The 72,089-nt window shown below is 39.8% G+C and overlaps 1 protein-coding gene and 2 long non-coding RNA genes across 3 annotated transcripts; 1 reads left to right on the top strand and 2 right to left on the bottom strand.

Moving 5' to 3' along the window:
• Positions 1 to 11,873: 11,873 nt before the first annotated feature.
• On the bottom strand, positions 11,874 to 15,690 carry LOC115512761. The gene is made up of 3 exons (XR_003968479.1): positions 15,611 to 15,690; positions 12,964 to 13,063; positions 11,874 to 11,967 (listed from the first exon to the last, which is right to left on the bottom strand). It is a non-coding gene; the product is annotated as an uncharacterized LOC115512761 (long non-coding RNA).
• Positions 15,691 to 15,728: 38 nt separating this feature from the next.
• On the bottom strand, positions 15,729 to 22,710 carry LOC115512762. Its single transcript, XR_003968480.2, has 3 exons — positions 22,535 to 22,710; positions 16,926 to 17,017; positions 15,729 to 15,797 (listed from the first exon to the last, which is right to left on the bottom strand). It is a non-coding gene; the product is annotated as an uncharacterized LOC115512762 (long non-coding RNA).
• A 16,183-nt stretch (positions 22,711 to 38,893) lies between these two features.
• PI4K2B (phosphatidylinositol 4-kinase type 2 beta) lies at positions 38,894 to 71,232 on the top strand. The gene is made up of 10 exons (XM_030314102.1): positions 38,894 to 39,372; positions 48,746 to 48,882; positions 50,571 to 50,771; positions 51,354 to 51,485; positions 53,601 to 53,754; positions 54,901 to 54,959; positions 56,834 to 56,933; positions 60,279 to 60,412; positions 60,977 to 61,036; positions 68,764 to 71,232. Exons 1-10 carry the CDS (start codon positions 39,066 to 39,068, stop codon positions 68,935 to 68,937), a joined length of 1,458 nt encoding a protein of 485 aa, XP_030169962.1. The 5' UTR covers positions 38,894 to 39,065; the 3' UTR covers positions 68,938 to 71,232.
• Positions 71,233 to 72,089: the final 857 nt, after the last annotated feature.

Here is a 72,089-nt window from a genome sequence, read left to right as displayed (position 1 = left end):
TAACCAACTGAGCCACCCAGGCTCCCCTCCATCCTTTTTATTGTAAACTCTAGGATTAATGCTCAAGGATTCCATGAAAGTTCATCTGCTTCTCCTTGCCTCTCTCTTAATGAACATGCAATAACATCAACTCTACAGGGAAAAAAGCGGCTTCTACCCTATCTCTTCAAGCTCACAGCTTCAAAACGCAAGGAAAAAAACCCTAAATTTGACAAGTGTCCTTACTGGACTCAACATAACATACCCAACGTATTGGAATCGCTATTTTACGTTTTCCAACGTGCTAACAGGCCACATAATTAGGCTTATTATCTGTGCCTCCACATGTTCCTCTGCATTATTGGAGCTGAGTTCTGCCAGCTGTGAATCTTCGCAAAGAGTAGGTGGCATTCCCATTTGATGTGAATACGGAGGGCTCACTCAATTACAGCTCCTTCCAACTTGAAGAAATAAGACACCCCCTCAAGCATTTCAAAATAGTTATTTATAATTAAGGCAAAATAATCATGTTATCTAGAATTTCATCTCATTGGCTTTGATAAATGTATCAAAAATTACTCCTTACAGTCTGTAGTGGATTGAATTTTACCTCCTCAAAAAAGATATATCCATACCCTAATCTCCGGAACTTGTGACTATGACCTTACTCAGAAAAAGAGTCTTTACAAGATTGAATCCTGTTAAGTATAACAAGACAAGACCATTATGGATTAAGGACAATTGTCCTTAGAAGAGGCAGAAAAGGAGAGACACAAGGAGAAGTGGAGAAGGCTATGTGAAGGTGGAGGTTCAGCTCCAAGCGATGCAGGCACAAGTCACGGAACACCTGGACCCACCAGGGGCTGGAAGAGGCAGGGGAGGACTCTCGTCCGAGCCCTCAGGGGGAGCACAGCTTGCCAACACATTGGTTTTGGACTTCTGGCTTCCAAAACTGTGCAAGAATAAATATCTGTAGTTTCAAGCCACCAGGTTTGTAGTGATTTGTTATGGTAGCCCTAAAAAAGCAGTATACAGTCCAGATAAATAAAATGGAGTCAAAACGAATAAAATAAAATAGAGCCAAAAGGAAGGCAGATCGTTTAATACAATCATGAAGTTTCAAATTCAACCACGTAGCCAAAATGTCCAACCTACTAAACTGTGGGTCTTCTATGCACATATCACTGTGAACGTGTGTGTTCACATCATTGGTAAGACAGAATTATATTGGAGGCTTGTGTTTTGATTTCCCCAAAGACACCAAACCTGTCCCTTTTCTAAGATCTTATCACTCCCGTACATCATTCAGGAACCATGAGGCCATTCAGTTGCCCACGACAACTTTTCCAAGTACGGTGTTAGAAACAAAGCAGGGACTTCATATAGACAAACACGCATTACAGCGTCCCCGAATAAGCCACTGTTGTCTTGGTTATTATGACCTTGCCTAAGCCCTCATTCAGATACATTCAGCAAGCATTTACTGTGCACCTAGCAGGGTGCTGAGCAGTCAAAGATCAACCACATGTAGTTCTTGTGGTTTAGTCAAAAAAACCAAAGTCGACTGAGAGATGCATGTGATGAGTGGAAAGGTACAGGAGCACAAACAGGGGCACCCCTCCCCCAGCAGGCAGGAGGAGGAGGAGGAGGACATGACACCTGGGCTGAGGCTTGAAAGCTTGGTTAGCTGAACTGGGGGCCAAGACGTGTGGCGTAAGGGAGCAAGAGTAAAAGCGGAGAATTTTGGAAAACTGCCAGAGGGTCAGCACGTCTGGATAGGGGATCTCTTTTACGGAAAGACTGGCTGTGCAAACAGAGCTGCAAAAGTGAAAAGCCTTGGCGAGGGGTTCGAACTTCACCCTTTAAACAATAGAGCACCATCAAAGGGTTTTGCATTGGGTTTGCACCCTTTCTTGAGTGTTCCCCTATCAGATTGCTTTTCGGAAACGTTCATCGGCTGGTATGTGGACGCTGGGTCACATCGGGTAGCCAGGGAAACCAGGTAAAGGGGCCGTTGCTGCCACCGATCCGGGCTTCCAGAAAACCTAGCAGCAGCGGTAAAGGTGGAGAGGAGGAGAAGGTCTAAGTGAATATGTAGGAGTCAGTCTTAAGACTAGAATGTGGAGGGCGGGGGGAGGGAAGAGTAGCATTTGAGAGTCACTCTGTGGAGGTTTTGAACTCCTGAGAGATTAAGTACTGTGTTTTTATTCATCTCTGTGCCAGCCCAGCCACTGGTCCAAAATATATCTTCAATTTGTTAGTGGTTGAATCAAATTTCCTAGGTTTCTATTAGAAAGTGAGGTTCTAGGTACTTTGCACCGTACTCCTGGAATACCCTTCACTTTCAAGTATATAAAGCTGCTATGAGAAATAATTTACAGCTCTCAGAAGGGCCTCCTGTTTTTGTTCGTCTGCCCATTTAGCGGCTTCTTACTGGATTAATGGCCTGATGCATGAATCATAGTGACTGCCTGTGCAGAATTAAGTGCTAACAGGAGGTTTTGGGAGAACCAGCTCTGATGCTGCCTGGGCAAAGGTCAGACGGGGCTGAAGCCCCCAGCCCCTCCAACCAGCCTGCCCCCCCCCCCGGGGTCTCTCACAGGCGCCTGTAGCATACATATTTTACTCATTCAATACAAAGGCCCCTGTTCTTGTCTCTCTAGCTACAAATCCCTAAAGAAATTCCTACAGCACTGCCAATTGAAGCCTTTTTAAATCATTTTGTGACTGAGTGAGCAAGCAAAGCACCGTAGCCCCAAGTCTGGACACAACTGAATAGCAGACTGGCTTCCTGAAGCCAGAGTGGCTCCAATGGGCTTTGACAGACAGGCTTTTAGACCTTAGACCAAGAATAGAAAAACAAAAACACAACCAACCAACCAACCAAACAAACAAAAAGTAGGGCTAAAAGCTATGCAGAAGAGCAGAGGTAGCAACAGCGTGGAGTCATTCAAGAGGGAGAGGTGACCTGGGGCCAGATTGCCCAGAGAAAACCTTGCAGAAGTACCTGGGTGGCTCAGTCAGTTGAGAGTCCAACTTTGGCTCAGGTCACAATCTCGCGGTTTGTGGGTTGGAGCCCCACGTCGGGCTCTTGCTGACAGCTCAGAGCCTGGAGCCTGCTTCGGATTCTGTGTCTCCCTCTCTCTCTGCCCTTCCCCTGCTCACGCTCTCTCTCTCTCTCTCTCTCTCTCTCTCTCTCTCAAAAATAAATAAACATTAAAAAATGGAAAGAAAGAAAAGAAAGCCTTGCGGAGATGGCTTGGATCAGGTCTCTAAAGAAAGAATTTAACTGGGGCGCCTGGGTGGCGCAGTCGGTTGAACGTCCGACTTCAGCCAGGTCACGATCTCGCGGTCCGTGAGTTCGAGCCCCGCGTCGGGCTCTGGGCTGATGGCTCGGAGCCTGGAGCCTGTTTCCGATTCTGTGTCTCCCTCTCTCTCTGTCCCTCCCCCACTCATGCTCTGTCTGTCTCTGTCTCAGAAATAAATAAACAGGGGCGCCTGGGTGGCTCAGTCGGTTGAGCGTCCGACTTCAGCCAGGTCACGATCTCGCGGTCCGTGAGTTCGAGCCCCGCGTCGGGCTCTGGGCTGATGGCTCAGAGCCTGGAGCCTGTTTCCGATTCTGTGTCTCCCTCTCTTTCTCTGCCCCTCCCCCGTTCATACTCTGTCTCTCTCTGTCCCAAAAATAAATAAACGTTGAAAAAAAAAATTAAAAAAAAAAAAAAAGAAAGAAAGAATTTAACCAAAGTTTTGGGGAGGTGTTCTTGGCAATTTGTGCTGCATGATTCATTCATGGGCCATGCATGGCATAATGCTTAACATCCCCAACTTCTGCTCCCTAAGTACCAGTAGGTCCAAAATGCTCCCTGACATGCACAGGTTTTCAAATACCCCCTGCAGGAGTGGACTTTCCTCAGTGTGGACCGCTGATGGGTAGCAAAGGGATGTGTGAGGGTGATTGAAATGGAGGAGATTCAGATGGGGAGGAGGGGCACATGAGACTCATTCTGGGACCCTTGGTAGAGCAGAGTGTTTGTGGTAGACGATGCAGTAGGAAAACAACATTTAAAATGGGCTAAAAATGAAGTTTATCGTTAAATACTATTCACAACGTGTTCGAGCGGCCCCAAAAGATCATTTTAAACACTCGCATCAGGTCCAATTAAGAAGTCAAAGGCATGTAGTAGATGGAAGTGAATTCTAAACTGGGACCTAATTGAATCCCAGCCTCACCACTTACTAGCTATTTCCTTGGGCAAGTTACTCCTGTTAACTCGCCCTGCTTCATCATCTTCAAAATGAAGATCCTACTTTCTCAAAGAATTAATGGGATGTCTTCATGTTGGAGGAGGTCATCAAGAGGACTGACCTGGTTCACCCACGGGCACAGGTGGACACAGCCGATCTGAGGCACCTCGCTCCCTCCCCTCTATATATTCTGCCCACTGTTGCCACAGCTGGAGCCACTTGAAGGAAGCAACCTAGAGAAAGTAAGGTGTTGTTGAGCCAACCTGGACTCTACATAAGAGTAAGACCTCTAGGGGAACCTGGGTGGCTCAGTCGGTTGAGCGTCCAACTTTGGCTCAGGTCATGATCTCGCAGTTTGTGAGTTCGAGCCTTGCGTTGGGCTCTGTGCTGACAGCTCAGAGCCTGCAGCCTGTTTCAGATTCTGTGTCTCCCTCTCTCTTCCCCTTCCCCACTCATGCTCTGTCTCTCTCTCTCTCTCTCTCTCTCTAAGATAAATAAACATTAAAAAAATTTAAAAAAAAGAGTAAGGCCTCCATATAAACCCCCAAGATTCTGGCAAGCAGGTGCAGAGATCAACTCATCTTACTGCTGCCCAAGACAAGTTTTGTAGGTTTGTTTGCTTTGTTTATTAAAACTGCCAGCTATCGATCAGGAACGGCCTGCCTCTTTCTTCATTCTCCTCTCAACCTTTGCAAATGGAGGCCCGTTTTTGAATTCTACCTGGGGAACACCTGAGGCTGCAAACCAGCGACTAAGTGATCTGATACTAAATCTGTCATCAAATCTGCTTGCCTGATACCAGCGTATCAAACTTTTCTTTTGTAAGCAAGTCCTCTAAATGTTGATTGTGTGTTGTTCAAAGATAACTGGAAATGTTTTCCTCTTTTTTGTTAAGGTATTATTTACACTAATTTTAAGTGTCCGGTTTGATGAAGGTTTGTAATTTTGGACAATCATTTAACTGCCACCACAGTCGAGAAAGTAGAACAGCAGCGCCTGGGTGGCTCAGTCAGTTAAGTGTCCGACTCTTCACCTCAGCTCAGGTCTCGATCTCAGCGTGATGAGTTCAAGCCCTGCATTGGGTCCTGCGCTGAGTGTGAAGCCTACTTAAAAAAAAAGAAAAAAAAAAAGAAAAGAATATTCTCCCCCCTAAAAAATGTCTTCAGACCCTTTGTATTCACTTATCTCCCTTACCCTGGCCCCAGGCAACCATTGATCTGCTTCTTATCATTATAGTTTTACATATTATAGGATTTCATTTAAATAGATTCATACAGTTTGGAGTCTTTGTCTTTGACTTCATTTAGTTTAATATTTTTGAGATGTATCCATGTTGTTGTCTGTATTAATATTTTCTCTTTTTTTATTGCTGCATAGTTTTCCATGCTACAGATGTACCACTTTTGTTTATCCATTCATAGTTATGGACCATTGACTTGTTTCCAGTTGGGGGCTGTTATGAATAACGTTGCCACAACTGTTCATATACATGTTTTGTTTGGACATATGTTTTCATTTCTTTTGGGTAAATAGTCAGAAGTAGAATTTTTTTTAATGTTTATTTATCTTTGAGAGAGAAAGAGAGAGAGAGAGACAGAGAGGAAGCATCGGGGAGGGACAGAGAGAGAGGGAGACAGGGGGCCCAAAGCAGGCTCTGTGCTGACTGCAGAGAGCCCTATGTGGGTCTCTTACTCACAAACCATGAGATCATGACCTAAGCTGAAGTCAGAAGTTCAACCAGCTGAGCCACCCAGGCACCCCCCCAAGAATTTCTGCTTGTAAGAATGGTTGTATGGTAATGAATCTTTAACTTTATAAGGTGATGCCATACTGTTTCCCAAAGTGACTGTAGTCCCACCAGCAGTGTATGAGTTCCAAATGCATCATATCCTTAACAACACTTGGTAGCATAAGTCTTTTTTTTTAAGTCTTTTTTTATTTTATCTATCCTAATATATATAGTGGTATCTCATTGTGATCTTAATTGGCTTTTCTCTGGTGACCAAATTGTACTTCTTATCATGTGTTTATGAACATTCTTAAGCAAAGTATTTATCAAATTAAATTCTAAAATCCAGTTATTGGAAGCATCCTTTTCAAACAGGGAGACTTGAAATTTACCCTTTATTAATAAGCACAGGGGGCTCTGAATCCATTCAACAATGAGCCCTCAGCTAGTATACAATATTAACATTGAAATCCTGTCATTGCATTTTGAAATATCTCACCTTGTAAGATGAATCATTTGCTAAAGCACCTATTTTTAATTGGATAAATTTATGTTCTGAACAGGAATGAAATGAAATTCAGGAGACCTATCATTATGCAAAATCATAAATAAAGACAACTTCTTTGATGAGGTTTTTCTTATGAAATATTTGTTGAAGAAAGGTCCTCCGTGAAGGCAAAAAAAAAAAAAAAAGGCAGCATTTGTGAAACTAATTTGGGCTGAAATATTTACACATGGCAACATGCAGAAACTTAAAATCATGAGTATCCTTGTATTCATTTGCTGGGCTACCATAACAAAATAGCAGACAGGGCAGCTTAAACAACAGACACTTATTTTCTCCCAAGTTCTGGAAGCTAGAAGTCTAAGATCAAGGTGCTGATGAGTTTAGTTTCTTCTGAGACCTCTCTCCTTGGCTGCCTTCTGGCTGTGTCCTCACATGGTCTCTTCTCTGTGTGTGCACATTTCTGGGGTCTCTCAGTGAGTCTTACTTCCTCTTCTTATAAGAACACCAATCAGATTGGATTAAAGCCCACCCTAATGGCCTCACCTTCATTTAATCACCCTTTAAAGACCCTATCTCATCCAGTCACATTCTGAGGTACTATGAGTTAGGGCTCCCACGTACGAATTTTAGCGTGATATAATTCAGCCCATAACACTCTTCCTTTAGCAGACAAGTTTCTGACATCCTTTTTCCTCCCACATAACACAGGAGGAAACTTGGCCGCTAGCATCCAGAGCAGGGTATTCAGTGGACCAGAAAGTAAACGCCCTCTGCCCAGCAATCTGCAGTCACCCTTGTGTTGTGTGCTTTTCCGCGTGTCATTGTTGACCTGCCAGGCTCCAAAGTCCACGTATTCAGACCAATAATAACTAACTAACCCTTTCACATTGGCACACTTCAACAAAATAGTCTTGTTTCTTCTTTTGTAAAGTAGCGAATGCTCACTGAAAGAACAAAAAAGATCAAATATTGGTGAAGTATAAGAAAAGAAAGTATGTAATAAGAAGATAAGGATCACCTCTGAAAACCACATTAGTGACATGCTCATCGGAATATTTTGCTTAGCAAATACTTGTATGCTTTTTAATATAAAAAATAGAAATCACAACATATATACTTTTTCAGCTTTGTTTTTCCTACTTAATATATTATAGACAGTTTTCCCTTTCAGTAAATAGATGCCTTAAGACGTATTAAAATTCAGGCTGGCCAACCCAGCCTCCCTCCAGAGCCAGGCTTTCCTTAGACTCATTGCAGTGAAGTGGAAATTTCAGGGCCCAAAGGGGCAAAGCCAGTCAATATGAAGCTAAGTCTAGGCATTAGCCCATATGCGCCCAACCACCTGCCTGGAGGTGAGATGTGTAGATTGCCAAGGGTTGCTGGGCCCCGAGTCAGGGAGGCTCTCTTGTGATCTGGGAGCAGACGGCAAGCAAGCTCTGGTATCCTGCAGGCTTGTGGGGACTGCCTCTCCTAGGCGGGAGCTGCCCTCACCTCTTTTACTGACCTTCCTCCAGGCTGAATTTGTGAACCTTGTCCACTCCTGATCACAGTTCTCTTCTCATTTAGGACACGGAGGGGCATCTTTCTTCCCCCAGCGCTCAGATAGACACATAAAAAGCAACTCAGACTCACCCCAACACAGAGGAACGGTCAAAAAAGAATTTGCAAACATCACGCATTCTCCTCCTTTGCTTCAAATACACAGTCCGTCTTCTGGGAATTGGGCCCAGAGGTGCATAAGAAAGATGTTTGCCCTAGGCTGTTCATCCCCACAAGACAGGAAAAAAACTACAGGAAAAAAAAAAGCCCAGCAACACAATATCCTCTTAAAGAGGTACTAAGTGTTGCACTGACTGATAGAAATTATGCCATAACTGATTTCCTATTGCTAGATATTTTACTTTATTTCCAAATTTACTAAATGACACTTCAGGGAATCTCTTAGACACATATTTTGCACTCTTGCCTTAATATATTTCATTAGAATACATTCTTAGAAGTGAAATTTATGGGTCGAAGGATATGCACATTTAAAGTTATGACAACTATTTCTGATCTGCTCTCTACAAATGTTATAGCAGTTTATATCATTTCCGTTATTTTAGGTATATACCTTGGAATGAAATTGAGGGTGATTTGGTAAACCTATGTTTAACTTTTAGAGTACCTGTCAGATGATTTTCCAGAACAGCTTTGCCATTTTATATCCCATCAGCAGTGTAAGAAGTCTCCAATTTTTCCAGATCCTCATGAAGGCTTGTTATTATCCCATCTTTTGCTAGCTCTACGAGTAGATGTGATGTGGTATCTCATTGTAGTTTGGATTTTCATTTCCCTGATGACAAATAATGTGCTCATGTGCGTATTGGCCATTTGTATATTTTCCTTAAAAAGAAAAAATAAATTCAGACCCTGTGCCCATTTCTCAAATGGGTAATTTGTCTTTTTAATGTAGAGGAATAAGAGTTCCTTATATATTCTGAATACTAATACCTTATTAAATATATGACTTGAAAAAAATTCTTCCATTCCACGTGTTGTCTTTTCCCTTTCTTAATAGTGTCCTGTGAAGCACAAACGTTTTAAATTTTGGTGAAACTCAGTGAATCTATTTTTTCTTTGGTTGCTATGCTTCAGGCTTCACATCTAAGAAAACACTGTCCAATCCAAGGACAAGAGAGAACATTTATTCTATGAGTTATATAGTTTATACACTTACATTTAGGTCTTTGGTTCATTTTGAGTTGTTTTTTGTATATGGTAGGAGGTAGGAGACCAACTCCATCCTTTGCCTGTAGATATCTGGTTGTTTCAGCACTATTTGCTGAAAAGACTAATCTTTAACCCACTGAATTGTTCTTGGCATCCTTGTCAAAAATTAATTGACCCTAAGTTGATTTTTTCTTAATTCTCAATTCTGTTCTATTGATCTATATTCTGCTCTATGCCAGTACCACACAGTCTTATTTACAATAATTTTGTAGTAATTTTTGAAATCAGAAAGAGTAAGTCCTTCACGTTTGCTCTTTTTGGTTTTTAGGATTGTTCTGTATATACTGGAGCCCTTGCATTTCCAGATGTATTTTCTACCATTAATTTATAAAGTTCTTTCTATGTTAATAGTACCCCTTTATTAAACATATTATTTTTCTTATATATATTTTTTTCCACTCAGTAATTTTAACATTTAATTAATCTATTAATCTTTCACTCACTGTTTTGGGATTTGGCTATAGCTAACTTTTTGGTATGTCAGTCTTCTGCTCTACCTAATGTAGGCTAGTCCTTTAATCTCCCCATCCTTGATCACTGTGAAACTCAGACTCTACCTGAGTCATAATCTTGTTACCTTCTTCTTATGTAAATAGTGCAAAAGATTAAAAATGGCCAAAAACTATTTGCCACGCTTCTCATCAATAGATGAGGTGTATGTGCCCTCCTCTTCAATTTAGGTGCGCTCTGTAACTGTTTTCATCAATAAAATATGGCAAAACCTTACTCTGTGCCTGGGTTTAAGCCTTAACAGTCTAGAAGCATTCACCTCTTGGTCCTTAGAACATTCTTTCGAGCCCTAAGTTGCTATGTAAGAAGTCTGACCACCCTGAGACCACCATGCATGCTTTGTGTGGGAACCCCTGACAGCTGGGGGTCCCAGCCTTCCAGTCATCTTCCAAGAAACCAGACAAGTGAGTAAAGCCTTTCAAAGCGGTCACCCACAAGCTAAAGCCACCAGGTGACCCTAGTTGACCATCATGATGTAGAAGAATCACCCAAATAAGCTCACTTGGATTCATATAACCCACAAATTCATGAGATATAATTAAATGGTCATTGTTTTGAGTTTGGCAGTAATTTGTTACACAGCAGTTTGTTACAGATCAATAACCAGCAATGAGCCTGGGCTAACCACCACCCATGTACTGGTAAAATAGATGGAGAGAAAGAAGATGCATATAATCCTTTAAAGAAAACATTTTTCCTTCTGAAAAGAGGAGAAAGAATAATGGTTGCAAATCAAATATGGAAGCTCTGTCAAGCCCTTGTATCCCTTGCAGATTCTGGATGAGAGAGGAAGACTGGCTGGGAGGTGGACAGGCAAAAAAAGGTGAGGCTTTGAGGAAGTCTAATGGAGGTGGTGGCTTACTCCCTTACTTTTGTTAATCTCCCCTGAAAACTCCTCCCACCTATGTCATCTAGGAAGAAGATTCTTTTTAATCCCCTTATTTCGAGGATGGAAGAGATACTAGGAAGAGTAGACTGGGGCTGAGGATGGAAGAGATACTAGGAAGAGTAGACTGGGGCTAAGTTCTAAAGTGCACCTGGCTTGCCTCCAATGCAGAATCGACTTTAAAACTGCTTTGGCTATTGGTAGAAATATAAAAGTGTAGCTACTATGGAAAATAGTATGGCAGTTCCTCAAAAACTAAAGCATGGAAGTGCTCTATGATGTGGCAGTTCTACTTCTGGGGATATATACAAAGGAACCAAAAGCAGGGTCTCAGAGAGGTGCGTGTATACCCACGTTCATAGCAACATCCTTCACAACAGGCAAAAGTGGAAGCAACCCAGGTGTCCACTGATGGATGAGTGGATAAACAAAATGTGTTATAAGCACACGATGGGGCATTATTCAGCCTTAAAAAGCAAGGAAATTCTGACAAATGCTTCAACATGGATGAGTCTTAAGGCATTATGCTAAGCGAAATCAGCCAGTCACAAAAAGACAAAATACTACCTAATTCCATTTATAGGAGGTACCTGGAGTATCAAATTAATAGAAACAGAGAGTGAAATGGGAGTGGCTAGGGGCGAGGGTGAGGAGTATATCGAAAATCGCATGAAGAAGTTCTGGAGATGGGTTATGCAACAGTGGGTAATATGTTTAACACTACCGAACTGAGCACTTCAAAGTGGTTAAAATGGCTAATTTTATGTTATGTGTATTTTCCCACAATTAAAAAAAAATGAAAACTCCAGATTTTTTTCTGGGTGGAAGTTGGGGGCTCTGGATTTTGGGAAAATGGCTGCTAGGCTGTGAATGCTAAATCCTCAGCGATTCCAAAGATCAATTGTCTTCATCGTGTAAAGGACTTAAAAGGCACTTGTTATTATAGAACTTCATTTGGGAATTGTATTTTTTTTCAGCTCCCAAGATTTAAAGAACAGACACTATTAGGGAGTTTTCTTGTAATTTAAAGATGATCTGTATAGATGTTTATATTATAAAAAGGTATTCGTGTTACAGTACTAATTTGTAGTAGCTAATATTTATTGAGTGTTTACTATGTGCCAGGCCCTTGGCCAGGCTACATCAGTTAGGATGGTTAGGTTACACTGTGACTACAAACAATCCCCAAATAAGCAGAATTTTGTTTTAAATAAATTAAAGTTTATTTCTCACTCATGTGACACAGGTGGGCTGGGGGACTGTGTTCCCACGTATCATCCTCTTTATCCTAAGAGCCAGACTGATAAAGCTGACAATATCAGGAACACTGCCAGGGCCCTATCAATAGAAAAAACAGAAACGTATATTCAGAGTTAACCAAACTGAAAATTACCCAAACTGAAAAATTTGAGGACACAATCCCTAAGATTGTCTTCACTTCTGACACCAACTGCAAGTTCAGAAGTTTCCCCCAAATACTTTCAGATTCAGTAATTCACTAGAAGGACTCTAAGAACTCGCTGAAAGCTTTTGCGCTTACAGTTACACAGCTAAAGGAAGAGACACATAGGGCAGAATCTGGGAAGTTTCCAGACACAAAACTATGCAGTCCTCAGGATGCATTACTCTCCCAGCATCAATCCCTGATGCTACTCACAGAATATTGCTGACCAAGGCAGCTCACCTGAGCTTCTGCATCTAGAGTTTTTATTGAGGTTAGAGAGGCATGATTAATGGCAGGATTTAATGATTGATTGAATGATTGACTGACAACACATGACCCAAGGTCCCCACCCTAAATCACATGGTTGGTCTTCCTGGTGTGGCCAACCCCCACCCTCACCAAAGACATTCCTATCAAGTATGACGTTGAGTGCCTCGTGGAAGCTGAGGGCAAAGGCCAGTCCTTTCTTTGGGCAAGGCCAAATTCTTTTTTTTTTTTAATTTATTTTTTTAATTTACATCCAAGTTAGCTAACACACAGTGCCACAATGATTTCAGGAGAGCAAGGCCAAATTCTTCACTACACACCCTATGTCAAAACACACACTGGCCTTTAAAGCTTCAACTCAGAAGGAACACATGGCAGGCACTTCTTCTCACATTTTTTTGGCTAAGTCAAGTCGCAAGGCCAAGTTTAACTTCAAAGGGGGTGGGGAGGTACATTCTTCCCATAGATGATTAGATATAGGTGACTAGAGATCCAGTCTACCATGTAAGTGTTTTTTGTGTGTATTATTCACTTAATTCTCTCAACAATTCCTACTACTGTCTCCATTTTTCAAATAAAGAAACTGAGCCACAGGGAGTATCTATGATAACTGAGTATCTTACCTCTCTACTAAGTGTCAGGCCTCAAGTCATGCGGCCGGTGAGGCCAGGGCTAGAAATGCCTGATTTTAAGCCCAGGTACTCCAGCTCCATAGCTCATGCTCTGTAAGACAATAAGGAAAAAATTGTATTGCTTCCTCACGTTTCTTCTTCTCTGCATTCAAATATTATTTGATGAATACTCCTGCTGTGCCAGGCACTGGTCTGTGATGTGCTGGAAATACAATGGTGAATGTGACATTAGGCACTTGTCCCAATGAAGCTGAGATTTGTCTTACTTTCTTCTTGGACAAAGGATGAAATACAGGGCCTGGAATAATCAGGTCCCATTAGCCACATGCACAGTCACCATTATGACCATTGTATCACACTTATTCTCCCCAACTGGGATAGAATCTTGCCTACCCGCTTCTTGAGACTTTGGAGGGGCAAAGAAAGAGGTAAAGGAAAAATTAAAATTTGGGTGAATGGAATGAAATAAGAGTGTAAAAAGCACAATAGGATAACTCTTTGCCACTTCCCCTTACCTCAGAATAGTCAACAGGTACAGTATAGGCACTGCCCCATCTGATGGCAATTACAAACTGTATTCCCACCTGGACTGGTGCCTTCTGGCTCAGTATCAGCCCTATCCTTACCCTTCATCCTCCAGAGTGCATACCTTTTCCTGGAACTATTGAGGAAAGAATGTGTTTTCTCGTACTGAGTTTGCTGAGAAGACAAAATGTTGGCAGCTATCCTGTCACCACTGGAGATCAGCCTGTCTGAGAATGGAGCCACAACAGAGGAAAGCAGACAAGATACAAGACATGCAAACCAATCCTTTAACATTTGAGCTCCTGGATCCAGCCATGCCTGAGGTCAGTATGTCCTAGACTTTTCAGTTACGTGAACCAATCAATTCTTTTTTTATTTCGTTTTATTTTGTTTTTAATTTAAATCCAAGTTAGTTAACATACAGTGTAATAATGATTTCAGGAATAGAATTTAGTGATTCCTCACTTACATATAACACCCAGTGCTCATCCCAACAATTGCCCTTCTTAATGCCCCTTGCCCATTTAGCCCATCCCCCCACCCAACACCCCTCCAGCCACCCTCAGTTTGTCTTTTGTATTTAAGAGTCTCTTACAATCAAGTCTCTCTTTAGGGCCAAGAAGTTAAGTTGAATTTCTGACATTGAAACCAAAGAGTCTCAATACACCCATATATTTCCCCCCTTTTAAAGTTCCAGTGCCACAAAAGCCATCATACATCCTCCAGAGGAAGGGAGAAAGGTTTGTATTCAAGAAATGAAAAGAAACCTGAGGAAGGCAAATGAGGCTCACCGAGCATGATACCAGTTTCCTAGGAACCACCTGCTGAAATTGTCACTGTTTCTACCCATACAGCCTGCAATTTTTAGAAAAGTATGAAGAGCAACAGAAGGAGGAATTGACCACCAGGAGCTTGGAGGGATACCAGCATACTGAGTATCTTCTCTCTCCTAAAAAGATTTAGTACTAGAAAGCTGAAGTGAAGCCTCATATCCTTAAAATTCATTACAGCCATAAAAAGCACCACCATATTTTCATGAGCTATTAAAACAAACAGTTAAAAATAAAGCCCATTTGGTATCCAATATCCTTCACACGATCGTATTTTTTCATGTATTTGTGAAGCAACAAACGTTGGCTAACTGCAATACATCTCCTTGTAACTGATTCCAATTTCCACATTCTCTTTTGCATCCTAAAATAATAAGCTACAATTTCTCTAGCCATACAATTTATAAATTACATAGACTTCCATCACCGCATGAAATGCGTTCTCTTTGTTTCTCCTCTTCACCTTTCTCAACTGATCTTTCATTTTAACAATTCTTGATGAAATCCCCACAACATCGAGTGACGTGAGAATGAGCATCAGAACAGTATAAAGGGAGGGGAGCCTGGGTGGCTCAGTTGGTTAAACATCTGACATCGGCTCAAGTCATGATCTCGAGGTCCGTGAATTCGAGCCCCACGTCAGGCTCTGTGCTGACAGCTCAGAGCCTGGAGCCTGCTTCGGCTTCTGCCCCTCCTTCTCTCTCTCCCCCTCCCCTGCTTGCGGTCGATATCCTTTTCTCTCTCAAAAATAAATGAACATTAAAAAACAGGAAAGAAAATGCTGAATACACTTCATTTCAGACATCTTTGCTGCTAGAGCATGAGTGTATGACAAAGGGCCTGAAGGAAAATCTACTGGAAATTTGAGGGAAAGTTTTCTCTCAGATTAGAAAATAAAATTCACAAAAATAACAAATAAACAAACAAAATTCACACACACACACACACACACACACGAAGAAGGATGCTCTTTCTCCCTACTTCTTGTTTGTGGATGAGATCTTGTAATGATGTGATACCTGGAGCTGCAGCAGCCTTCTTGAGAGTGAAGGTATAACCTGAAGTTGAATACTCTAAAGTACTCTGAAGATGGTGAGAAGGAAGAGTGGTTTTTAGTGACATCTTTGAACCTCTCATTTAACTAACCCTGGGACCCCGCTACCTTAGGATTTAGCACAGTGCCTGATACATACAGAGCACTTCACAAACATCTGTTGAATGAATAAATGAATGGTTTTAACTTTTCACAATTTGTCTTCAGAGGAGATAAAGGAAATGTCTACCCAAAATAAATCTTCATCCACCCATAACTCAGCAATTCCACTCCCAGGTATATATCCAAAAGAAATGTGTTAGTTGTCTACAATAGACAGGAAAAGCATTCATAACGGCTTCAAACTGGAAACAACTCAACTGTCCATCAGCAGGAGAATGGATAAGTCAGTGTTGGAATATTCTTGCTTTGGGATACTATAAAACAATATAAAAGAATAAACTATTAATACAATAGCATGGATGAATCTCACAGACATAATATTGAGCAAAAGACACTGTACACACAAGAATACTTACTATATGATTCCACTAAATAAAGTTCAAGGGGCGCCTGGGTGGCTCAGTCACTGAAGCATCCGAGTCTTGATTTCAGCTCAGGTCTTAATCTCACGGTTTGTGAGATCAAACCCTGAATCAGGCTCTGCAATGACAGCGCAGAGTCTGCTTGGGATTCTCTCTCCCTCTCTTTCTTTGCTCCCCCTCTGCTTGCACACGTTTTCTCTCCCTCCCTCTCTCAATTAAATAAATAAATTTTTAAAAATGTGCTTAAAAAATAAAAATAAAGTTCAAGAATAGGAAAATTAATCCAAGGTGATAGAAGTCAGTGGTTACCTCTGGGAAGTGGGGATGGTTATTGAGGGGTACAGGGTATAAGAGAATCACCCGTGGTGACAGAAATGTTCTTCTATATCTTGATCTGAATTGTGATTACATGGGTTTATGCACATGTAAAAAAATCATCAAACTATACATTTAACAGCTGTGTAACTTCCTGTATATGTTATACCTCAATTTTTCTTTAAACAAATTTTTATAACGTTTATTTTTGAGAGAGAGAGAGACAGAACGTGAGAGGGGGAGGGCAGAGAGAGACAGGGAGACACAGAATCAGAAGGAGGCTTCAGGTTCTGAGCTGTCAGCACAGAGCCCGACGTGGGACTTTAGTTCGTGAGCGGTGAGATCATGGCCTGAGCTGAAGTCGGACGCTTAACCGACTGAGCCACCCAGGCACCCCTACCTCAATTTTTCTTAAAGCAAAAAAAGTTTTGTTTTTCTTTTACAGGAGGTAGAGGAAACAATTTTTACTCAGTATTTATTTGGGGAAGGTATTACTTTAAGTGCCTTACAAAATAAGCTTCATAATAACTATCACATAGGCATTGCTATCTATATAGTACAGATGCAGATATGAGAGTCAGAGAGATTAAGTTACTTTCCAAGGTCACACAGCTAATCAGTGGCAAAGCTGGTATTTGAATACAAATGTATCTGATCCTAAGACCCATGATGCTTTCTCTGTATTACTATAAAATGTACAGGTACCTGCATGGCCAAACTTTCCAAGGTCATGGAAGAAAACATCACTGTGACCCAGGAATACTCTTCCTGAAGGTGGATTTTTCTATAGAAGTTGCCTAGATGGGAACAGAAAAGGTTTTATGTACAAAGATAATCATTGCAGAATTTATCATAGTGAAAAACCGAAAACAAGGCAATTATTCAACAGCATATAATTAAGCAAATGATAATACATATACTCAATAGAATATTATACAGCCATTAGAAATTATGTTCAAGAAAGCTTCTGATGTAATGTTCAATGGGGTAAAACAGAATAGAAATTGAATTTACTTTAAGAATACGACCATGAAAAGCAAAAACTTTTTAACGTAGAAGGAAAAGCCTGAAAGTGTTTGCACGTAAAGAACATTAACAATGTCTGCCTCTGAAGAATGTGATTTGGCAAAGTGGTTGTAGGGGTTGGGGTGGGTGGGGGGTTAGGGAGAGGACAGGGACATTTTTTGCTTTATAATCTCTGTATTTGATTTTTCACAATGAATATGCATGATTTTATGATAACATTGTAACTCATTAAAACAACTGGAAGGAAATTTGTAAAATATTAACAATAGTTGTCTTTGGATAACAGGATTTGAGAGATTTTTTTAATTCCTCCTTTCACTTTTCTAGACTTGGTAAAATTCCTATGATGAGCATATGTTTCCTTGTATCTGCAAAAAAGAAATAAATTTATTTCAATGAGATGATGCATCTGAAAGCACGCTGTAATCTGTGAAGCAATTCAATTACAGGTGACTTTATAACTACCGTAAAACATGTGAAATGCTGTCAATGCCATTTGTAAGAGCTGAGGGCAGGCCCTCTATCCTGCGGCCTGAACACGCAGTTTCTCCACAGCTGCCACCTTCAGAAGGTGGAAGCAGGCTGGGCAAACCACGATCTGTCCACTCAGGACAATTGTAATGCTCAGTAGTTTTTCTGGCAAAACCACGGGCATTAGTTTAGAACCTTTCTTGAGGCTGTGCTTCTCTGCCCAGGCTGCACATTAGAATCATTCAGAGGTGATTTTTAATTTTTTTTAAAACATCCTACCCCCAGGGATTGCAATTCAATTGCTTGGGGTGCAACCCAAATATGGATTTTTTTTTTTTTTTTGAGAGAGAGGGTAAGCAGGGAAGAGGCAGAGCGAGAGAGAGAGAAAATCCCAAGCAGGCTCTGTGCCATCTGCACAGAGCCTGATGCAGGGCTCAAACCCATGAACTGTGAGATCATGCATTACCTGAACTGAAACCAAGAGTCAGGCGCTTAACCAACTGAGCCACCCAGGTGCCCCTCAAGTACAGATATTTTTAAGATGTTTCCCAGTTAATCCTGATAAGCAGACTGGAGAGTGATGCCTTCTGGAAATACCGTGGATAAATTATCTCCCTGTAATGCAGGGAAGTGTTCTAAAACTCCTCTGGGAATGCCTCACTGTCCAACCAAAAAAACTGGAAAAACATTTGCTTTCTTCAAACCAACCTGAGCTTTATTTTTTAAAAAGTAAGAATTTTAATCACCACTACTACATTTACAGTTTATAAGGGGCACTCAAGGAGTTAATATCATTTGATGATCTCATTAAATTATGATAACTTGTGTAAAGTAAATGCCTGGACAATTCTGGGAGGTAAAAGAGGCAGAAACTATTATTTACATGTTGCCCAGGAGGGAATTGAGAGGGAAGAGTACAGAAGTTTCCCAAGATCTAATAACAGATTTGAACCCAAGTATTCCTTCCTCCAACTACAACATTTGACTTATGTCTTTGAACTGCCAGGGATATTACAATGGAAAAAGAGAGTGGAAAAAGGCTTGCCTGCCTCCTTTTTCTCTGCATCACCAGAACACAGAAAGCAAAGTGAATGTATTGCGTAACGATATTGTGCATGGAATTGTGCTACCCAATAGCACTGCCAAGGACAAGGTCTGGACACATGACTGAGTGCATATTGAATGAAAGACTGAATGACTTTATCATCCAAGATAATACTACCCCCATTTGTCTTAGTCCATTCAGAATGCTATTGCAAAATACCATAGACTGAGTGGCTTATAAACAGCAAGGATTTATTTCTCACAGTTCTGGAGGCTTGGAAGTCCAAGATCAAGGCTCTGGCAGATTCAGTGTCTGATGAAATCCCACTTCCTGATTCATAGGTGGCAGTCTTCTCCATGCAACTTTACATGGCAGAAGGGGTGAGGGAGCTCTCTGGGGTCTCCTTTATGAGAGCACTAATCCCATTTATGAGGACTTTACCCCATTACCTAATCATCTCCCAGAGACCCCATCTCTTAATACCTTCACATTCGTGGTTAGGATTTAACGTACACGTTTTGGAGGCACACAAACATTCAGTCTACAGCACCATTTTTCATGGGAGGTAACAAGACTCCAAGAGGGAAAGTAACATATTGAGGTAGAAGGACTTGTAACAGAGAGACCTGGAAGAAAAGACAAGTAGGGACAGCCAACCTTGTACTCTTATCCACTATACTAAATTACCAACTGATTATAGTTTTTAAACACCAAGCCCTAAAGACCACAGCCTTAGCGATAATTTATACAGCAACTCTACTCTAGATATTATACACAGATATTACAATAGGAGGAATATTAAATAGGAGTTGGCAGCAGTGATGTGCTATTACAGTGTTTTATTGAAAACAATTCATTTTACTTAAGATTTACTTCCAGAATCCTTAGTCTGACTAATGACAACCTTCTGAAATGATTAAAAAAAAAAAGATTCTGCTTCCTGAAAAATTCACATAATATAGTATGTGACAGATCTCCATAGTCATATATTTATATCCACAATTACTAGATACAAATAAAAGAGAGCTAGAGAAAAGCTATCATATATGCTTTTAATCAGGAAAGAAAGACCTCTCTAATCAATGTCTTGCAAAACCATTAACCAAAATCCTAAACTGAAGCTCAAATAATTGGAAAATGAAATGATCCACCTACTCATGACAAGGAGATTGAAGTCTTACAAAAAAAAAGTTGATGTACATATAGATGAAAAGGACTGATGCTGCCATTTGGTAATTGGCTAAATAACAGTCATAAATAAATGGAAGAAATAACTAAGTTGGGAGCAGAAGTCAGAATTTTCCCCATCATTGTCAAGAGGCCACAACACATTTATCCAGAACATCGATGCTTAGATCATCAGTTATGTGGAACAGAACAGACAATGGTAAAGGGCATTATAATTCATCCATCCGTTGTCTGTCTGTTCGACCATCCAGGCATCCATCCAATAGATTTAACCACATCAAATTGCCATTATTTGATTTTTTTTACTTACAAGACAGACAACTTAATGTGGTTCAATACAAAATATTCAATTAATACTTGTTGAATATACTACTATGTTCAAAGTACTGTGCAAGGTTTGGGAAGTCACAATTGAGTAAGAAATACACTTCATCTCTGCAAACCCCCAGTGGGAGAAATACACACCAACTACTATATATAAGAGAGTCATGAATATACAAAGTACCATGAGATTATATTAATACATATGCATAGGAAGAACATATAGCAAATTGTCAGCAGGGACGTGGTTGGTGGAAGTTTATAAAATTATTTTTCCTTTTCCTTATTTCTATTTTAAAACTCTTTATTTGTGAACATGCATTATTTTGTAATTAAAAGTTTTTTGAAAATGTACCATGAAGGTTGCAGAATTGATGTCTGTTAATAGATATGTATAAAATAAAGGATTTAAAAGTTAAAATACATGAAGCAATCTAAGTAAAACAAATGAATGAGAGACTGAATATACAAACAATGGCCAGACTATATGTAAAAACAGAGCTCTGACCTACAACCTGCAGCAACCAGCCTGGGAAACCAACCTATCATCTATAGTAACCAGCCCAGGAAACCAATCTTCTGTCTACAAGTCAAACCACTATCTATCAGCCAGCTAGGAAGCTAAACAACGATCTCTGTAGCAACTGACCACAAACAGCTGGGATTTAATTAGTAAGTTAACATGCCTAATTTTTGAACTTTGGACCAACCAGAGACAGCCCAATATGTGCCCCTAACCAATCATATAGAATGCCCCCTTCTAATTAGGCCCCTTCTAATTAGCCTTCTAATTAGCTTCCCCATGCCAACAGCCTCCGATCAGGACATACCTAAAGCCTTCCCTTTGTTTCACTACAAATTTTTCCTTCCCCTCTGCCTGCCTTTCAATCTCTGCCAAAACACAAGTGATGGTGGCTGACTCCTTTGCTATAGCAAGCTCTAAATAAAGACACCTTGCCTATTCTCGTTTGGTTTGTCTTCATTCATTTCTGCAGAAAAGAGAAAGAGAAATAAATTCAGGAATGAGCTTAGCACACAGAATGCAAATAACAAAGGCATATACATTTATGAGAAATGAGCGTTATAGTAACTCTCCATACTCCACTAACCACGGGGACTAGCTGGGTTCTCATTAAGCCCCAAGAAGATAGAGTTATTTTACTTCTTTGTACTTCCTTCTTTACACCCTCTTTGTGAGCATGGTTTATACCCCTATCCCCTTAACCTGGAGAGCAAAATCCAAAGCCATGAAATACCTCTCCTTTTATTTGATATTTGAAGGCTGAATCAGAATCAGAAAGACCTAGGTATCAAATTTAATCGCTAAAATATCAACTCCATGAGGGAAGGGGACATGTCTGTTCAGCTCAGTTGAATGATTGAAATAAACACATGAATGCATCTGGGGCATAAGCACCACACGGAACCTGCAAGAAGACGACCCAAATGACTAAATCATCTCAAAACCCTATCTTGCTTCTCCGAATGTCCCGAACCAAAGCATAGTCAGAGAAAATAGATGATCCAGCACACCAAGTATGGCCCAAACAGACTAGCCACACAGGGGCCAAAGATTGGGGTCATCACTGCCTAGTAATTTGTCCCATGATGCTCAGTGCTTAGTTGGATACAGCTGCATTTCTAAACTCCATCTTTCTCTCATGCTCACTGGATAGTAAACATGAATCGCTATTAATAATAATTTTCCACTGCACGTCCAGAACAATCCATCCAGAGAAAATTGGAACTTCTTCTTTGCTGAGGTCCAGTCCCATCAATTTGATGCTCATTTTCTAGAAAGGCCATTGAGCAAAATTAATGTACCCAAACAAATAGAGTTTGTCCTTGTAACTGATTCAGAGTATGACAGGAAACAAAAGGGCTGCCTTAATGGCCTCCTCTGGGAAATTTATTTTCAGAACATTGAGTTATTTTCTTCTACTCTACCAGATTAGATTAAAGTCTTTATAAAAAAAAAAAGAAGAAGAAGAAGAAGAAAGGAAGAAAAATAAAACTTCGTTGTCTCTTTTCATAGAAATCACTTTGAGATCTAGCTTCATTTAAATTCACTTGTTATTGTCCAAGTCAAATAATGTTATAATCTCAGGGTTATAACATTCTTTCCATTTTCCATTTTTTCCCATTTTCTTCACACTGCCCCCCGGCATGTTTTACTCCCAGCCTCTTAACCTGAAAAGGAAAATCTAAAGGCACCATATGCCAGAAATGAGGTCACCTGAGCCTCTTTAAAATACTGTCATACCTTGCCATGAGGTAACACCTCAGACTATTATCCAAAAACTCTGGTCATCTTTTCTTCTGCTGTATTGGACAGGTCAATGAAGGTACCCACCTCACTCTCAGCCACTGGAAAAGAAAAAAAAAATGCCCTCTCACAGTCTCTAGAATGTTCTATGCCACATGATCTGCCTGCCTCCAGACCACTTCCATCACAGCCAATTGGATCTAAAAGCAGCCCATTCATGGGCTAACCTTTGAGGTGATGAGGCATGAAAAATTCTATCCAAATAGGAAAGATAGTAACAAAATAAGCCTACCAGAGTGCCCGGTTGGAAACTACATTTAGAAAATACAAAGAGCAAGGCATTTGGGTGGCAGGAAGAGACTGAACAATTGCAGAGAGAAGGCATGAGTGAGCCCACAGTACTCATAAGCAGCAGCCACAGCGTCAGGAAAGCATGATCAGACAAGGAGTGAGTGGGCAACAGGAAAAGGATAAGATCTGGCAGGGCTGAAGCAGCAGGATGGCAGGGAACTGGTGACCCCTTGGTGCTAAGGAGCAGAGAGAGAAGCTAGTTCCTGGCCAGGTTTCCCTCAAAGTCGGCTGGATGGCCATTCCTGTCACAAGAGCTTCCTACCATCATATGTACACCCCAAAGCAAAACAAAACAAACAAACAAAAACCCACGAACCCCTATTACAGGAACCCAAGTGTGCATCTCTTTTTTAAATACAAAACAACTGGACACAGATGCCTCTAAAAACTAAACCTTGACACAACTGGTGGATCTTCACCTTCCTGCACAAAGAGGAGGTGCAAAGTGCAGAGGAGGCTGAAGTCGTAGGCAAGAGCCCTGAGGTCTGATCAAGCTCTGCTACTAATTTGCAAGGTAATCGTAAGTAAGGTTGTTTTCATTTCGAAGCCTATTATTTTAACCATAACATGGAGTTGGATGGGATGCATCCCCTTGGTAACCATTTATCGAGTGCCTCTGCTATGTGGCAAGTTCTGTGCTGGCTGATGGGGCGTAACAGTGATCTGAGCATAGTTTTTGCTCTTCGGGCTTGTGTGCCAGTTAGCAAACAGGTAAACAGATTATTACAAAGTTGCATGATGGTAGTGCTAGTTAGAGAGTTCATTTGGAGCCAGTGAGGAGGGGCATCTAATCTGGTTGGGGAAGGAGGCCTGCATACAAGTCTTACTGAGGAAGTTGAGACCTGGAAGAAGAGTGGGCATGTTCTGGCTAGACGGGAAGAAAAGAACGGTCCGTGTGATGGTTAGTTTTATGTGTCAACTTGGTTAGACCGTAGTGCCCAGTTATTTAATCAAACGCTAACCTAGGTGTTGCTGTGAAGGTGTTTTGGGGAGGTGGTTCGCATCTATAATCAGTGAATTTTAAGTGAAAGAGATTACTGTCCATCATGTGGTGGGTCTCACCCAATCAGGTGCAAGGCCTGAAAGCAAAAACTGAAGTTTCCCAGAGAGTAAATTCAAGACGAGAACATCAACCCGTGGGTTGCCAGCCTGCCACCTGCCCTGCAAATTTTGAACTTGCCACCCCCCACAGTCACAGGAGCCAATTCCTCTAAATAAATCTTTTATATCCTATTGGTTCAGTTTCTTGGGAGAACCCTGACTAATACAGTCCACAGACAGGGATAGGCACAAGCCCCTTGGCGGCAAAGCCAGAAGGATGGTTTACAGAAAGTGAGGAGGGCAGTGTGTAGAGCTTGCGAAAACTTGTAAACCCAAATAACGCTTTTAGATTACCTTCTAAGTATCAGGTGAAACCACCAAAACGTTAAGCAGAGGAGAAACATAATTAGAAATGTGAGTTGAGAAGATCACACTGGCAGTTCCACAGAAAAGAGATTTGGGGTGGAAGGCCTGGCTGACACCTTTGGTGTCCTGTCCAGTATCTTTTCCTCGCCTACCTCCTGCCAGTGGAATTATAATTTGGTCTGGTGTCCATTTCTTCAAGGTGACTCAAGAAAGTGGGGTTGTATTCCCAACTCCAAGGAGAAATTCTGATTGTCCCAAGTCAGTACAATGGTCCCATTCTCCTTGTCAGTCATTGGTTCCACAGTGGCATGTGAACTAGTTCTGGGCAGTGAGCTTTGATGGGAGGTCTATCATGGAAGACTTCTGGGAAAGGCATCCTCATTTGTAGAAATGCACCAGGGGGCAGTCCCTTCCTGCTTCTGGATGTGGCCATGTCTGGGTATGAAGCTGCTTACAACGGCTGCCACCATTGTTCACCCATAAGGGTAGCATCGTGAGGGTAAAGCCAACAAACTAAGCATGGATGAACTAAAATGGAAAAGAACCTGGGTCTCTGGTGACAGTAATGAGTCCCTGAGTCAACCAGCTCCCAATTTTGCCCACTTGCCGGCCTTCTCCTTTGGAAGAGAATGAATTTCTTTTAAACCGATTTGTGTTGGGATTTCTGTTTTTGCTTCCCATAATATCCTAACTAGTTTGGGGACTAGAGTAGAAATAAGAGTCTAGTTAAGAGACTGTTGGAATGGTCAAGACAGAGATGATGAAGGTTTGGACCATGGTGGTAGTGATGAAGAGAAAGAGAAGTTGACGATTCAGGAGATATTTCAGAAGTAGAATCAATAGGGTGAAGGGTGGATGGATGGAAGGATGGATAGATTAAATCATTAGGAAAATTCTTTCCATGTTGACAATGACTGTCTTAGTCCATGTGGGCTGCTGTAATAGAAATATCATATGCGGGTGGCTTATAAACACTATAAATTTGTTTCTACACTTCAGGAGCCTGGGAAGTCCAATTAGTGGCACCAGAAAGTTTGGTGTGTGGTGAAAGCCCACTTCCTGATTCACAGGCAGACATCTTTTTGCTGTGTCCCCATATGGTGGAAAGAGGCACGGGAGCTCTCCAGGCATCTTTTCTGTAAGGATACTAAATCCCTTAGTGAGGGTTCCACCCTCATGACCTAATTACCTCTCAAAGGCCACACCTCCAAATACCATCACATTAGGGATTAGATACCAACATAATGAATTTTGGCCAAGCACATTTAGTCTCTACTAATTTCTTTTTTTTTTTTTAATGTTTATTTATTTTTCAGAGACAGAGCGTGAGCGGGAGAGGGGCAGACAGAGAGAGGGAGACACAGAATCAAAAGCAGGCTCCAGGCTCTGAGCTGTCAGCACAGAGCCTGACGTGGGGCTCGAACTCACAAGCTGTGAGATCATGACATGAGTGGAAGCCAGACGCTTAACCGACTGAGCCACCCAGGCGTCCCTCTGCTAATTTCTTAACCGCTTAATATGTCATTTGAAAATTTCTTGCAGACCAGGAATGATTGCAGTTGTACTTCTGAGGTTCTTTTGTGTCTAATTCATTGGCCAACAATACTAACTCTGAGACACAAGTTAAAAATGGTATCAGCAGGTGCCTGGGTGGCTCAGCTGTTAAGCATCTGACTTTGGCTCAGGTCATAATCTCATGGTTGGTGAGTTTGAGTCCCATATCGGGTGAGCTCAAGCCCCACTCTGGGTGAGCCCCACTTCTCTCTCTCTCTCTCTCTCTTTCTCACCCTCTCTCTTTCTTACTCTCTCTCTCTCTCTCTGCCCCTCTTGGGGTTTTCTCTCTTTCTCTCTCTCTCTCTCTGCCCCTGACTCACTTGTATGCTCTCTCTCTCTCTCAAAACACAAAAAAAAATAGTATCAGCATGTTAAGTGTGTTTGTTAATCTATATCAGCATCCAAAAGTCTAACTGGGAGCAGAAATTAATGCACAGCCACTCTCAAGGGTTTCCTCAAAGCCAAGAATGACCATTTCCAACTGCCAGAACTTTCTTTTTTTTTTTTTTTTTCACTTAATTTGGGCCTTTATAAAATCAACCACACTTTTATTGACTTCAAAATAAAAGTACAGACCCCCTTATTACATATTTTGCCATAAGTACTATTCTGTTCAGAGTTCTGTACTTTATGGGATGAGGATCTTTCTTTGGAATAGTAACCTAAAAAGGAAATTTTGGTGGGTTTTCTCTTCCTTTCTTTTTTTTTTTTTTTTTTAATTTTTTATATATATGAAATTTATTGACAAATTGGTTTCCATACAACACCCAGTGCTCATCCCAAAAGGTGCCCTCCTCAATACCCATCACCCACCCTCCCCTCCCTCCCACCCCCCATCAACCCTCAGTTTGTTCTCAGTTTTTAAGAGTCTCTTATGCTTTGGCTCTCTCCCACTCTAACCTCTTTTTTTTTTTTTTTTTTTCCTTCCCCTCCCCCATGGGTTCCTGTTTAGTTTCTCAGGATCCACATAAGAGTGAAACCATGTGGTATCTGTCTTTCTCTGGAACTGGAGAGTGTAATGCTAAGTGAAATAAGCCATACAGAACTTTCTTGAACAAAGCAACTTTTCCTTTATTCTGAGACCAGCTTAATGAGAAAGGCTCTCGGAGGAGCAACCTCTAGAAGGGGGTGGCTGGAGGTCATTTAGTATAGCTGGGGCATCTTTGTGGATGGCTCGGACCAGTGTGGATATGTTTACAAGCATGTGCATCCTGTCCCCTCCTTAGCCTTTGATTGCACCTGGATCCTGGTAGGTGGGCCTGTCACACACTCAGTGTGGAGGGGACTGTGTGAGGAAGCTCAGAGCACGTTCGAGATGTCCCGAAAAATTAATGGAACCCCATTCGGCTGTGGTTGTTTCATAGGCAGATTTTCTGGCAGGTTTCCTTCAACAAAGACCTTTCATTGTGAAGTTTGCAATCATGGCCTTTTCATCCAAGGAAAAGCATAAATCTGGTCACGTACAGGATGCAGTTCTGCTTTTGCTCACTCTGTCTCTTTTGTGACTACTTGCTAGGTTTGGTCAATGGTTTCCTTTTTTGTAACCCTGTGCCAATACACATACCAAGGCTTTGACGGGGGGATCTTCCATCTGATAATAACAGGTGCAAATTACTGTGATGGGGTTTTATAGTGAGTTGAATAGCTCCCCTCGACACTCTACCCCCCAAAAAATTCATGTCCACTCAAAATCTCAGAATGTGACCTCATTTGGAAATAGAGTCTTTGCAGATATAATTACTTAAGATGAGGTCATACTTGATTAGGCTCGACCTTAAATCTAATGACCGGTGTTCTTAAAAGAAGAGGCAAAGAAACACAGAGATGCACAGAGAGAAGGCTAGGTGGCTTTGGAGCAGAGATTGGAGTAATGGGTCTACAAGGCAAGGATGCTGGGAGCTCCTGGAAGCGGGAAGAGGCAAAGAAGAGCCTTTGGAGGGAGCGTGGCCCTGCTGACACCTTGATTTCCAATCTCTGGACCCCAGAACTATTGGAGAATAAGTTTCCATTGTTTAAACCAGCCAGTTTGGGTTAATGTGTTAGGGCAGCCCCAGAAAATGAACACAGGCTTCAAAGGCTCAGCCCCAGGCTCTCTGCGGGCCGCACCAGTCCCCATTTCTTTTTCTCTGCTCAGGCCTTAAGGATTTGTCAGTTTTCCTTTTCTTTCAGCACCTGTGGTCACTCGCTCGCCTGCTCTCCACCAAGCCCAGCAGAAAGGGTACCCCGTTTCCCCAGCTTGCCATTTTCCTACGGACAAGCCCAGAGCCCTCTCCTTATTGTCTTTGTTTTGTTTTGTTTTTTATTCTTTACTGCAGACAAACAGGCAACCACACAAATAAGAATCCTGGGGAAATTACAAAGTTTATAAAACTTGTTAAACCACAGTCCTGCTCCCGAGGTTCCTGGATTTAACTAGCCTCTGCAATTAAGTTGGCACTTAGGGAATTTAGCTCTCTATCTCTTAAAATGAAAAACAAAATTTGAATTGTGTACGTCTATACAGTTCTAAAGTGTTTTACATTTTTTCCTAAAGTAAGCTGCACAAACTGGAAGTACCAATCAATGCATTTTATTTAAGTACATACATTTCTCGCCACCACCTCAGCCGTGCATCCCGTGAACCCATCCCCATCTGTATCCCAAACCAGGATTCTGGAAGAGAAAATCTGACAACTCTTTTCTTAACTCCCTTCTGAGATAGTCCCTGAGGAACTAGGCTTCTGTCCGTTTTGTTCATTCTAGAGCACGGAGCTGACCAACCTTCTCCTCCTCTTGCTGAGATGTATCCTTCCCTTCAGAAGCACCTCCTCTCGTTTGGCAGCTGTGATCATCACTGAAAAGGCCATAATGGCCCTTGCCTGACATCTGGGAACTTGGATTTGGGGAGAGTTCCCACCGTTCCTGGTAAGAGCGATTCACTGGGACTAAACTGCTTGTGCAAACAATATGGTGTATGCTGGATACCTGCCTTGCTTCTATGGGGATCTGGAACTTTGGTAGATGCAAGGCAGAGGGTGCCCACATGACTGGCCCCAATAAAAACCCTGGGCACTGAGTCTCTAATGAGTTTCCCTTGTAGACAGTCTTTCAGTGTTGTCGTGGCTTCTAGTTTGGAGGAGGTGTGAGTTTCCTATGTGATTCCACTGGGAGAGAGCTCTTGGAGGTGAGTGCCTGGTTTCCTCTGTACTTCGTCCCATGGGCCTTTTCCCTTTGCTGATTCTGCTTTGTATCCTTTCATGATAATCTGTCATAGACACGAATATGGCTATATACTGAGCCCTGTGAGTCGTCAAAATGAATCTAGCGAATCTAGTGAATCGTCGCCCTAGTGAATCTTCAAAACTAGGGACCCCCAACATAGATTGTCTTGATGATATTTGGAGAGCAAATATCAATGCTACCAAAGAGAACTTAGGGGTTGTTGGCTTCTACTACAAAATTCATTGACATAATTCTTTTAAATATAATTTTACTCATTCATTCATTGGTTCATGAACTATAAAACTTCTGTCAAGCACACACTATGTTCTAGTCACTGTTCTACCAGAAGAGGGAGAGAGAGAGAACTACAGAGAAGGGAACACAAGGGGCTCACATTTGAGGCAAGGGGCTCACATTTTCATGGCACCTTCGAATAGGGAAAAAATTAAACTTCAGTGGGAGAGGGCTTCATCAGAGGTCAGAGCAAGGATTTGTGGAAGACACAAGGCAGAGACATTATGATCTCTGCTTAGGAAACTGGGGACAGTATTCCAAAGGAATTGATATTAAACTGGTGAAGAAGAGAGTAAGGATATCCTGACAGCAAGGATAGACATGGAGACATGAAATAACTGATTCTAGAAATAGGGAGAAGTTCAGGATGGCTGTAGCTGAAATGAGGCAAAACATAAGGCTTATGTTAGAGGTTAGAACCTACTCTTCGGGAGAAATTACATGCCACAGTAAATTTTTAGGTTTGTTTTTGTTTTTGTGTTTTGGTGACCAATGGGATAACATTAGAAGTTAGTGACAGTGATCAGCATTGTGATTCTGAAAGAACTTTCCACTGGTTTCCTACGTGAGGAGAAGTTAGAATAGGAGTGGCTTAAGAAGATGAACTCAGACCACCAGTATTCAATGCTAACTCTGCCACTTTTTTCTGGGTAATCTGAGACAGATTACTTAATCTTTATACGCCTTAGTTTTTCCATGAGTAAAGGGATAATAAGAACTCCTGTCTCAATAAGTTGCTGTGGAGGTGAATATGCTAATAAACTCAAAGTGCATGCAACAGCAGTCTGGCTTTCGGTAGCCTGTAGCCTTGATTAACACTGCATTAAAGCAGCATTTTACTTGTACGTAAGTTTTTGAGAACAGATTCTGCTTAAAGCAAGATCCAGTATTAGTATAAGATAAATTTTGGGAGTGATAGGAAACTGGGAGTTATTTTTTAAAACATATCTGTATTCAAATCACAACCTATACAAGTAAATATTGAGGTGGAGTAGAATACAGATTGAAGGGGTCATCTAGAGGATCTCTGTGTTTTCTCAAGGTAATAATAGATTCCCTATGAAGCAAAAGTCCACTGGAGCTAGGGTAACAAAGCCAAAACAGATTATCAGCCTAGTGGCAGTTATCAGATTTACTCAAAGACAAGTGTCCTCTGTTTTCTGTGTTTACTGATTGCATAGCAGTTGAACCACAACCTTTAAAATCACATCTAATTAAAACTTTCACCTTAGTCAAGTAGTTCTTGGTTGTTTTTTTTTTCCCATTGCTATAAGGGCCTTATGATACACTAAATCATTTTTGATGTAATTTTTTGGTTAAAAAAAAATCAGTGTGAAAAGGTATACAGCAGTAGAAGTTCCAAAATTTCCATATAGAAAGAATTCAGTGGCAAGCATGTATTTGGAACATTCTCCAAGCTAGCCTCATAGCTATCGCTATCATCCTCAATTCCATTAAGACTCTCCTTGAGTCTTTGACTGTTGCGCTTGTTTTTTGTGGCTGTTGGCATTCCTCGACTTCCTTTGCTTGTGGCCACATCCCTCCAATCTGTGCGTCTTCACATCTGCCCCCGTGTGTCTTCTCTTCTCTCTCAAACCTCCCTCTGCCTTTCTTTTATAATACACTTGTCATAGATTTAGAGCCAACCAAGATAATCTGGGATGATCTCATCCCAACATTCTTAACTTAATCACATTTGCAAAGACCCTTTTTCCAAATAAAACAATATTCACAGGTTCTAGGAATTTGACATGGACATATCTTTTGTGTCACCATTCAACCCACTACCTAACGTAAAATAGCACCTACCCATTCACACCACCATCATTCTGTATTTCCCATCCCGCAGTGTCCTTTTTCATAGCATTTGTTATCATTTTACATGCTAAGATCCTCTTCCTTACTTATCATGTGTCTCCCCCATGAGAATGGGAGCTTCTTGAGAACAGACATGTGTTCACTCCTCTGTCTCCAGCAGGAGGATAGCACCTGTCACCAAGCTGGCTCCCCTGCCAGGATTGCTCTTTTCCCCATTCTTCTCACAAACAGCACTGGGGGTGCGAGGCCGGCTTGGCATTCTGTCTTTCCTTCTCTCTGCCCCTCCCGTGCTCTCTCTCTCTGAAAAATAAATAAACATACGTACATAAATAAATAAATAAATAAATAAATAAATAAATGTCATCCGCCCTGAGGGCTTCCTCTGTCATCTATTAGCCCAACAAAAGGCCACAGCTGGATTGCTGAAAGAAATGTCAGAAATTTCAGATGAGATTTTACTCCAGCCAAGTCTCTTCCCTACTCCTGTATTCTCTTTCTTAACCCCCTTTCCTGATCTCTGCCCCTCTTACATGCCCTCATAGCAGCCTGTTCTTTCTCCACACAGCATTTAGCATACTGTTTTTGTAAACTGCCTATTTGTCTGTAAGTTCCATCTCATCATAATCTCCACGAGGGTAAGAACCTTGAGCTCTTTGCAGAGTTCTGTGCATTGTTCTACCAAATTAGAGAACCCAAGGGAGTCATGAAACCCCCTCAAATTTGTAGACAGTCGGTCATAAATGCAGGTAGCCTGGGGACCCCCGAAATATGGCTGGCATCTGAAGTGAGGGCAGTTTTATGGAGGACTGACCCCTTAACTTGTGGAATCTGTGCTAACTCTAGATGGTTAGTGCCAGAATTGAACTGTACTATACCAGTTGGTGTAGGAATATCTGTCCTGAATCATCCAAAGGCTCCTTGCTTCCGGGTGCATAAAACTTCAGGCTCCCAACAAAGACTGGATTTCAAATACAGGTATACAAAGGCCCCATAAAATAGCAGCAGTGCATTCTCTATTTTCTTATTAAAGGAGCATTATTTTCAAAGCGATGACAACATTAGACCTGGTGCACTTAGGCCTGCGTTAGGATGTTCTAAATACATAGGTATTGTAGAATGAGATTGTGGGAGTGGTGACAAGTTTCATTTAAAGATCTTGCCTCTTCTAAACCCTGACTACTATAAAAAAAAAAAATGCACTCCTAAGGGAATAGTCCATGGGAACAACGTGAAAACTGAGATGTTGAGGGTGCTTGGCTGACTTGGTTGGTGGAGTATGCGACTCTTCACCTCGGGTTTGTGAATTCAATACCTGTAGTGGGCATGGAGTTTACTTGAAATTAAAAAAATAAAAAAATAAAAAAAAAATTTAGAGAAACTGAGATGTTGACACAGGGCATATTTTGTCATGTTTGTGTAAATGTTTAAGTCTGCTTTGACTGACTGATTTGATAACGAACACTGTCTTTACCAAGTACCTTTTAAGTTAGATGTTTTATGTACATGGAATGAGTCAAACCTATAGTTCCAAGGTTTTGATGAGATACAAGAGTTTTAGCAAATAATATCATATTGGGAAAGCTCTATAGAAATGTTAATATTTTTACTTTCTCATTTCTGAGTTAAAAATAAGGTGCTTTGAAATGAAAAGATTACACTACAATTATTAATAATTGGAAAAGTCTTTTTAAATTTTATATTATTTTGGAGAGAGTGAGAGAGAGTGCATGAGCAGGGGAGGGGGCAGAGGGAGAGAGAACCTTAAGCAGGCTCCATGCTCCCCAGGGGCTTGGGGCTTGATCCCACGACCCTAGGATTATCACCTGAGCTGAAATCAAGAGGCAGATGCTCAGCCAAATGAGCCACCCAGGCGCCCCTGGATAAGTCTTTTAAAAGCCTTTTTGATATACTTCCCAGAAACTGAGAAAATGAAAAACTCAAAGGAGGACCTGAATGAGGTAACTGATGATTGATCATAAAAATAATTTGGGGTAATGAAATAAAATACTCTGTGATGTTTAGCATATATTTTGAAAGAAGATCAAAGATTTGAGTGACATTGCTATTATAAAATGTTTCCCATGTTCATCTATTTATTTGAACAGATTTTCTCAATGTTTATGCCTATAAAAACTAAAACTACAAATAGAACTGATGCGGAACCCTGCCTTATCTAACAATAAGTAATATTCCTATGCTAACACGTAAACTACTGACAAAAATATTCATTTTTGAATACATTTTGAATACACTAAAGGATACATTTCCAAAAAAAATAGGTCAGAGGGAGTTATATCAGACTAATCCTTTATAGATAAAAATGATAAACTTTGGGGAAAATATAAAAACAATTACTGGGGCACCTAGGTGGCTCAGTAGGTTGAGTGTCCACCTTTGGCTCAGGTCATGATCTTGTGGTTCGTGAATTTGAGCCCTGCATCAGGCTCTGTGCTGACAGCTCAGAGCCTGGAGCCTGCTTCATTCAGATTCTGTGTCTCCCTCTCTCTCGGCCTCTCCCCCACTCACGCTCTGTCTGTCTGTCTCTCTCTCTCAAAAATAAATAAACGTTTAAAAAAATTTTTAATAAAAAAATTTTTTTTTGAGGATACTGGAAAGCAACCAAAAGCAGTTAGGCAGTGATTGAAGGGATGGCCACTCTTCAAAGAATTGAAATATAACAAGTGTGATTTATGCTTATACATCTTTTCATGTGAAATCACTGCTTAGTCTGTTCTGTGAAAGTACAGTACAGTACAGTGGGAACTCAATCAGAAAGCCACAGTCTTAACAGCTTAAGAATGGAGTCTGGGGCTCCCAAGATAGCTGAAAATTGAGGACAGAAATCCTGAAAAGGAAGGAATAACAGAGGGAGAAAGCTCCAAAATCTACACATATACCCCACCTGAAAAATTGGTTGATTCTTAAACTCTGAGTGCATAAGGGAGACTCCATGGAGCCCAGCAAAAAGCAGCATCAGGATTATTGAAAGAAATGATCAGAATTTTCAGGTGGAATTTGACTCTAGTTTAGTTAACTACATACCAGAACATATCAACACTCATCAGAGGAAGATAATTGAATTTCCAGTATACAATGTGATGATACAATATATCATCCACAATATACAACATCCATAAGAAGGTGACATATATGCAAGAAATGGGAAATGGGAAAGAAATGGGAAAGTTTGACTCATAGTCAAGAAAAAAAAGTAATCAATAGAAACTGACTCTAAAATAACTCAGATACAAGAATTAGCAAAGACTTAACACCTATACGTATATTCAAGGACTTCAAAATATATATGCCATAATGAATTAACAGATGAAAAATGTTAGCAGATATATAGAAACTCTTAAAAAAAAAAAAGAACCAAATGGAAATTCTAGAACTGAAAAGTACAAAATTTGAAATATGCCCACTGAGTAGGTTTAATTGCTAATTAGAATGGCTGAAGGGTTGGTGAATTTAAAAACAGGTAATGAGAAATTATACTATCTGAAAAACAGAGCTAAAAACTGTTGGGGCACCTGGGTGGCTCACTGGGTTAAGCATCCAACTCCTGATTTCAGCTCAGGTCATGATCTCACATTTCATGGCTTTGAGCCCTGCATTGGACTCCATGCTGACAGTATAGAGCCTTCTTGGGATTCTCTGTCTCTCCCTCTCTGCCCCTCCCTCACTCATGCTTTTTCTGTCTCAAAATAAAAACAAGAAAAAATTTTAAAAAAACTATTGAAAAAAATTAACAGAGCCCTAATGTTAGGACAATATCAAAGAGTCTAACATATATATATGTAATAGGTATCCCAGAATGGCATAGAAAAAAAAGCTTGAAAAAATAATGGCTGAGATTTTTCCAATTTTTCTGGAATACATAAATCTACAGGTCTGAGCAACCTAAGCAAAACTGAAGCAGGATATAGATAAAGAAATTCATATCAAGAGCATCATGATCAAGCTATTGAAAAGCAAGGATTAAGAAAAAATCTTAAAGGCAGCTACAAAAAAATGACCTAGTGCAAGCTGGCTGGGTGTGTGGAAGGACATAATTCAGATAAAATGAAGGGTAGAGGACAATGAAATTACTCTTGATTTTGGCTCAGGTCATGATCCCAGGGTTGTGGGATAGAGCCCTGCCTGGGGCTGCACACTGGGCATGGACCTGCTTGGGATTCTCTCTCTCTCTCTCTCTCTCTCTCTCTCTCTCAAATAAACCTTAAAAATGAAGGAGGAATAAAGATAACTTCAGATCAATGAAAATTTAGAATTTATCACCAATGGATTTACTTTACCAGAAGTCCTTTAAAAACTTCGTCAGAGGGAAGGTAAATTATACTCGTTGGAAACTCAGATCTTCAGGAAGGAAGGAAGAACACTGGAAATGGTAAATATGGGGGCAAATATAAAAGATAATACATTCTTTTCTTAATTTCTTTATAAGACATGTAATTGTTTAAGACAAAACTTATTCACTATATTTAAATATATGTGGGTCTAGTATATGTGACAACAATAACATAAAGGATGGGGGATAAATAGAATGACCCTTTTGCAAGGTTCTTATATTTTACATCAAGTGCTACAATATAAGCTTTATGTGCACTAAGATAATTTAAGGATGCATACAGTAAGTGCTAGGATAAACACTCAAAATTAATGTAAAGAGGTTTAGCAGAAGGTCAATAGAGGAACTAAGATGAAATATGAAGAAATATGATTAACCCAAAAGAAAGCAAGAAAGGAAGAACAGAGGAACAAAAATTATGAAAAAAATAAAATACAAATTGCAAATGACAGTAAACGAAATCCGAACACATTAACATTACATTAATGTAAGTAAACTAAAAACACCAATTGAAAGGCAGAAATTATCAGACTAAATGTAAATAATAAAACCAAGAGGGGCGCCTGGGTGGCGCAGTCGGTTAAGCGTCCGACTTCAGCCAGGTCACGATCTCGCGGTCCGTGAGTTTGAGCCCCGCGTCGGGCTCTGGGCTGATGGCTCAGAGCCTGGAGCCTGTTTCCGATTCTGTGTCTCCCTCTCTCTCTGCCCCTCCCCCGTTCATGCTCTGTCTCTCTCTGTCCCAAAAATAAATAAACGTTGAAAAAAAAATTTTTTTAAATAAAAAATAAAACCAAGAACCAACTATAAGTTATTTACAGGAGATGTATACTTATTTACAAACATGCATACGTAAAGACACAAATATATTGAAAAGAAAAGGATGGAAAAAGATTTACCAGGCAAACAGTAAGCCTAAGAAAAGTGGACTGGGGCGCCTGGGTGGCGCAGTCGGTTAAGCGTCTGACTTCAGCCAGGTCACGATCTCGCGGTCCGTGAGTTCGAATCCCGCGTCAGGCTCTGGGCTGATGGCTCAGAGCCTGGAGCCCGTTTCCGATTCTGTGTCTCCCTCTCTCTCTGCCCCTCCCCCGTTCATGCTCTGTCTCTCTCTGTCCCAAAAATAAATAAACGTTGAAAAAAAAATTTTTTTTAAAAGAAAAGTGGAGTGATTTTATTACTGTCAGACAATATAGACTTCAAGGTAGGAGTATTACAAGGGATGAGCGACAGTTTATTACAAAATAAAGAAAGGGCCAGATCATCAGGAAGAAATAAAAACCTAACTGAAGACATAAAAAACCTGTGTCTACACCTAATACCACAATTTCAAAACTATATAAGGCAGGGGCACCTGGGTGGCTCAGTCAGTTAAGCATTTGACTTTGGCTTGGGTCATGATCTCATGGTTCATGAGTTTAAGCCCCGCTTTAGGCTCTGTGCTCTCAGCACAGAGCCCACTTTGGATCTTCTATCCCTTCAGTCTCTCTTCCCCTCCCCTGTTTATGCTCTCTCTCTCTCAAAAATAAATACACATTAAATATATATATATATATGTATGTGTATATACATGTATGTACATATATATATGTATAAAGCAAAACCTCACCAAACTAAAAGAAGAAATAGACAAATCTACAATCATAGTTAGATTGTAACCCTCATCTCAGTGAGTGATAGAGTAACTATATTTAAAATCCATAAGGATATAGTTGATGCAAATAACACTATAAATACTGAATTGATATTTATAGAAACAATTGATAGTTATAGAACCACTCAACTGCAGAATACACAGTCTTTTTATTGATTGATTGATCTCTGTACTATTTTATTTTATTTTATTTATTTTATTTACATCCAAATTAGTTAGCATATAGTGCAACAATGATTTCAGGAGTAGATTCCTTAATGCCCCTCACCCATTTAGCCCATCCCCCTTCCCACAACCCCTCCAGTAACCCTCTGTTTGTTCTCCATATTTATGAGTCTCTTCTGTTTTGTCCCCCTCCCTGTTTTTATATATTTTTTTGTTTCCTGTCCCTTATGTTCATCTGTTTTGTTTCTTAAAGTCCTCATATGAGTGAAGTCATATGATTTTTGTCTTTCTCTGACTGACTAATTTCACTTAGCATAATACCCTCCAGTTCCATTCACGTAGTTGCAAATGGCAAGATTTCATTCTTTTTGATTGCCAAGTAATACTCCATTGTGTGTGTGTGTGTGTGTGTGTGTGTGTGTGTGTGTGTGTATCACATCATCTTTATCCATTCATCCATCGATGGACATTTGGGCTCTTTCCATACTCTGGCTATTGTTGATAGTGCTGCTATAAACTTGGGGGTGCATGTGTCCCTTCAAAACAGTACACCTGCATCCCATGGATAAATGCCTAATAGTACAATTGCTGGGTCGTAGGGTAGTTCTATTTTTAGTTTTTTTGAGGAACCTCCATACTGTCTTCCAGAGTGGCTGCACCAGTTTGCATTCCCAAGAACACACATTCTTTTTAAAGAGCACACAGAATGTTCATTAAGGTAGATAATATGCTGAGCTATGAAATAAGTCTCAATAAACTTCAAAAAAGGTTGAAATCTTAGTGTATCTTCTCTGACCACAGCACAATTAAATTAGAAATCAATTAATGATTTCTAGGAAAACCCCTAAATATTTGGAAATTACACACACACTTCAGAGCAGTCAAAAAGAAACCATACAGGAAATAAAATTAATTTTTAAATGAATGAAAATTAAAGCACAACATAGCAAACATTGTGGATGCAGATAAAGCAGTGCATAGAGGGAAAGGCATAGCTTTAAACACTTATATTTTAAAAAATTAGAGAGGTCCAAAATCAATAATACACTCTTCTACTCTACCCAACTTGAAAAAGAAGAGGAAATCAAATCCCAATTAAGTAGCAAGAAGGAAATAATAAGCACAAATATCAGTGAACTAGAAAACAGAAAATCAGTGGAACCAAAAGATGGCTTTTTGGAAAGATTCTTAAAAATGATAAGCTTCTAGCTAAATTAGTCATAATAAAAAGAGACAAAATACAACCAATATCCAAAATGTCTGAACAAAGAACAAGGTCCTTGCTGTCATGGGCTTGTAGTGGGAGTAACAAAAGTTAGTCACAGAAATAATGATGGTGGTAAACTCTTTGAGAAAATTCTGCGGTGGAGGAGAGGCTGATTGGGGTTCCGGGGGTGGAGGGGGGGGGGGGGCTCCTAGACGGAAGTAAATGAAAGCCAACCGCTCCAAGGCACCCACCCCACTTCACATCTTCCGGCGCTGGCAGCGGCAGGTGGCGGCCCCGCCCCGCGCCCCGCCTACCTCCGCCCCCGCCCTTCTGCGCCGGCGCAGGGTTGGCCCGAGGTGGGGCGCGGCTGGCGGCTGCGCGGGGACAACTGCCGGGCCCGCGCGGAGCGGGGCCGCGAGTTTGTGAGGTGATCTCGCCCCGACCCAGCGGCTCCGGTCCCCCGCGATGTCGAGACCAGAGCCGGGCAGCTCGCCTCTCTGAGCTGGTCCCAGCGCGGACGGCACGGAGGGAGGCCATGGCGGAGTCCTCCGAGCCCGGGCTGCGGGCGTCAGCCGGCGGCGGGAGCTTGGAGGAGGAGGACGAGGAGGAGCGGGAGCCGCTGCTGCCGCGGTTCGCCTGGGCCCAGCCGCCTAAGGGCGCCCCCGGGAGCGCCGTCAGGCTCGTGGAGGCTGCCGGCGAGGAGGGCGCGGCCTCCCCTCGCGAGGCTGGAGACGAGGAACTGCTGCTCCCGTCCCGGGACGCGCCCAGCCGCTCCTCCTGGGGCCTGGGGGTCCTCTCGGGCTCGCCCACCCACCCGAACCGGAAACCGCCCCTGGGTGCAGGTGCGACTCGGCCCCAATCTCCACCCCGCGGTCCTCCCTGCGCGCGCGTCGCCGCCCAGCCCCTCCCGGGGTCCCACCTCTGCCCCACACCAGCCCTTGCCTGGTAGGAGAGGCAGTTAGCCGGGCATCCTTCCCATGCGGAGCACAGACCCGGGGCCGGTCGAAGCTTGGACACCTTCCCTTTCTCTCTGCTCCCCAGTTTCCTTGCACCTTTTCCAGGGGCCTTAGGCCACCTCACTTAAGGCCCGAGGTTGTCGTTAAACTCTGACCCTTGAGGCCTCTCCTAAGAGTAAGCCTCAACTTTTGCAATCAGACACTGAAAGAAAAAAAAAAAAAAACAAAAAACCCAAACTTAGCATGGTAACATGACGTAAGTCGTTTCTCAAGTTTGGACTTGAGTTTTGGAATAAGCAGCCTGAACTATCAGGAAAGTTCCCGGAGTTGTGAATTTGCAAGGCAGATGGATGACGGCAGAGAGCCGGAGAGCAAGAATATCTAGTTGCCACTGCGACACGTTTCAAAACTTCTTGCAGTTAATGTTATTGTGACGTTAGCCAGAGGGGGCAGAGGCAGTTGAATTTCTCCAGCTGCTATCTCGTGCGCAAAGTTTTCTTTCTGGAACCATTTGTATTCTTGTACTTTAAGAAGGGGGCGGGGACTTTTTCACTATCGAATGGACTGGTAGCCTCAGGTGGAAACGAGGATAATTGATAGGATGTTGAAAATTAATCAAGGGTAAGCATGCTATTGCAGGCATGGATATTTGTCGATGAAGGATTTTTTGGCAGGTCGAGTCGAGTTAGCCTAATCTGGTAGTAAAACAGAGTGGGCTTGTATGAATCATAGCTGGAGATGAGACGGGCTAGTTTGTAAAATTCGGATAACACCTATTTGTTGGTGGTTAGGATGGTTTAAGTGAGATGGTGTGTGCACTGTGCCTGTAGAACTCCCTGGATGACAGCTTGAAGAAAAGCCACAGAAATTGTACTTGTCATTACTACTGCTTAGTCTTTCTGGAGTCTTTAGATTTTACATGTCCTGCTGTCAGTACACTAATGGGCCTCCCACAATTTAAGAAAGTTTGGATGGAATAGGTTATTCAAGTCGTAGGTGAACTGAACATTCAGACACTCTCAAGCAGATACATCGGAGAGGCCTCGGAGAAGCAGACGATTTCCTGTTCAGGTGTTTCATGAATAAAGCTTTAGCAGACTGGTCTGACATGCAGGTCTGTTGCCACTGTGTTAGCTAACAGGTGCATTGACGTTGAACAGAAGAAATGTGATGATCACAAATGGACCCACATTCCCCCAGCTGTGTAATGTGTTTTTGTATTACCTAGAATCCCTTCTGTGAAGTAACTAAGATCTGTGTGGCTAGCTTCCTTTTTGCTGCCTTAAATTTACCTGTGTAGCTAGATTTTAAAAGAGCCTGAAACCTTGAGTGAGAGGGAGAGAGAGGGAATCACAAGCAGGCTCTGTACTGCCAGCACAGAGCCCTGTGTGGGGTCCAGTCTCAGGACCATGAGATCATGACCTGGGTCAGATGCTTACCTGACTGAGCCACCCAGGTGCCCCGGAAAGTGAGATCTTGTAAACAAATAGTATTAAGGCTAGAAAAAGTAACTGGGATAGAATATAGTACTCATAATACAAATGGATTACTAAAGAGAATTCCTACGTTCCAAAATGGTAATAATTTATTTATATCACGGTTTACATTTTGCGGAGATCTCTCTTTGTGTAGTTCATTAATTCTTACAGCAGCACGGCAAGTTAGTTGTTACTCCTTGTTGTGAGAATTGAAAATGAATAAAACTGTAGTGACTAGTACATAGAAGTTCAGAGGTAAGCCAAAGGCAAGTATACAGGAAGTGGTAAAGCCAGACTGAGCCTAGCCCTTCTTTTTGTGTCCTGCACTTTTTCCATTTTGCTGTAGATCCCGAGTATTGTAAAATAGTTGTTATTTTTGGTGATTTATTAATGGAGGTCTTGTTTTTAATGGATTTAAAAATAGTTTTGAATTTCAATGAGTATTTAAACATTTCAAACCAGTCTCCTAAAAAGTTTATGATTGAGTAATGTAACTAGATTTTTAAGTTATTTATTTTGAGAGAGAGAGCATGCAAGTCAGTGAGGGGCAGAGAGAGAGAGAGACAGAGGCAGAGACAGAGAAGTGGGGCTCACCCAGGGCTCATGTTTTAGCCAAAGCAGGGCTTGAGCTCACCCAGTGTGGGACTCGAACTCAAACTGCGAGATAATAACCTGAGCCAAAGTCAGAAGCTTAACGACTGAGCCGCCCAGGCGAGTTCCATTAACTTCCTTTGTCCTTTAGCATCCAATTTCCATGAAGCCACCTCACTAGTTCTAAGAAATTCTTGCATTTAGATGAATATTAACATCATTTATCTTACGCTCAATGCATGAGCCTTTATGCTTAACTATTTTGTCTATGTAAATAAGAGCTTTACGTGGAAGAGTATCTGTTACCTTTACTTGAGCAAGACATTGACAGTCTGGGACCAGCATAAACATAGTATTGTTGGGTCAGTGTCAAAGTAGAAAGATTAGTGGCATTCATTCGTTAGTTGTCATTTTAATCAGTGAGTTGGAGAGTCATAAAGATGATAATACCTAGGTAACAGTATATGAAGGGCATAGTTCTGTGCCCTTCACTTATATTAATATATAACTAACCCCACGAAGTGAGTTTTATTTTTTATTCTCATTTTAAGGAAGCACAGAGAGGTGAAGTGACTTTTCCAGGATCCCAGTTAACACAAACCAGGAGCACTTACCAGTTTTGTTGGAGAGCCTACAAGTAGAGAATGGTGTTAGAATATACTAGGAACTGGGGCGCCTGGGTGGCGCAGTTGGTTAAGCGTCCGACTTTAGCCAGGTCACGATCTCACGGTCCGTGAGTTCGAGCCCCGCGTCGGGCTCTGGGCTGATGGCTCGGAGCCTGGAGCCTGTTTCCGATTCTGTGTCTCCCTCTGTCTCTGCCCCTCCCCCGTTCATGCTCTGTCTCTCTCTGTCCCAAAAATAAATAAACGTGGAAAAAAAAAAAAAAAAGAATATACTAGGAACTGCCAAAGTCAACGGAAGTGTGTATTTAAAAGCCTTTTAATGATTCATGGTGGCTTATGAATGTATGAACAAAATAGCATCATTTAAAAATAAGGAAGAAAGACGAGGGTGGGAACTGAGGTAATGAAATAAATAAGGTGGAGGCCATCATAGTACACAGCATGCACAGGAGATGCTTGCTGCAGGAAGCCCACAAATCTGATGTTTAAAGTTACAGAAAGAAGCACAATGTGCCCATAAAGGTAAAGCAGCTATTGGAATCTAAACTGACCTGACAAAGGATAACCTGTCGTGTATCTTTTGGAGAAGAGACTATGTACTGAATAGTATCTTTGTAATAAAAGTGATGAATTTCATAGGAGTATTTCTCATAACCTCCTTGAAGCCCATTTTAATAAAGGAATTCTAATGGACGGTGCTCTCAGTATTGCCAGATCCAGATCCTAGACACTGATAATCTGGCTGAATTTAGAGGACAATATTAGAAGAGTAGATGTCCTATGCGTCTTGACAGTTATCCATAACTGAGCTATTGAAAGATGGTGAGCAGCTACCTCTCACTGTCAAGCGGTTATTGCTCAACCAGTAATTAGAAGACGCTTATTCTTTGTTTTCCGTGTATTGCCGAGATGCATCATTCTCAAATGCTTGAGTGCCTGCTGTGTGCCAGTGGAAGTTGAGGCCTCGGGACACAGTGGTGACCGGATAGCAAATGGATGCCCAGTCACCAGCCTTGTCCCACAGAGCTTTATAGTAATGGAGGGAATGGTCAATTAAAACAGACAGTTCCCACAGCTGATCTATTTGGGTGGGGAGAACTGAGGATTCCATTGAGCTGTGCCCTGGATTTAGGGGCCTGGGAACACTTAGCAGAGGAAGGAGCATCCAACTCGAGGCCTGAAGGATGACGGGCACTTGAACCTCCGAGGCAGTGTTCAGATCACCAGACTGGTGAGCTAACGACTTTTCTCTTTAGAAAATTCTGGTCAGTGGGTAAGATACAACCCAACCCTCAAGTGAGGAGGGACTTGTTTTGATATGTTGCCACATGTCCTTATATGAAAGGTTTATAAAATGGATTCTCTTAATTCCATTTTCAATTCTGCTTCCTAAAGGACCAGTGATAAGGCTTACATGTGGTTAAGGGCAGAGTTTGTTAATAAATAATTTTCAGGCTTATTGAGGGCCTGCTATGTACCAGGCACTGTTTTAAGCACTTGGAATGTATCAGCAAAACAAAAATGTCTGCCCTTCTTGGATTTGGATCATTTTGTTACAGTGTTACAGGTGATCAGATGGAGTTGAAGGATCAGTAAGAATTAGCCTGGGAAGGAAGCTTGGAACATACTGGGGAGCAGCATTGGCAAATGTTGAGAGTGTGTGCTGGGTATCTGGTGAAAGTGAGGAGCTCAAACAGGACCAGAGCTGGACTAGAAGGTCACCACTTCTTGGAGGAGACCTGAAGGGAATACACAGAGGTGGAATTGAGATTTTCCTCAGAAAATCCTTTGATACAGAGACAAATCAAAACCCTGATAGTTTATTCCTTAAAAGGAGCAACAGTGATTTTGCCGGAAAAAAAAGGTTTTCTTCATTAAAGAAAATGTAACTAACCATGGCCCTCAACTATTAAAAATCAAAACTAGCAATGACGACAGGCCTTCAACCCAAATCTCCAGAGCACTCACAGCATGAAGCGCCGTAAGTTTTGGAGAGATCCTCCAACTTAAACTAATTGCCACATGTACAGTTAAGTAAATGAAGAAAGCTTTAGAATGTAATTGTGAGTTATGAGTTCAAGAAAAATTATCTCCTAAAAAACAGTTCCTTTGATTTTAGAACAGTTGGTAGGTAGTCATTTTTTCCAGCAGCAATTTGGATAGCAGGACCAGTTGTCTTTTAAGCGTCATTCTAGATAGTGATGGTAAATCCAGGACATCTTCAAAGAACGCCCATTTTCATGTGGGGAGATTATCTCATTTATTTAAAAGAGTTGCTCAATAAGGGACAAATTAAAGAGAAAGGGATTAAGAACATCCTGGCTGGTTTTATAGGAATGGTTCTGCTTGATCTGATTTTGGTTGAAACTGAATTAGTATGCAGTTATTATAATAATAATTATTATATTGGTTATTATTATTCAGAGTATAAGCATGGGCTCCATGAGAGCAACAAAGGCAGGTTGTTACATGATGAACTCATAAAGCTTAGCCCGTAAAACAATTTGATAACATTTAATAGTAATACCGGCCAAGTCTACACGTAGTTTCCGCAAGAACCGCTCAAGTACAGCATGGGAGAGACCAAGAGTGGTCCAAGTTCAGTATGCATTAGTAGTATGACCAGATTTCTAAACAACTAATGTGACACCAGAGTGCTTCTCATTTTGGTATACTGTCAATGCTGAGAGATGTGTCTTCCCTGCAATGGGTTGCTTGATTCCGGAGACCATATTTCATAAGGGGGCACATTGAAAACCTGAGGCATGAAATAAGAGGGCAACTCGTGTGCTGAAAAGCCTGAAAACACTTCCATATGGGAGGAGGCAAGAGTAGAGGAGACTTAGGGGAACATGAAACGATCGTCAGCTTTTTGAAGGGCTCTTCCTGTAGAGAAAGGAGTAAGTACGCTTTTGTTTTGCTCCAGATAGCAGGTCTAGGACATGGTGTGAAACTACAGGAGACTTAATTTCTGGAAAAGGAAGAAGCTTATACATTGTTTCGCTTCCAAATAAAAGGATCACAAAAAAAGTAGTGATGTCTTGTTGAAAGTGTTTAAACATTTCCCCCGAAGACCACCTCCTAGTGACCACCTCCTAGTGATGTATTGTAAAAAGTACACTAGTGCTAGGGGCAGGGTTGAAATAAAAAACTTTCCAACTTCTTTCTTATTAAGAGGCTTCGCCTAGGGGCACCTGGGTGGCTCAGTGGGTTAAGTTTTCGACTTCAGCTCAGGTCATGATCTCATGGTTCCTTTGTTCGAGCCCGGTGTTGGGCTCTGCACTGACAGTGCCTGGGATTCTCTCTCTTCCTCTTTCTGCCCCTCCCCGACTCACTCTCTCAAAATGAACTTAAAAAAAAAAAAAAAAAAAGCCTTTGCCTAGAAGAAATCTCATTTGACTAATGATCATTATTACTGGCATATTCTAGTACATAAATAATACTTCATTTATTCAGTTAAATATTAAGTACCCACTAAATGCTGACTCCTCATCCAGGTGCTCAGGATATACAGTGAATAAAGAAAGACTAAGTTTCTCCATTCTTAATTATTTTCACGGGATAGATAAGGATTAGGAATTATCACATCAATTGTAGTGATGTAACTAAAATACTTGGATTATTTATTCATTTAAGTAGGTTAAATATGCCCAATAGTACTTTTTGTAGCATTTTTCTTAGCACATACTTTTAAAAATTAGTAACAAAAAAAATTTATTTCCGTCTAAATGAAGGGCAAATTTTAAAATAAGTAAGTTTATGTTTTGAATTTTCATAATGTTGAATGCATGTAATAGCATTTAAATACCTTCCAAAGTAAAATATGAATAATTTTTGCCTTGTGTACCACTTTAAATGATTAATTGTTCATTCATTTTGCAAGTGTTTATTGATTACCTGTTATGTTCCAAGAACTATAAAAGTTCTGGGTTGGGGCACCTGACTCTTGGTTTCGGCTCAGGTCATGATCTCATGATTAGTGGGATTGAGCTCCATGTCAGGCTCTGTGCTGACAGTGAGGAGCCTGCTCGGGATTCTCTCTCTCCCTTTCTCTCTGCTCCTCCCCTGCTCATGTGTACATGTGCACGCTTGCTGTCTCTCTCTCTTAAAATAAATAAACTTAAAAAAAAATGATTACTATAGCTTCTCTGTCAAGTATAGAGAAGGCGTGGGTGAAAGAGGGAAAGCAGTTAAGAGAGTCTTACAATAATCTAGGTGAGAGTTGATAGTCCCTTGAATCACATGGAAGGAATGGAGATGGTGAGAGGTGATTGGATTCTGGAGTTCACGTAAGGTAGAGCCATGCGAACTACCGATGGATTAGATGTTGGAGGTGAGACTATAAGATCATGGGTGATTCCAAGGATTTCCATGAGCAACTGGAAGATTTGGAGTTGCCAATAACTGAAATAGGGAAACCTGAGAGGGAAGCAGTCAGGTGGAGTTATAAAGAGAAGAATTGAGTTTTGGGTGGTAAAATTTGAGCTGTCCATTAAACATCCAAGTAGAGATGTTGAATATCGTAGTCTGGAGTTGAAGGTAGAAGTCCAGGCTTGACAAATAAATTTGGGAGTCATCAGTGTTGATAATGAAGAGGAGAGGACCATGAACTGAATCTGGGGCATCCTAAAGGTAAACTGTCACGAGGTAAAAGTGAGCCAACAAAGAGACTGAAAAAGAGGAGCCAATGAAATGGAAAAACCTGGAGAAGGGGCATCCTGGAAGCCATGTGAAGGAGGAAGGAGTGATTAACAGGGTCAAATGGTGGCACTGGTCAAGGAAGATAAGTTCTGAGGTTAGATTTAGCAATATGGATGTCACTGTGTACCTCAACAAAAGTTTTATCAATGGAGTGGTTGGGACAGAAACCTAATTGAAATGGGTTCAAGAGAGAGTCGAGGCAGAAATGTTGGAGATATTAAATGTAAATAACTATAGAGACCTTCTGCTATACAGGGGATCAAAGAAATGAGGGAATATCTAGGAGTAACGTGGGAGTAAGTAGATTTAGGCTGAGAAATATTACAGCATGCTTAGTATGGTGATAGAAGTGATCCAATAAAGAGGGAAATATTGATGCAGGGAAGGATTGCTGAAGAAATGTCCTGGAATCATCAGGAAGAGATAGGGTCTAGGACACAAAGTGGATGAGTTGATCTTCAAGCTTAGTTCGTCTGTAGTAACAGGTGGAAGACAGGATGTTGTGGGCAGATGTGGTGTGGAGGGCTGATGATACTGATTTCTGATTGCATCTGTTAAGGATCGTCTGAGAAAGAGGGGGTGTTGGAAATGTGGAGAGGGGGGAGGTTATGAGAGAGTTGCCCAGAACAGTGGGAGAAACGGTACCAGGAGTTGTCCTAGTTCAGGTTACTAGAACAACATACCATAGACTGAGTGGTTTAAACAACAGACATTTCTTTCTCCCAGTCCTGGAGGCTGGAAAGTCTAAGATGAAGTTTCACGATCAGGGCTGGGAAGTCCAAGATGAGTCCAAGATCAAGGCTTTCCTGCTGGCTGGCAGATGACCACCTTCTCATTGTGTCCTCACGTGGCACAGGGCGAGAGAGAGCATGCTCTTGGCATTGATCCTGTTGTGGGGGCCCTACCCTCATGACCTCACCTAAACCTGATTACCTCCCACAGATTCCATCTCTCAGTACAATTCCATGGGGAGTTAGGGCTTGAACATACCTTGGGAGGACACAGAGATTCAGTCCGAAACAGGAACGTAGTGTGCTTCCCAGGTGGCATGGAGGACCCACCTGAGGTTTGTGGGGATGCATTTACATTAAAGTGAGCTCTCAGGCCTTGTGTTTGTGTATGTTTGTGTAGTCAAGTTCAGCTATCCAGGCCTGGGTGTACTCTGCAGACAGTTGAGTTTAACCAGTTGAGTTTAATGGGATTTTTCCAGGTGACCATGATAAGGGGAGGGAGGAAAAGAAGAGTGATTATATGATGCCTGCCCGTAATTTAATTAAGCTGGCCAGCGAGGGATGTGAGGACGCAGAGATCAGTAGCAGCATGGGAGGTCAGTGCCTTGTGGGTCCTAGTGGGATGGAATAATTTTTGAACTCAGGGTACTAGAGGGAACGAACGAGGAAGATAAAAGGTGCTTGAAATGGAAAGGTGTGGGGAGGTTGCAGGTATTGGTGATGACAGATCTGAGGTGTGACCACAGCTGGAAGGGGAGGTGGAATGGAGAACAGAATCACTGGAAGAGAGGAGGAATTCAGAGCACTCGGAGGTATTAGTATGATTATTTCAACAAATAGGGATTTTGTTTTTCATGCGTCAGTACTTGAACTTTAAAGAGAAGTGGGGTTGGGGGAAAAAAGCGAGGATCCAAGCAGCCCATGTGATACTTGATTACATTTTTTCTTAAACCTAGAGAAGGAGCATCCTGGAAGCCATGTGATGGCTTTTGTTCTTCTGTACCTTAATGTCCTAATGCTGATAACCTAACCCAGTATCACAGGTCCCTATCACAAGCATTCTCATAGCTGGCCTTTCTTCGTCACGTTCCATATCAACATTGATTTTTTAATGCAATAATTGTTGGTTCTTCAGCATTGAATACGTTCCTGGATGATCCTGAATTTGCTGATGTTATATTGAAAGCAGAGCAAGCAATAGAATTTGGAGTTTTTCCAGAAAGAATCTCTCAAGGTTCAAGTGGAAGTTACTTTGTGAAGGATCCTAAGAGGGTGAGAATTTCACAGATCTACTGTATATAACAGAAAATTTGGAAAACACTAATTTAAATGTGGAGTCATTATGAGGTTCTGAAGCTATTTTCCTAATCTGATTGCACCCTCTTTTCAAAAATAAAGGTGGGGGGTTGTTTTGTGTTTAACTAGAGCATTCTGCTATTTAGAAATAGCGCTATTCATTTTAAGTCACAGTTTGCTTTCCTATTTTAGTACTTGGTTTCAAGCAATTACGGAATGTTCACATTCAGCTATAGATTTGTTGAGTTTATATTCGTAAGTCCTTACTTTACAGTATCTATATTAGCCAAGCAAAGTAGAAATTTAAACTTTCAAAGGCTTGCCCTAGGAATATTTGCCAGCATTATGCCAGAGGAACCTGGGCAGCCTGAAGCTTGAAGGCATTGGAATGTGACATCGTGAAATGAACCAAAGTAGAATTCTAGGGCAGAAAAGAGAAGTTGATATGGGACTTTGTTCCAATTAGTCTAGATTTTCAGAAATCTGTATTATTATCTTTAAAAGCTTCCTGAATGATACATAACCAGCAGTTCTTCAGGAGTAAAAAAGGTTATGATTTCATCCTAATATTCTTTGCAAAGATCCAAGTTACATTTTAAAACAGTCTTTTTTGGGATTTAAATATATATATATATATATATATATATATGTATATATATATATACACACATATATATACATATACATATATATGCACATATATATCTGTATATATATGTGTATATATATATATATATATATATATGGTAATGTCAGTCTCTCAGTCTTTCCTCCAAGTTTGATTTAGTAATTTTTTCTTCTTAACTTTTTACTAGTGACTCAGATTTTATTGCATTATAAAGCAATTATGTACTTAAAATTATAGTAAGATTTTTATTTCTTGTCTAAGGATAATTCACCCTCTAAATTTAATATGAATATATTTTATCAGACCAGTAATAAAGATTATAGACTTTAGACATCCATGGGCAAATTTTTTTTTAAGAGGAGAAAATTTATTTAAAATGATTCACAAAAAAAATAACTGGAAAAAGATTAGGGTAGGAGAATCTGACAACATAGATATTCACTATATCCTATCATTACCTTTATATTTTAGAGATGACTTTTTGTCATTGGCTTTATTAGTTCATTTAACAAATGCTTGAATGCCTACCGTGTACCAGGCACTGTTCTGAGTACTTGGGATACAGCCCTAACAAAGTCCTTGCCCTTTAGAATGTACATCTAGTGAGAAAGTAGCTGATAAGTACACACATAATATGGATATTTAATAGATACTATCTGACCTAGAGCAGTAGTTTCAAACATTATGAAATCAGCAGAACCCTTTCTTAAGTTGGAAGTCCAGTAATAAAACAAGTGAAGTCAAAGTTAATCTAGTTAAGTGGTAGGGGGTCTTAGAGCCCTACTCTCATTTCCCCTCTCACCTTTCCTAGTGTTGCTGAGAGCACAGTTTGAAAACTACTAGCCCAAAGGATTACTGATTTTACATTGTTAAATGAGAATGGATATAAAAACACAATGAGAACTAAACCTCTTAATATTTAAGGGTTATGTCCAAATCTGGTGGGAAGAAATAGAAAAAGATTACCAAAATGCATTTTATGGGTTATCATCTCTCTATATTAAAAGTCTCAGAAAATGTCTCCTATTTTATATAGAAAATTATTGGTGTATTTAAACCCAAATCAGAAGAGCCTTATGGTCAACTGAATCCAAAATGGACCAAATATGTTCATAAGGTCTGCTGCCCTTGCTGCTTCGGTAGAGGCTGCCTGCTTCCTAATCAGGGATACCTTTCTGAAGCTGGTGCCTCCCTTGTGGATGAAAAGCTGCATCTGAATATTGTACCTAAAACAAAGGTAAAGGAGAAAATTGGTTTTCATTATGTGCTTCTAATTTATAGTCTACTTCTCTGCAAACACTTTAGTGATATTTCTGATGACAGAACCTGAAGTTGAGCCCTTGTTTTGGTAATCCGGAGACATGAGTAACCGATAAATTGATTCTGGGGGAGATGCTCAAAGTGTCCAAGCAAGTCTCCCTGGCTGCTGATGCCTAGATGATGCTGACGACAAGACAAGAAGAGAAAGAACTAACATTTAGAAGGCAGAAGAATATCGGTGTTCTAGAAATTCTTTCTATTTAGCCTTTATGAATTTTTACTTGAAGACTTCCTCAGAATATCCATTCCTAATTCTACATCTCAGAATGATTACTTCTTTCTTCTACTGGCCAGTTTTAAGCTGCCTCTCTCAAAAATATGTGCCATTTAACTGACTTTGCAAAATCCCTAAGCCTTTCTAGTTTAGATTCTCTGCACCATTTAGGATTGGGTTGAACTTCGCTGATTTATAGCTTTAGAGTGTGTTTCATGGTGTATATGAGTAGAAACACTATAATGCAAATTCTCATAACCATTTTTCTAAACTGTGTGTTTCTAGGTGGTTTGGCTTGTCAGTGAGACATTTAACTACAGTGCAATTGACCGTGCAAAATCTAGAGGCAAAAAGTATGCTTTAGAGAAAGTGCCAAAAGTAGGTAGAAAATTCCATCGGATAGGACTCCCCCCTAAGGTAAGTTACTGTGAGAAACTTTATTTGGGGGGACAATTCCGCATGTATTACCTGAGTATTGTGTGCTGTAGGCTGTGGATAATGATAATAAAGAAAATAGTTTTTTCATTCTCAAAGAGCTTTCAGTGAACAAGCAATCTCAGTGTGATATGAGAAAGCTGTTAGGATGGTTAAATTCTCAGAGAGGATAGAGGAGAGATGTCTAACCCAGCTTGGAGGACTGGGGATACTGTTTCCAGGAGGAGTTTGCATCTAAGGCTTTATAAAGTAATGGCTAAAAGCACAGACTTAAGTTTCTCTCACAGCCCCTCTACCAGTTAGCTCTGAGCCCTTGGGCAAGTTGCTTGCTCCTTAAGCCCCAGTTTCTATAAACTGGGATGAGAAAAACTACCTCTTGAGGTTGTGAGATAAAATGAAGAAATTCACGTCAAGTACTTGGTATGTGCCTGGCACATAGTGTAAAGTAAGTGGTAGTAATTCTTGTTTACGGACTACATAATGCATTTTGTTTTTTCTTATCACTTTTAGATAAACCTAAGGATTGGTTAGCAGCTGGCTAAGCAGGAGTGGGAAGGGTTAATGGGAAGGCATTCTAGAAAAACTTCAGGCTTTTATATATGTGTGTGTGTGTGTGTGTGTGTGTGTATATATGTATATACAATTTATATATTTTTTTAATTTTATATTTTACATTTTTACATTATATATATGTAATATGTATGTGTATGTAATATGTATATGTAATATATGCATGTATATATATGTATGTACATATATGTAAGTGTATATATATATGTAATTTGTGTGTATATATATATATGTATGTGTGTATATATATATATATATATATATATATATGTGTGTGTGTGTATATGTAATGTGACCTGTGATTTTGTTTTGTGGTTGCTATGCCTAGCATATATCTAGATAAAAGAATTTGAATAGAAATTCATGGTTAACTTAAATTGTTTTTAAAATTATACTCCAAGTAAGGAGGAAGTTTGAAAATTTTTACAAGGCCTGTTATTCCTTGGATATGATAAAATTAAGTGTGACTAAAGAAAGATATTATTTCCATATTTATGACTACTTATTAAGTGCTTTAAAGAAAACCTTTTAGATATATAGTTAAAATTTCAGGCCAACAATAAGAACATAGTGTTAGGATAAGAAATAGATTTTCTTTGTGGTTATTTGTATTTATGAGACCAACCAGGTAACCCATGTGTCCTGTGCCATAAATACATTTAGTAATATTAATGACAGAAATGCCTTTTAAAACAGACATATCTTCAAGGAAAGGATTTTCTTAAAAACCACTTAAAACCATGTTATGATTGATTGATTAATTCTTTAAAATTTGTGACCGGATCTTTAATCTGCAAAGTTGAAGAATTCATTTAAAAAAATAAGGATATATTCCATATTTTATGTTGTAAAAAATATCCCAAAGTATTTCTTCAATAAGATAAAAGTATGCACGGTTAGGGGCGCCTGGGTGGCGCAGTCGGTTAAGCGTCCGACTTCAGCCAGGTCACGATCTCGCGGTCCGGGAGTTCGAGCCCCGCGTCGGGCTCTGGGCTGATGGCTCAGAGCCTGGAGCCTGTTTCCGATTCTGTGTCTCCCTCTGTCTCTGCCCCTCCCCCGTTCATGCTCTGTCTCTCTCTGTCCCAAAAATAAATAAACGTTGAAAAAAAAAAATTAAAAAAAAAAAAAAAAGTATGCACGGTTATTAAATGACCAGGATAGGTGTAATATTTGGCCACTATAATTAAGTTCATTTTAATGAATATTTTTAGAAAACATCAGTCTGAGTTGAGATTTTCACCTTGAGGGCACATGTGCATTTTCTTTTTCAGTTATCCTAAAATAGCTTCCATGCTCCTTAAAAGCCTAGGGTTGAGCATTTTTACTTTGCTATGTATTCTTTATGTGGCTGTTTAAAGTTAGTGTATAAAATAGTTTGATAAATATGGCTTATCTAAATTAGTGTTAACCCTTCTATTTTTCTTATAATGTTTATATAACATTTTATGATGATACTGGTGAGAAATTAAAGAAGTAATTTCTTTGTTCTTGTACTTTCTTTTCTAACTCTAGTTCTTAAAATTATAGATTGGTTCCTTTCAGTTATTTGTTGAAGGTTACAAGGAGGCTGAATATTGGCTTAGGAAATTTGAAGCTGACCCTTTGCCCGAGAATATTAGAAAACAATTTCAGTCACAGTTTGAAAGATTAGTTATTTTGGATTACATCATCAGAAATACAGGTATTGAAGTTCTCTTACTTGTTTACTCAAATCTTGTTAGTTTGCAGATTGTATTCAACTCTTGTTATCGAAATCAAAGACATAAAATTTTGATACAGAAGTCTGGAGGCCACTTTTTCTCTACCTGCCTTGGAAAACAGATGTAGTACTGACTCCCTTGGGCAGAGTTAATCTTGTACTGGAGATTCTAACTCATAGCAGTCTCCTGCCTGGGTGGTAGAGGTCAGTTCTTGTCCCTCCTGGGGAATTTCTTAGCAGCAGGACAAAGCCAGAAATATTATCTGCATAATATGAATAATTAAAACTTGATTGTGTAAATTATTTTAGATGCTTATTTTGACTTTAGGTAACTGTTAGCATAGTCTATAAATACATTAAACTTGATTTTTTTCTGTGCTAGAATGGAGCAGTGGTGTAGATCATCTGAAACAGTGGTTCCCAAATATGGTTCCCTGGACTGGCTGGGTCAGTTTCATGTGGGGACTTGTTACACACGCATCTTTTCAAAAGAGTGCACCCCAGTCCTGCTAAAGCAGAAACTCTGCATAGGGGGCCACCAGTCTGTTTTAACATGTCCTCTCAGTAATTCTGAAGCATGCTGAAATTTGAGAACCACTGGTTCAAAATATTTGCTCACTTATACTAGTTTCTGAAAAAGCATTACATACTTTTCCAGAGTTGCCTTCTTAATTAATGTGGTCTTCGATTAATGTTAAATTTGATGTAGAGTCATAGAGTACTTCTATACAGACATTAGGTGAGAACCTACCCAGAAATTTGCTTGGTAATAGAGGTACATGCTTTTTCTTCCTGAGGGGAAGAGAAGTTATCCTTGATTTTAATAACCTTGATTTAATAGTTCTTGATAATACATACCTCACAGAATGGTTATAAGGATTAAATGAATTAGTGCCTGTTAAGTACTTACAACAATGTCTGACACAGCGTAAACCCTCAAAAAGTGTTAGTTAACATTTGTAAGTATTTTTTGGCTTGTATGTGTTAGGTTGGAGCCTTTAATATGTACACATGTGCCACAGATAACCAGTTAAGGTCTTGAAAATCAAAAGGTGACTAGAATATTTCCTTTGATATTAAGCTATGATATCCATAAAAAATGAAGTAACATTTGTTTTGTTTTGAAAGACAGGGGAAATGACAATTGGTTAATCAAATACGAAAAGCAACAGGGAAAGGAAGTTAAGGTAAGGAAATTTCAAAATTATACACAGAGACACACACAATTTCTATAAAAGATTCCTTAAATTTATGTTTTTCTTCATTTCTTCATTTCCTTCACTTAGATCCTTGGTTTTATCTCCTTTTGCTGTTTTTCTCATCTTTTTTCTTTCCTCCCCTGTTTACACTGCATTTTTTAAATTTCTAAATCTCTGTGCAGCTTTATTTTTTATGTTGTATTAGAGTAGAAGAATGATACCAGCTTGGTACTTTTTTTTAGAACTTGGGAAATTCGTTGTAGAACCACGACCACCAGATTTATTTTGCTTTTATGTAAAAAAGGTTCTGGTATTTTTGGTCGACGTGTTTATATTTTAGTAATTCACTTCTTTCTGAGTCTTATGACTCCATAATGTGGATGAGTCTCAAAATCCTGCTGAGTGAAAGGAGCTACTCACAAAGGGAACACACTGATTCCATTTATGTGAAAATCTACAAAGTGCAAACTAATCCCTGGTGACAGAAAGCAGACCCTGGTTGCCTGCGGGTGGGGTAGAGGGAGGGAGCGAGAGAGGGAGCCACTGCAAAGGACACCAGAAAACTTTCGGGGAAGGTTTCACATCCGCGGATGCTTATCAAATTGTACACTAATATGTGAAGTTTATTGTGTGTAAATTATACCTCAATAAAATTGTAAATAGAAGAAAAGAAATAAAAATAAATGGCAGTTACAGCAGAAGTAGGTTTAAAATACACACATAAATATATATTTTCATAATAGTTGCTAAATATATTTTATTGGTGTATCTTGAGCAATTAGATTTTACTGAAAATTTTATTCTTTTGCTCTTAAGTATTTTGTGCATTTTCAGTGAGGTAAGATATTTGATATAAACTAAAAGAAACAAACCAGACATATATGACACGGACCTTCATGCTAATACTTCTCATTTTAAAATTGTCTTTTTTACCTTTTGTTTTTATCTAGGCCACTTGCTAATGGCAACCGTCTTATCTTTACATAATAAATACTCTTTTTTTTAAATTTTTTTAAAGTTTGTTTATTATTGAGAGACAAAGAGAGACAGACCGTGAGCAGGAGAGGGGCAGAGAGAGAGGGAGACACAGAATCCGAAGCAGGCTCCAGGCTCTGAGCTGTCAGCACGGAGCCCGACACGGGGCTGGAACCCATGAACCGCGAGATCATGACCTGAGCCGAAGTCGGACGCTTAACCGACTAAGCCACCCAGGCACCCCCATAATAAATACTCTTTAACATGAAATCCCTCTTGCTGTCAAGAATGTAGAAGTTAGGAATGGCCTACTTTCTGTAATTAATGGTATCTTGAGATTCCTTCTACTGGACCTTTTTATAATTGTTCTTTGAAGAGTTTTATTTAGAAACATTTTGTGTTTGGACTAAATATTTCCGGGGTACCCCAGGAAAGACTAAATTTTTAATGAGGTAGCTTTGTTAAGTTCTCTTAAAAATACCAATATTTTGCAAATGTCATACTTTTAAGCAGTATATCTAGCAGTAAATTATCTGAAACAACAAATTTTTAAGTCTTAATAATTCCAAGTCCTCTTCCCCAAAAGGAAAGAAATGAAACCAGTACTATCTGAATTTATAATAGCAAATAAAAAATAGTGATTATGAAATTCTTACTGATTTATACGATGGTTTCTTCCCTTCAAGTGTGGAAATTTGTACTTTCTGTTAACTTATTTTTTATTTATAGTAAGACCTTTAATAAAAGGCAACTTATTTTTTATTTTTTAGTCTCTTCAAATAAAAGGTATTTAAACTTCAATAATTTTTAAAAATTTATTTAATACTTGATCTTTTAGAAATATTCATATACATTTTTTTATCAGCAGCCATTTTTTTCTTCTTTAGGAAACGAAATGGATTGATGATAAAGAATCACTTATTAAAATAGCTGCAATTGATAATGGTCTGGCATTTCCTTTTAAGCATCCTGATGAATGGAGAGCATGTAAGTGTTTAGAACCATCTATACATTCTATAATCACCCTTTTCCAGAATGGGAAGGGAACAAAACTTATGGATATCAAAAAAAGGAAAAGAAAAATTGGGTGAAGAATAATCATTCACTAGGGCTCCGTTCTAGATGTTGGGGATGCAAAGATACATTCTACACGGGCCTTGCCATGTTTGTTTGCTTATTTTTGAGGGACTGTGTCTGGTTTTGGTTTTTTGGCTTGTGTTAGTCTTGTAGAATAAGTTTTTAAATGTATGTAACATGAGAATCATCTATTTTAATATATGGATAGAACTTAACTTTAATGTTTTGGGTAGTATTCACTTACAAAACAGTTTAGGCCTACCTCTCCCCTTTTCAGTGAGTAGTGCTTTAACTGCCTTACCAGTCTCCTCTGTGGTTGAGGGTCTGGTTTGCTACATCTTCTTGAGCTAGTTTTATTTTGTTTAAAATTGTTCGTGACATCTTGAGATCTGGATTAATGGGTACAAAGTTTTGTTATAGAATTATAATTGGGGCACCTGGGTGGCTCAGTCAGTTGAGCATCTGACTTGGGCTCAGGTCATGATCTCACGGTTCGTGAATTCAAACCCCACATTGGGCTCACTGCTTTCAGCACAGAGCCCACTTCGGATCCTCTGTCCCCGCCTCTCTTTCTGCCCCTTATCTGCTCATGTTCTCTCTGTCTCGAAAATAAAAAATAAACATTAAAAAAAAATTAAAAAAAAAAAGAACTTCCTGAGTTACAAACTCACAAACCATGAGATCATGACCTGAACCGAAGTTGGACACTTAAATGACTGAGGCATCCAGATGCCCCTAAAAAAACCTTTTTTTAATAAAAATTAATGAATAAGTAAATAAAATTTCTGTGTCAGTTGATTAAAAAAAAACCTGCCCATTTTCATTTTCAAGTTTTATTGCTTTGTGACCTATGACTGGCTGCATAAATTTTGCTGATTGAAATTTGTTAGTAATTCCTTTGTAATCTGGTTGATGGCCAGTTAAAAGGTACTTGAAAAGAACTTGTTTGGACACAAAGTTCTGCATCTGTCTGTTAATTAAAGCTTGTAGTTGTTAGTCAAATCATATTATTTTTTTGACCACTTGATCTGTTAATTTTTGAGAGTTGAAGTTGACTAAGATTGTGAATTTGGCAATTTCTTCTTGCATTTCTGTACATTTTTTGCTGTGTATTTGACATACATAAAGGCCCAGCATTTTATATTGTTGGTGGCTTGTTCTTTTATTAGTGTGAAATACATCTCACTTTATCCCTCTCAATGTTTTTTTTTTTTTTTTTTTACTTTTCTTATTTTATCTGTTGTAACATTGCTACACCTCATTTCTTTTTATTAACATTTACCTGGTGTTATTCTATACTTTTATTTTTTACTTCCATCATTTTGTTGTAAGCATATGACTTATGCCCAACACTTAACTGGATATTTTTTTACCCAATCTGAGATTCTTTTAAAAGGTACATTTAACTCTAGTTAAAGTCTCAATAAATAATGTGTTTGAACTTTTCCTGCCATCTTACTTTTTTCTATTGACCATGAATTCCAATTTATTTTTCCTTTCCTATCTTTTGTTGAATTGGCTTGAGATGTCTTTGTTTCATTGTTTTTTCCCTCTAATAGTTTGGAATTTATATGCAAATTGTATTTTAAAAGTGTTAAGGGCTCCTACAATACATCTGGGAAATTTTACCAAATATGCAGTTGAGGATTAGAGATCTGGAACTTGAAAGAGGAGTTGATATTGAAGATACGGTTTTTAAACTGTCACCGTGGTAGCGGAAGCCATGGTGGTGTTTATTACCTCAGGGAATTCAAGGAGAACAAATACCACCACTAGGACAATGTGAGGTACACAAATACTCAGTGAATGTCTCATGAATGTTTAGCAAATAAATGAAGGAGAGAAAGGGGGGAATGGTGGCATTGAAGGCAAGAGGAAAAGCCAGCAAACAAAAGAAGTGGCTTAAAGGATAGAAAGTACACTCTGGGAGAGTAGTATCTCCAAAGCCACACAGGAGAGAATTTCACAAAGGGAGATGATAGAAGACTGCTACTTTCTACAGAGACATTAAGTAGCATGAGGACTGCAAGTATGCCTTTGGAGAGACTCTTATGAGATGGCTGGTGGTCTTAGGGGAGAGCGGTTTGAATGGTGATAATAGAAGTTGAGGGATAGGGATCAGAAGTAAAGGCAGGCATGGAATAAGAGCTTTTATGTGATTGGTCAGGGAAAAGTAAAAAGGAAATTAGATATAGCTGCAGGGAGATGTGGGCCGGAGGAAGGGCTTTCTTTGGAATGGACTGTGTACTTCCCACAGTGGACAGGGAGATAATAAAAGAGAAGTCAGAAGGAATGACTCTAGCTGTAGGAGGTTCTCATTGGATGTGCCCACAGTAGCTCCGTGGGTGATCATCTTGTCATAAGCCTTACATATACTTTCTTGCAGGAATTTGAATATGCACCCTCTCCAGAAGATTCTACAACTTTACGAATCTTTCTCATCCTAGTACTGTGTAGATTTAACAGTCTTCTTAGGAGAGAACTAGAATTAGCCTGAAGTCATGGATCTTTGATCCCTTAGAGACATTTGCCTATTCACCTACTAATGATTTAAAAGTTTGGAACATTCACAGGTGGCTCAGTTGGTTAAGCCTCCAACTCTTGATTTCGGCTCAGATCGTGATCTTACAGTTCATGAGTTCAAGCCCTGCATCAGGCTCTGCGCTGACAGCATGGATCCTGGTTGGGATCCTTCCTCTCTCTCTGCCCCTCCCCTGCTTGCAATCTCTCTCTCTCTCCCTGTCTCTCTCTCTCTCTCTCTCTCTCTCTCTCTCTCTCTCAAAATAAATAAGTAAATAACACTTAAAAATTTTTTTAGATAAGACTTTGGAACGTCATATATTTCCACGCATGTGCATGCGTGCACATACACATGCGTGCGCGCACACACACACACACACACACACACATACACACACACTCGTGAGTGGTCAATTCCTGATAATTTGTAACTGGGAGGAGGGCAGGGAAATCTTAGCCATGGTATTTGATCTGGTGTATGTGAACAAATTATAGGTGTCCCTTAATTTCCAAGTTTAGAAACCAGGGATTCAGATGTATTTTTTGATATAGGGCTGTCTGAGAGAGACTGATTATCAAAATTCTTACCTTTTACTATTTAAAACTCAGGAACCTGACTAGTTCTAAATAATACTTTATTGTGCTTTACCATCTGAATTCACCATCCAAACTGGGAATCAGGATGATTATTCTCTGATAACTTCTTCCTCTCTTTCTCTCTCCTTTTTCTTTCAGATCCATTTCACTGGGCTTGGCTTCCTCAAGCAAAAGTTCCTTTTTCTGAAGAAATAAGAAACTTGATTCTACCGTATATTTCCGACATGAACTTTGTGCAAGATTTATGTGAAGATCTTCATGAACTTTTTAAGGTAAATAAATTTTTCGTTTTAATTCTTGCGGAAAACGAAATAAATCTCAAACGAGATTTTCTTAATAGAGCTAATTTGCAGTTTACTGCTTCTGGTGTAGAGCCTGACTTAAAAAGGAATTAACAGCTTTACTTTACAGGAGCATAAATTTGTGAAGTTACACTGGTTATGAGTGTTCTTTGAAGTAAGACTCTATTAAAATCTGACAAGTTGTTTTCTTCAAAAGTTGAATTTTTACAAAAGTACTCCATAAATTGTAATAAATATTTGGTGAGCTGCTGTAGTTTAATTCTCTCAAAAACACCTAAACTCATTGGCTGGAAGGTCATTTTAAATCCTTTTGGCACCAGGTGGATTATAAATAAACTATGCTTGTCATTCTAGAGACATACAAAAATACTTCAAGTAAAAATACTCTTTACATGTTATTTTATCTATTAGGAAAGCTCTGGAATGGCCTTATGTGCTAAGTTGAAGAGTTCCTTTGTTTTCAAATATTTGTTTCAAATTTCTTGATTTTTGGAATTATAATAATGTAGGTTTTTTTCCTCCTTTCCCATAAAGACTGACAGAAGATTTAACAAAGCTACTTTTGAAAGTCAGATGTCTGTTATGAGGGGTCAGGTAAGTTACCTTTTTATGACCTTGTTCATTAAGAAGACAGTTTCTCTTTGAAACAGTAGTAGTTAACCCTTCTCTCCATTGTGACCCAAAGATGCAATTCTTTTATGCTGAACCAAAATAGCTCGTATGATTAAAAATGAAGTTGATTTCAATAGCATCTTTCCTGTCTTGTTCTAAATTAGGCATTTTTGACCTTGTTGTGTATTGTTTAGTTAACCAGTTTCACTCTCCTGTGAATTCTTTGTCTTCATTTTGATAACTATTTTCCTGAGTGTTACTGTATTTTTCCTCCTCAAGTCCACTTGCTTGGATGTTTCAGTGCCGAGTTCTGTTGCCTTTTGATTATTTCTCTCATAGAATGTGTTTGGCCTTTGCTGGCACAGTCAGTAAATCGCCATATCACCAAAGTTGAACACTGAGTGAGGCAAAAAAGTACTAATAGTAACTCAGTCTTGTCACTCCGTCTTTCTTTAATTAGAGGTACAAGGCGTTAGGTCTGCTGGTGTGGGTGTGCAGGCTGGCTGGTCTACGGATAATGTCTAGTTTTTCCACTCTACTGACAGTACTTAGATTCCAGAAGGAAAACTTGAAATGAAACTAAATCATTGTGAATAATTTTATAGTGTTAAGTATAATGAACAGATAAGTTACTGTAAACATTGTCTTTTAGTGACTTACTAATTAACTTTTTCTTCCTAAAATACACGTTTAATTTCAGGTAACTATTTGCTGCATACCTGTGGCAAAAAAGACCAGTCTAGTTTTTGTACTGAGGATTACATTATATAACTTTAACAAATAGATATGATTAAGTTAAATAATCATTCATACACCAAATATTTATTGACAGAACTAGTACCAGGAAGTGATTGAAATAGAACTGTGAGCAAGACCCAGTTCCTCCTGTCATGGAACATTTGCTGTGATGAGGAGGCCAGGGGTCAGGGAAAAGGATGGATTATTCGCTCGTACACCTCTCTGTGCTCTCTGTTATCTGCATTCATGCAGTGCTTTGCTGGAGTCATAAGTTTTAAATAGTAAGTGAAGTGGCTGGAGAAGAAGGCTAGAGCCAGATCTTGGAAGCCTTAAGTGCCAGAATATAGATTCCACGTGGAAGGGATCAGAGCAGTGAGAGATTACCATTCGAAAGGGTTGTGATAAAACTAATTTCTGGGGGAAAAAAAGTACACAAAAAACTAATTTCCAGAGAGGAGACCTTCTTTTGTGAATGCCTGAATTAGGCTAAATTCTGTTTGTATGTGCATTTTGGGGTGGAATTTATATCTCAACCAGAGGTGTCTCTAACCCAGCAAAGATTAAGAACCACTAGGGAAGATGAGGCTGGACAGTCAGGTGCAGATTTGCTCAGCAGGTGAGGAGGCCAGAGCCAGGGGGCCTTGCAGGGAGCCGAGTTAGGTGACTCAGGCAGGCATGAAGGGCTTAGGTGGCCCATGATTATAATTATGTCGAAGAGTGTCACCATCCCAAACTATAGTTGAGCTACATTTTCTGGCATAGATAATTATGCCCTAAGATGACCATTTTGCTTAAAACAAAGTGATGTATAAATATTCTCCATCTTCTGGAATTCTCTTATCCGTAAAGATTTATCTTGGGAATTTTTTTAAATTTATTTATTTTGAGAGAGAGCAAGCAGGAGCGGGAAGGAGCAGAGAGATGGGGGGGGGAGGAGGGTAGAGAGAGAATTCCAAGCAGGCGCCATGCTCCTTGATGAGCTGGATGTGGGGCTTGATCGTGAGATCATGATCTGAGCCAGAATCAAGAGTCAGACGCTTAACCAACTGAGCCACTCAGGCACCCCTCTCAGGAATTTTGTTTTTCAGGGAAAAGCTCTAAATAATTGAATAAGCTTTTGTTGTAAATTAAAGTTAGTACATGAGGAATTTAAATACAAATTTTATTTTATTTATTTATTTATTTTTAATTTTTTTTTTTTTAACGTTTATTTATTTTTGAGACAGAGAGAGACAGAGCATGAACAGGGGAGGGTCAGAGAGAGGGAGACACAGAATCTGAAACAGGCTCCAGGCTCCGAGCTGTCAGCACAGAGCCCGACGCGGGGCTCGAACTCACAGACCGTGAGATCATGACCTGGGCCGAAGTCGGACACCCAACCGACTGAGCCACCCAGGCGCCCCTTAAATACAAATTTTAAAATGCTTGTCTGAAAAGATAGGGGACATTCCAGTTCTGAGATCTGTCACAAAGATATACCAGAGGCTGTCTGCTCTTTTAGGTTTATTTGTTCATATCCTATCTCATGCACAAAGGAGTTAAGGTATTCTACAAATGCATGTAATAAAATTTAAAAATGACAAGATCAAGTTCTGGAGAAAAAAAATAAAATGATGCCTTGGTTGTATGTTTTAATTTGATTTTTTTTTAAATTGTTTTTAAGTTTATTTATTTTAGAGAGAGCGAGAGTGAGCAGGGGAGAGGCAGAGGTGGGGACGGATAGAGGATCTGAAGCGGGCTCTGTGCTGACAGCAGAGAGCCCTATGTGGGGCTCAAACTCATAAACCGTGAGATCATGACCTGACTTGAAATCAGATGCTTAACCAGCTGAGCCACCCAGGTTCCCCATTTTTGTTTAGTTTGGTTTTGGTTTGGTTTTTGTCTTTCTGATAGCCGGAAAGAATAAGGTACCCTGACCATGCATGATTATGTAGCTTTCTGGTTTTAACTGTTTTTTTCAAAAAGCTGATCTGAAAAATCAGGTTTTATTTTATGTTCTAAAGTAAATCAGTGCTTTGAAACAGAAGTTTAACAAACAAAAACAAATAACAGTAACCTATATTCCAAGCAACAAAATCATTTTTCAGCCAGTTCCTTAACGAAGTCAAAATACTTGTGTTATTTCTACTGTTTATAATTTTCCTTAAATCCCTCTGCCCTCCAGTTTTGCCAGTTAACTCCAGACTTGTGCTTTGGTACAGCCAAGTCTTTTGCCCTAATTTACAGTAAGTTTTTAGTCTTACACACATTATCAGTGACGTGTTCTAATTCTTCTCAGAAAGATTGGGACTGGAACTAAGAGCTAGTATGAAGTCATTTTTTTAAAAACAGTCTGGAACTAGTAATGTTTATTAAAGTTAAAGATTTCGAATGTTACGTTAAATAGCAGTAGGTCATGATCAGGTTCAATAAGATTGTTCATTTTATTTATTTTTTATATTTCAAGTATTTATCGAAATTCTAACTAGTTAACATACAGTGTAATATTAGTTTCAAGGGTAGGATTTAAAGATTCATCACTTACATATGATACCCGGTGCTCATCACAAGTGCCCTCCTTGATGCCCATCACCCATCTAGCCCATCCCCTCACCCACTTCCCCTCCAGCAACCCTCGGTTTGTTCTATAGTTAAGAGTCTAAGGCCATTCATTTTGTGTTCTGCCTATGCCTGTTGGGAACACTGGACTTCAGAAAATACTTAGGTGAGATAATTTTACACGTGGTCTGAGAAAGTGGCAGAAATAATAAATAAAGCTGTCTTATGAATACACAGTGAACTTCTATTCAGTGACTTATAAACCGGAAGCTCATTTGCAGATTCAGTAACAATTGATGTTAAAGACAATGAAAGTAACACTTTAGTACCTCTTGAGTACTTTACCCTTTACTAGATACTTTGATGTTTGGTGTCATTTATTCTTATAGCAGCTCTACACAGTTATCTGCATTTTACGTGGAGGAAACTTGGCTCAAAAGGGTTAAGATGTTGAATCTATGAAATGAGGGGGTCTCAGTCTGCGTTTAGGCATTGCCTCTGCCTGAGACCCTTATCATCACTTCTCTGCATTTAATGATCTTCTAAATGGTATCCTGGCCTCTTTTCCTGTCTTTCACATTCAACCAGAGCCATGTCTCTGAAAGCAAATCTGACCATGTCTCCTGTGACTTACAACTTCCGTGATTTGTCACTATACAGGCTCCAGTGCCAGTCAACAAGACCTTTGGTAGTCTGCCTCTGTCCTGTACACCTGCCCTGGCACTCGTCACGCATGGCTTCCTCTAAGCCTGGTCACTCTTAACTCTTACTCCCTCCCATTTCTCGTCTCCCAGTGGTGCCCTTGTGTGTGTTGTTGCCACTCCTCAGGTGCATTTTCCTCTTCATCTGGAGGACGGTTTTCCTTCAAGCTCCAGTTCTGTCTTTCTAGACTCTTCCTGCCATTGTTTTCTGCAGCACTCCCTGGAAATACACATACTGATGTCCATTTTACTCAAAAATTTGATGTGAAAACAATATATTGGGAATATTACTATTAAAAAATAGCTTAAAATCAACCATAAAGCGATTATGGGTGGTTTTAGATAGTACAGTAATTCTTATACCCACTAACATTTGAGGACCAGTGAAATGGGCTAAAGGAGAGCAAAGTCTATATGCAGAAGTCTGAGAGTTTATACCATCCGCCCTCGGCCTAACCGTCACATCACTACCGAGTTCTCAAACGCGGCATAGATGGAGACTTCTGAAGTGTTTCTTCTTTGCCTACAATGCTTAACCTGTTTCTAAAAATAGTCTTCTCTAATTTAAACATACAATAATTGGGGCGCCTGGGTGGCTCAGTTGGTTAAGCATCTGACTTCGGCTCAGGTCATGATCTCATGGTCCGTGGGTTCGAGCCCCGCGTTGGACTCTGTGCTGACAGCTCAGAGCCTGGAGCCTGCTACAGATTCTGCCCCTCCTTCTCTCTCTGCCCCTCCTCCACTCGTGTGCGCGCGCGTGCTCTCTCTCTCTCTCTCTCTCTCTCTCTCAAAAGTAAATAAACATTAAAAAATTTTTAAACATACAATAATAGATTTGTTTATCCCTTGAGAAATGAAAAAAATGGGTGATATGTAGTGGAGGGGTTCAGATTTTAAGTCAGGGCCTAGGTCTACTGTTGTTAAAGTGTTTATCAATTTTTTTTTTTTTCAACGTTTATTTATTTTTGGGACAGAGAGAGACAGAGCATGAACGGGGGAGGGGCAGAGAGAGAGAGGGAGACACAGAATCGGAAACAGGCTCCAGGCTCTGAGCCATCAGCCCAGAGCCTGACGTGGGGCTCGAACTCCCGGACCGCGAGATCGTGACCTGGCTGAAGTAGGACGCTTAACCGACTGCGCCACCCAGGCGCCCCAAAGTGTTTATCAATTTTTATTCCAGTTATTTGTTCATATGGCTTTTTGTTTCTAGAAAGTGTGTAATTTAGAGGGCTCTCATGAGTTTTTTCGTCCTATTCAGTCTTCTCTCCTCCCCAACATAGTACATGCTCAGTAGATGTTTCTTTAGTAAATAAATGCAAGATTATCAAGTGTCTTAACAATTTCCAAAGAAACATTAATATTTAGGATAGTTCTTAGGCTTGAATAATATTTGCTATTATATATTTGAAAATTGTTAATCTTGTAGAATGACTCTCATTTTGTTTATACCATTCTGTTTTCTGGATTCTCTACAACAATCATGTCTTTATTTTTTAACTGTTTTTTAATGTTTATTTTTGAGAGAGAGACAGAGACAGAGACAGAGCATGAGGGGGGAGGAGCAGAGAGAGAGGGAGACACAGAATCCGAAGCAGGATCCACGCTCTGAGCTGTAAGCACCGAGCCTGACGCAGGGCTCGAACTCAAACCGTGAGATCGTGACATGAGTGGAAGTTGGATGCTTAACCAACTGAGCCACCCAGGCGCCCCAACAACCATGTCTTTAGAGTCAGGAAAATATTAGGTGTTACTTAAATTTGTGTTTAGACTAACAATTTTAGAATAGAATTTTTAAAACCAGAAGAGGAAACTAACCAGAACGTTTCATTCCTTAGCCATGCTGGTGCCCACATTTATTTTTGTGATAAGAACAATGTTTATAAATGTGAATTTCATAAATTCTTTGTGTCTTGTTATCCAGCCTGGAAATTTTAAGGGAAGAACTTAAAACGGAATCTAAAACATAAATACATTGAGTAGCTACTATAGCTAGTAAAGATTTATTTCCCTGAGGTATTAAATACTTCAGATTTTCCAGGATCTAAAGCATCCAGTTTATACTGTTCAAAGTAATGTGAATTTTATTTATTAGTATGGCTTTATGTTGAAACCTTTATGCTTATCACTATTAAATAATCTTTATAAGAACCACTAAAATGCATACTATCTGTATATTATTAGATATTTTCAAATACTTGAAGAAGACATCTTTATTTCTAAAGTACATAACAAAGGGAGTTTTGTTTTTTTTTTTTTTACCTGATATGCAGGGGGAAAAAAGAAACTGAATTATTATCTGAACAGAGTAGAATAGGCTGTAAACTATGTGTTGAGTTTCACACCCTTATTTATGTGCTCAAGTAGCAATTCTAAGAGTATGTTTAAACATGTAATATAATATATTTTACTCTTTCTAGTTTTATTTTTTCTATTTAAGAGTGAACTCTTAAATGAAACTTTATTTTAAATGGGTACCTTCCCAAATTCTCTAACCCAATGCCTGTGTAATGCTTTCCCATGGCACTTGTACCCTGTGATACATGTTGTAATTTACTTATTCATGCTTATTGACTCCTCCCCCTGCTAAAATGTAAGTTCTGTGAAAATGGGGGTTTTGTTTTGTTTTTTTCTACTGTTATAGCCCCAGCACTTAGAACAGAGCCTAGCACGTAGTAGGCGTGCAACAAATTTTTTTGTTGAATAAGTGGATAATGTTTTTTTTTTTTTTTAATTTTTATTTAAATTCCAGTAAGCATATAGTGTAATGTTAGTGTCAGGTGTACAATTTAGTGACTCAACACTTAGGTACAACACCCAGTGCTCATCACAATAAATGCATCCTTAATCCCCATCTCCTATTTCAACCATCCCTCTGCCCGCCTCCCTTCTGGTAACCATCAGTTTGTTCTCTGTGGTTAAGAGCCTGTTTCTTGGTTTGTCTCTCTCTTTTTCCCCTGTGATCGTTTGTTTTGTTCCTTAAATTCCACATATGAGTGCAATCGTACGGTATTTGTCTTTCTCTGACTGACTTATTTTGCTTAGCATAACACTCTTTAGTCCATCCACCTCGCTGCAAATGGCTAGATTTCATTCTTTCTTATGGCCGAGTGACATTCCATTGTATATATGTGCTACATCTTCCTAATCCATTCATCAGTCGATGGACACTTGAGCTCCTTCCAAACACTGTTGGTGGGAATGCAAACTGGTGCGGCCACTCTGGAGAACAGGATGGAGGTGCTGCAGAAAGTTAAAAATAGAACTACCGTACGATTCGGCCATTGCACTGCAATCAGCAAATGCAAAAATACTGATTCAAAGGGATACACGTATCTGATGTTTACAGCAGCATTGTCTACAATAGCCAAATTATGGAAAAAGCAGACTCTTTAGACCAGAATCTGTCTAGCTTCTATGTCAAATGGAGTATGTGGAACCATTCACTTTATTCAGTCTTCTGATTGCTTCTGGACATCAGTACATTCTAGAATATTTTAAAGTTACTAATTGGCAAAAGTTATTTAATGCTAATTTTGTACGCTCGTGTGTGTCTATTTTTGTGTCTGTCTAGTATGTATTTATAGCAGTTACTCCTTGTCATCTCTGTTGGGCAGAAGTGGATGACATAAAGATTGTAGTTATGAATAAATGGTTAAAATAGCCATTATTCAGTGAACTGAATGAAGGTTTTTATCTTATTTGAACTGGTGAAAATCTCTCTTTTTTCCACAGATCTTAAATCTTACTCAGGCATTGAAAGATGGGAAGAGTCCTGTCCAGTTGGTACAAATGCCTTGTGTGATTGTGGAACGCAGTCAAGGTAGAAATCAGGGCCGCATTGTCCACTTCAGCAGTTCATTCACCCAGACCGTCCACTGCAGGAAGCCATTTTTCTCTTCCTGGTAGCAGATGTAAGCGTAAGAGAAAAAAACATTTGGCATTATTATGTTGTTAGAACATTACCGCAGGGCGAATCTGCTGTTAAGATCTCCAGTTGCCAAAACCTCAAATAATGTAAGTCTTTAAAAGGTTATCTTTTGAATGTAATCAAAAGTTTACAGTTTTTTGTCCAAATATTAAATTTCTGTTTCAGGGAAGAAGTGGTATATCTCCTAAATTGTATTTTTGTAGAAAAATTGTATTTTATGTTGTTTTGTTCGTTTAAAAGGTAATTTCATGGTTTACACATTCTGAAATGACTGTAATTACTTTAGAATTCCAAGTAGAAACATAAGGTATTTGTTGACTTTGAATAACTTTTTGTATTCTTTATAAACACTGAGAAGGACGTTGTCTTCACTCTTCTTACATTATAAAAGGCCTTCAAGGGTGAAACTGCTCATGTGAACTTCAGTAGAGTGGTTAATAGAAAATCTGGTAAGAATAATGTTGCCTTAATTTAAAAAGCCGCTATTTTAGAACTTGAATAATTGCCCCTAAAGTGACCATTGTTAGGGAATGGAAAATTATATCTTGGTTAAGTAACAGGTGACCATTTTATTTTCTGTGCTTCAGAATATTTTTGGTCAATTATTTTGTTAAAGTAAGGGGAAAAATCTAAAGATACTCTCCCTTCTTAGAAAATGGAGGCACTCAGCTGAGACCGGAGAGGAATGATACGAAATTAAAGTAGATCGCCAATATTTTGAAATTCCACCATAGCACTAAAAGTCCCTTTTGTTTCTTCCATGGAATCAATTACGTAGTCAATTAGTACTTTAGATTACTGATCTTAGTCTGTGTAGTGCTCCACTTAGTATTAACTTCACTGAAAAGTAGACCATACCTCAAAGTGCATATTGGATTGCATTTTGGGGTCCTAAGGCATAAGTCCTTAAAAATAACAGTAGTTATTATAGTATTGTAGGGTATTGAGGTTACTGATGCTGATATAATTACAGTCAACTGTAGAATATCAGCCCTTGCTAAAGGGGAACATGACAGATAACCATAAAGTCATTTAGGTTTGATTTTGAAAACCAGTATGTCTGACATGCTAGGATTTTGTAGCACCGTGAACTCCCGGATGATGTAACTTGAGACGAGCCCAGTATGAAGATGTGATTCTGAAGAACCAGAAGCTTCATCCTCTTCTTCGGGCCCCAAACAAGGAACACCACCACTCAAACTAAACTGGCAGTTTGTGCTCTGGGCCTTCCTTTTTTTTTTCTTTTTTTTTTTTTTTTAGCTTTCTGTCTTGTGATTTTCTTTTTTTTTTTTTACTTAAGTATTTTCGTGTAAAAGGTGTTTCCTGAGGGTTCGATTAGGACGGAAGACAGATGTGCAGACCCCCCCCCCCTTCCCTCACCCCCCCTGTCTTGGGCTCCATGGGTGTGGCAAGTGAGAACACCGCTGCCTTAAGGAAAGTTCACTGGACACCTGTGTTCTCCTACCTCCAACCCCGGCCTTCCGTGATCGTAATGCTGAGATCATGGGAAATTGACTGGAAATTCAAAACTCAACTACTATCTTGAGATAAATACTAGTAATTCAAATGTGCCTTTTGAAGATGTGTTCTTAAATAAGTTGTTATGTTGTGGGTACTGCTTTCATAAAACGGTTTTTTCAGTATTTTGAGAATTGCTATATTAATTTTTATAATGGGAAAACTTAGTAAATTCCTACTGTTTTATATCCTGAATTTGTTAAAATAGTGTGCAGATATTTTTAAATGGCCTGACCAGGCTAGAAGAGTAAAGCTGAAATATTTAAGATGTGATCATAAGTCAGAATACATTGGTTATATTTTGTAAATTTTCATGAACTTGACTCTTATTTAAATATTGTGTTAATTTTTTGAATGAGTATATTTATAGTGTCAAGCTTGGTAGACTAAAGGTAATAAAAATCATTGTCTTAAGGTCACTGTTCTTCTGAAGTATGTATATTGGATATTTAGAATGTTTGTGAACACATTTATGTTTCTAAGTGATGCTAAACCACCATCCCCCTTGTGTATTAGTGGTATAGTTTAATTCTTTAAAATTCCAAAAGCCATGTGTAACTGGAACCTTTATAATTGGAGACGATTTAATTTTGTTTAATTATATACTTTCTTATTCTCCCCCAAATTTGCCAGCAATTGGAGGCTGTGGAAAACCAGCGGAAGGTTTTTTGCAGACGTAAAAACAATCAGAATCACAAAGTTTTTTTTTATTTAAAGTTTTGTACTGATGGAATTAAAACCTTATTAAAAACAGATGGTGAGTGTTCTTTGATCACATGACATCTGAAATTCTTTTACAGATGCATAAAGAGATAGGCAGGGTCTTAATGTTTTACAGTCTGTCTTTTCTCCCAGGGTTACTTGGCCAACGGTGCAGAGTTGTGGCAAAGATTCTTATGTTGCTCTACCTTTCCAAGCCTCTGTTGTGGTTAGTTTGGGGCCGTGTGGCTGAGTGCTGAGATGTTGGGATAAGTGATAATATGCGACTTCTGAAAATGGCAATAAAACTCCCTGTCTTCACACGCAGTGGTCATGATTGACCACTCTCTTCTCTTCCCATTTGGATATAAACAAGGAATTTGCCAATTGGAAGCGGCCAGGGCATGTTCGTCACCACTCGGAAAACTACCAGGAGAGCCCATCCACTGAGCTGGGCTGTTACATGAGCAGGAAAGAAGTGCTTGTAAAGTTTGGAATTTATGTGTTATTGTAGCATAGTCTGCCCTATTGTGGGCATTAAAATATAAATAGAAAAATGCAAATCATTTTAAATTAAAAAATCAGTTTTAAGAAGCACAATGGTAGCGACAGCAGATGGTTTTTTAATCTCCCCGAACCCCCAGGAGCTATCCTATAGCAAAAGAAAAACACAGTGACATCATCTTCCCTAAATTAGGTGGTAGAGTAACCCTGTGAATCCCAGAATCTGAGCAGTTGGCGCTAACACCATCAGTAGCCGTGCGATCACGTGGGAACAACAGCTTTGGAGGAACAAGCAGAAGCAACCTAAGGGGGACTCGCGATGTGGCCATCCCCCCTGGTGGCTCTAAAACCACAATGGAAGCAGAGAGGGCCGTTCAGCATTCGGTGGTTGGCAGCTAGTAGAAGGAGC

The sequence above is a fragment of the Lynx canadensis genome, chromosome B1 (genome assembly GCF_007474595.2).
Source record: "Lynx canadensis isolate LIC74 chromosome B1, mLynCan4.pri.v2, whole genome shotgun sequence".
NCBI classification, from domain to species: domain Eukaryota; kingdom Metazoa; phylum Chordata; class Mammalia; order Carnivora; family Felidae; genus Lynx; species Lynx canadensis.
The sequence above is the reverse complement of the archived record's forward strand: the minus strand, read 5'-3'. Positions and strand labels throughout refer to the sequence as shown.

Bases quoted from the DNA above. Each gene is read 5' to 3' on its own strand.
- PI4K2B (XM_030314102.1), top strand. From the start codon at position 39,066: ATGGCGGAGTCCTCCGAGCCCGGGCTGCGGGCGTCAGCCGGCGGCGGG. The intron at 53,755-54,900 runs GTATTGAAGTTC...TTGTTTTGAAAG, and splicing joins TTACATCATCAGAAATACAG to ACAGGGGAAATGACAATTGG. The intron at 54,960-56,833 runs GTAAGGAAATTT...TTTCTTCTTTAG, and splicing joins AACAGGGAAAGGAAGTTAAG to GAAACGAAATGGATTGATGA.